Here is a 72089-nt window from a genome sequence, read left to right on the forward strand (position 1 = left end):
ATCAGTAAAAATGTATTGCTTGCTCACATCACAGGCCAATGTGGTTGGCAATCATTCAGGAGAAGCTCGGGCTCCTTCTGTCTTGTGACACCACCAGTGTCAACACATAGCATGACCATCAAGAAGGGTGGCCAAGCCTGAAAGTACTGTGCATCATGGCTTCCCAAATTCTGTTGGCCAGAACTCACATGACTCCAACCTCACTGCAAAGGTGCCCAAGTGAAAAGAAAATGGGCTTGGTGAACACTCCGCATCGTCTCTGCCACACCAGCTCTGGGCTTAGGAATGAAAGACATTTATATTGTTCTGATTCCATTGTCTCTGGAAGAGGCTCTTCCCCATACTTGAGTAGTAAATTCTGAGATTTGGGTTTGAATTGAATGATTAATGGGGATTTATCTGGGGTTGGATCCCTGAATATTCCTGGTTCTCTAGACAGAAACACCATCTTGGTAGTATTTAATTGTATCTGAATCAATAGCCAGAGATTCTGAAAAAGTAAAATTCTAGAGCTTTGCTGGATCTCTCTATTAGTATTATAAAGGTAGGAAGAATCCAGTAGTGTACTGTGGCTTTCAGTCTTTCCTGATCTACCTTATTGAAGATTTTTATCATTGAACATAATTTCACCTTTGGTGAACAATGATGCTGCTGGGATTTTCATTTAGCCTATGTGGATAAAGGACCATAACCTGGCTGTAGGGAGGCAGTAAGTCCAGTGGTTAAGAGTACAAGTTCTAGAGCAGACCACCTTGGTGTGACCCTGGGCTATTTACTTAATTCTCGGTGCCTCAGTTTCCTTACCTATCAACAGGGGGCATGAGGACTAAGTACTCACAGGAAAGAAACAATGTGGATTGCCTAGCTTATCTTACATTCCACCTCCCTCCTTGGATCCTTTTTTTCCTTTTTAGGTTGAAAAGCTAAGAGTCTGCATATCTCAACCCGCTTTGCAGCTAGAGGTTTGCATGTAATTTATGTCCTGTCATTTAGACAGATTTGTTTGAAATTTGGAAGGCAAACATGAAGTCATCCTCTCATTTCAGTGCCCCCACCACCAGGGGCATGCAAAGATCCTGGAGATGTGAGATTTCATCTTCAGCAGGGTTCCAGCTTCCTGGGTGTCAAAGGCTGTGCCAGTAGAAGCAGCTTCTTGAAGCCAGTTTCCTGAGACATGTTTGTGAATTTACAAGCTTCAGTGACCTTGAAAGTAGTTGCTCTCTTCATGGGCCAGTTCTGTATTTCTCTGGGGATTACTTCTGGGAGCCAAGTCCAAACAGGGGTGTGCAACCTTCATTCCGTTGCATGTGAAAAGGCCTTATGTGGCTCAGGATGGCTATGAATGTGGCCCAACACAAAATCATAAATTTACTTAAAACATTATGAGATTTGCATGTGTGTGATTAGGTGCTGTAATGTACTTAATGTGTGGCCCTAGGCAACTCTTCTTCTTCCACTGTGGCCCAGAGACACCAAAAGTTTGGACATCCCTGGGACTCTGGAACTGATTCTTCCAGCCCATCTAACAATTTTGTAAACACCCAGTTCCCCGTGTTAAATATCACCTTGCTTAAAATACTGAGAATGGTTGGTTCCTTTTGTTCTATTATGCATCTTGATAAAGCAATGATCTCATAGGCTTATTTTGAGAATAAGATAATAGCCAAAAAGCACCAAAGCCTGGTGTGTAGCAAATACTAAATACCTGTGAGTTTTATTATTATGCAGACCAATGACCAGAAAGTGAAATGAACCTGTACAGGATCCCCTAAAGAGTTCCATTTTTGGAGATGAATCTAGCAATATGTCACCCAGTAGCACATAAAGTGGAGTTTAGTCATACACAGTTAATTTGCCCATGTTGCTTTTACATGCTAATTCAGGAAAAGCAATTTGGCCCTCTGATGACCTCAGCATGGTGATAATTTGCCTGGTCCTGAAAGGCCACAACCCCAAATTACTCTTTAGCTCTTGGACCCTGTGAAGAGACATTGTGGATGCAGACACAAAAGCATCATGAACAGAGGTATTTTTACTACCACTCTCTTTTTAAATCAATTTACTGAATTTCAGAAGCCAGTAACCATGAGTAAGTTAACTGGGTATTCTAAAACAAATGCTAACATAAAAGAAGGTGATTTGAAACAAAACAAAACTGTATTTGGTTAGTCTGAAACTTCCTTTATTTAATTAAAAAAGCCTAATTTAATATATGTATATCATCCTGAAGTTTATTCAGGCTGCCTTTCTTATAAATTACCTTTTTAATGCAAGCTTTGCATAGAAACCATAAGAACTGTCTGCTTTTGCTGTTCCCCTTATTGAGCCCATATTTTGAATCCAAAGTGGCCATTAACTTGCCATGTATGAGGAATTTTTACAACTCAGTGTCATTAATGAAAATTGGGTGGCTTCTTTATGGGAATGGCAGATGTTTGTTATCAATGATGATAATGACTTCTTGACAAAAGTCAGTTTATTTAACTAGCTTTTTCTGGAATTATAATAATTCATTTTCACATCGACACCCTTGCAGAACTTGATATACACATCTCTATCATCAGAGACTCACTGGATCACACAGAAGAGAGAAATCCTTGTTTCATCATCTATGAAATTAGAATAGTTTCTTCTTAGATTTATTATGAAGTTTTTATAATACACTTAACATATCACTTACATGTAATAAATAAATGAATAAATTTATTATCTATGAAAGGTTATAATGTATATAAAATGCTTAGCACAGTTTCTGGCACGGCAAATCCATCGAGCTGCCTCATGTGACCACAGGCAAGTTGCTTTAGTTTCCTCACTAAACCTTCTTCGCAGAATGTTAGGACAAGTTTCTGTCAAGGCCTTGTGCGTGTATATAGCTAAATTATGTCTGTTATTACTGTTCTTTACAGATAGTCAACCCTTTTTGAACCAGGGCATTTGGCTGACATAGTTTCCCACTATGATGGGTAACAAGGGAGTGCAGTATTTTTTGTGAGTCTATCAATATTTCTCAAAAAAATAATAGATTAAAAAAACTAACAAACCAATACTGAAATAAACAAACAGCTACAGGCAAAATGCCCCAGAATCAGTTTATGAGTTGCACTGTTGTATTTTTTAAAAAGAATTTTTTTTTCTGCTGGGCACCTGTTTATTTCAATCACCAAAGCTTAGAAGATTCTATCTGAAAACTTTGCTTCTGAGCCCAGAATTTAAATTTGCTCCACTGATGGTTTTCATATTTTAATACAGGAAATACAAATTATTCATACTAGTATTAAATATTCTTGCAGTTGTTATTGGGAATGTTGTATGGTTACAAATGTGATTTGAATTAAAAGTGGGTGGGGCTTTGAAAAGCCAAAGGCAGGGGGCTGTCAGTGGGAATTGTGCAATTGAAATTTCTGCAGTGATAATTGTGTTTCTATCTTTGTCTGCAAAGAGGTGGAGAGTTGTTGAGAGCTGCGTTGAGAGTTCTGAGTGTTCCTTTTGTTTTGGGTTATCAAAGCCAGGACCTCTGATCCCTTACAGGGAGGTGACTGGCTCTTGGAAGTCAAAGAGGTAGAGTTTCTTTCAAACAACTAGAGCCTCTGGTCCCTTTAGGCTGTGACCCACCCAACCCTAGGGAATAGGATCCTGACCCTCCCAGAACTGTCCTTGACCATCTGACTTGACTTTTCACCTCACCTCCATCTGTTTCTTTGTGACCAGGCTCCTCAGTGCTCTTCCAGGTTAACAGTGGTATTAGCTGGTTTTCAAAGTTCTGCCCTGTGGTGTTAGTGCTGATATTTAAGACAGTGGTAGTCATACATCATGGCTTCTTCAGATAGGGCTTAGAAATTTCCCAATTTGGCTTCTACCCCTCAGGGATAGAGTATTTGACACAGGAGATTATGACATAGAAATCAGGAATAAATAATGAGTAAAACCTTCCTTTTGTTGAAAAATATATCTTTTATCCCTTTTTGTCATCTCCCAATTTAAAAAATTAGCTTTATTGAAGTGTAATTTATACACCATTAAATAGACTCATTTTAAGTGTACAATTCAATGATTTTTAAAATAAATTTACCAAGTTTTATAACCACTGCTAAAATCCAGTTTTAGAACATTTTAGATTGTTCAGTGCTAGTATATGGAAATACAATTGATTTTTGTATATTGGTCCTATATCCTAAGATCTTGTTGAATTCTTTTAAGTTCAATAGTTTTTTGCATGTGGTTAAGATTTTCCATATACTGGATCTTGTTATCTATCAATGAAGACAGTTTTACTTCTCTCCCAACTTTGAATTCAACAACAGACATTAAATCTAGTCTTTTCATGGGAAGGAGGTGCTGGGAGGAGTACTGTTCTTGGCCCATACAACATTTGGAGAGTGTCTATGTGGCAAGTGAGAAAAACCAAGAATTTAGTCCTTGGCTTCAAGAATACTTAGTTGTAAAAAAAAAAAGAAAGTTTTACCCTTTGTGACAGTATAGATGGACCTGGAGAGCATTATGCTAAGTGAAATAAGCCAGTCAGAGAAAGGCAAACACCATATAATTTCACTCATATGTGGAATCTAATAAACAAAGTGAACTAACAAGGAAAATGGGGACAGACTCATAGATGGAGAGCAGGAAGACAGCTAGTGGCGGGGGAGGTTAGCGGGTAGAGGGACTGAACAAAAAGGAGAAAGGACTCATGGACATGGACAACAGTGTGGAGATTGCTGGCGGGGGGTGCTATAAGGGGACTAAATGGTAATTGGGAAAAAAATACAATAAAGATTAAGTTGAAAAAAAAATTAGCCAAAAAAAAAAAGAATAGGCTACTTCTTTACATTATTTATTTATAACTGTGGAGTATTTTCTTTCTTAGGTTGAAAAAGAAAAGAAATGCATGACTGGTAATTTACCTTTTGATGACATTTATGGATATAACCTGTATGCTATCTATTATAATTTCTAATAGGAATTCATTGCCATTACTTCCTATTCAATTGGACAATGAAATAGTTACCCACCACAAAACCTGTCTACTCTCTTTTTCTTCATAAATTTTCAATAGCAATTGATTTGATAACTTCAGAAACTCCCTTCCATATCATATCCATTACTAAGTTAATGTTAAATCTTACTCCTTCTCTCATACCATATTGCTGCTGAAGGCTTATCTCTTTAAATTGTTCCTCTATTTCTCCTTGACCACCTAGAAAACCAATGATAGTGTCTTTGTCATTAAAGCTATTCAATATCCTTGCAGATAGAATATCAATCCACACCTTTACAATTTCCCATCACCATTAATATAAACTGTTGGCCTTAATTTAAATCACTTCCATTCACCAAAAATCATTTTCCATCTTTGTTCTTGTCAGAACATACCTTTACTGGCCTCTTTTTTTATTAACTCCATTCTCTTTTCAAGATTTTCATTACCTTCAAGTTTATATTCCTTATTTGAAACCCAATATATAATATTTATAATTATAAAATAGTGTAATAATATAAAGCATACTATTATATAAATAAATAATTAAAACTTATGTTGACTTTACAAATCAAGCCCATGGGGGGAGCAAAGCATATTATTCAGAATTATGGGTGAAAAGTACTGGAGGAAATACTTAAAAGTATATACCTTTGGGGAGAGGGTTTGCTGGAAAGTGTGGAACAGGTCACTATTTTACACTACTTGATTTTTAAAACATTTTATTTAAAAAAGTAAAAGAAATTAAAATTTCAAAAGTTAGAATGGAGAAACATAGAGGAGGAAGTTTGTGACTGGGACCCTTCCATTTCATCATTCCCCAGACAAGAGCATCCATTGGGGCCTGACCTCACACCCTGACTTTCACCCTGACCTCACTGGAGAAGTGATGAAGGTTCTAGTGAAGTATTCTTAATAGGGGCTGCACTGTGCCCTGAGAGGCTGCTTTGGTCTTCTGTGGAGTCATTAGCTGTCACCATGACCAGAAGTGGGGAGGTGGGTGAGGAGGTCAGGAGGGGATTATTGGACACAGCAGGGATGCTAGACATCCTGCGGTGTGTGAACAGCATTGTCTTACGTCTCTCTCGTGACTTTCACCTATCCCACTGGACATTCATGGAGATTTTTAAATAATCCTGTTTATAAATTTCCAAGCCTAGAACCTAACTCTGTTTTAACATATACACACACTGAATATTCTGAATAGTTTGCACAGTTTTAAATGCTGTGCTTAGTTTGCAACTTGAACAAGTGTGCTCCATTTCAGAAAATCACATTACCAACAGCAACAGTTTGAAGTATTTGTGTCTTCACTGCAACTACAGCTGTTTGCATCTCAGTGATTCCATGAATACCTATAAAAGTATTTATCCCCTAGTATAAAGTTTCAAGTATAGGGGAGGAAAGAAGGGAAAGAGACTAAGCAAGTAACATGTATGTGTGACCCATGACATGAACAACACAGAGGCGACTGACTGTGGGAGCAGGGGGAGGGGGATGAGTGGGGCCGGGGACAGCAGTGGGGGAAAACTAGGACAACTGTATGTAATAGAACAACAATTAAATAAATAAAGTTCCAATTAAAAAATATGTTGATAATTCACTGAATGTTTTATTTTTCTTAAATCTGAACTTATTTTGTGCATCTATCCATTCCATTATTTCTTCTTGTGACGTTATGCGCAAACATTTACATAATGAAATACATAGTTTGTTATTAATTTCTTTAAAAAATTATTCTTCATTTTGCAGTTAGAACAGTATGTTCAATTTTCAAAACTATGCATGTAGGTTACATTATTTATGAGCTTTATTTCAGGATAGTAAAAGGGATGGTAACGAATATTTGTTACAGAAAGTGGATGAGTCTGATCAGGTCCAGTATAATTGTTTAAGAAGGCCTGGAAGCTTTTTTCTTTGTCTTTGACCTGGACCCCTCTTGTTGCTGCTTAATGGTGTTTTCCATTTTCAGCTATGTTCTGCTTCCCTTTGGATATGGAAAAGAGCTACTCAGAACCACCTTAAATTTTTCTTTCTCTTTTTCAAGTCCCAAAGTGCAAATGATGTGATACCTTGTGCTTACTAGGTTTGGTATTACAAAGCCTTTTCTGGGTATTAATATATTTTTGCATGGCTCAATGTCCAAACTCTGCAGTCCTGTGGAATCAGCCAAAAGATGCGAGACGCTTTTGTGCAGTTTTTTCACTGCAGCCTTTCTTGAGAATCCCTGACTGTGGTAGGACTGGTCCTGCTTCATGGTCTGTTGGGCCTTGTGTGTCTCCACCCCCAGAACTGGGGCCTGCTGCACTCTGCATTCCAGCCGTGGCACTAATTCATGAAACTAATTAGGCTAAAAGTCCATAAAGGCAGAAATCTGTTGGAGTTTAGTCTCATTCGTTCCTTTCAGAAAAACTTGCAAGGAAGCTCCTGTCTGCATTTGGAACAGGAACAGAATCTCAAAGGCTTGGCATGAGAAACAGTTGAAGGCGCCAGCCTTCCAGGCCAAAGATTCTAGTCACAAAGAGTCCCAATTCAACTTTTTCCCTTGAGGCAAACTTCAAAGTATGTAGGACCCAAAAAACTCATATAATGAAAATAAACCAAGGGATAACACACTTAGCTCAGACTTGCTGAAACACTTTACTCCCACTATATCTCAATTCTCTCTGCCTCCAGAACTGCCTCACGGTACTTAATTACTTGCAAGGAGGACAAAGGCCGGTTTTCTAATGTTCACTCACTTTATTCCACTTGTGCCTGTAAAGTTTTTTTACTCGTGTTTTAAAATTTTTCTTAAAGTCATATAGCTTCCAATGTGCCAGATACTGTCCTAAGCACTTTAAAAATATTAATTCATTTAATTCTCATAACAACCCTGTGAGAGAGGCACTTTTTTTATTCTTATTTTATAGATGAGGAACTGTGCAAACACTGCTACGTATTATCCTTTGGGGATGGCTTTTTTCCTTCCTTTTTTTTAAATTTGGGGTTTTTTTTCTTCTTTCTTTTCTTTCTTTTTTGTTTTGTTTACTACAGAAGGTTTTAGGATTTGGCATAATTGTGTTTTCAGAACCTTTTTTTTTTTTTTAGTGATTGAAAAAAATTAGAAATGACTATAGTAGAGACCAGAACAACACATCCAAAGCATAATCTCAAGACACAATGTTTGGAGTTGGTTTTTCTCCTTTTGTTTTAGGTGAAATATAAGCCACTTAAGGAAGTCCATAGAAAGGCACAAATTAAAGCCTCTTGAAGTTTCTTTTGGCCTTTAGGCTCAGTTTAGCAAAATAAAGCAGCTAAATAAACCAGAGGTTTAATCTCTTATACTTCCCTTGTTTTCATATGCTCTTGGCATTGCCTATCTCCCCTCCCTAGCCACCTCTACCCTTGCATACCTGCAGGCTTTCTGGGGATGACAAGAGAAGAATAGAATGTTCACAACCTGTGTAAAGGCACTGTCAACACATCAATGCACACACTTAAAGAGCAAATGCACAAATTTGGTGACTGCTGCAGAGAGTCACTCACAGTTTTTGCTTGTGCCTATATAGTACCATTTATCTGGAAGCTTTTGTGATGATTTGATTAAAATTTAATGTAGATTCCACCCTGGCTGGTGTAGCTCAGTGGATTGAGTATTGGCCTGTGAACCAAAGGGTTGCCACTTTGATTCTCAGTCAGGGCACAGGGCTGGGTTGCGAGCTAGGTCCCCAGGGGGGGACATGTGAGGGGCAACCACACATTGATTTTTTTTCTTCCCTTTCTCCCTCCCTTCCCCTCTCTCTAAATAAATAAATAAAATCTTTAAAAAATCATAATAACCTGGCTGGCGTAGCTCAGTGGATTGAACGTGGGCTGGGAACCAAAGTGTCCCAAGTTCGATTCCCAGCCAGGGTACATTCCTGGGTTGCAGGCCATAACCCCCAGCAACCGCACATTGATGTTTCTCTCCTTCTCTCTCTCTCTCTCTCCCTCCCTTCCCTCTCTAAAAATAAATAAATAAAATCTTTTAAAAAATAATAATAAAATAAAATTTAATGTAGATTCAACTAGTTGGTTTAGAAAATTACCAAAGTGCTTGCAAAGTCTTGAAATTTGAGGCCTGTTAAAATTAGAACTTTTGCAAAAGAAGAGTATAACAGGAACATCACTTGTTACATAGATCTTTCCTTAAATCATTTCTTTAGGGTATTGACATTATTACTACTCTTATTTTTGAATTCTGAAGCACATGTTATTTAGATTTGGCTTATTGTCAATTATCAATTAGTGCAGGGAGGTGTGGGACTTTTCTCTCTCTCTTTCTCTCTCTCTCAGCATTTTTTCCATGCCACTGGCTTCCTTTTAATAGGAATGGCAGGAGAATGTGGCGGTTTTGTTATTTGGATAAGGGAACAGTTTATGAGAAAGCCCTTTCTGCTAGAATTCTTGGACTTCTTTATAAAATTAATTAGTTCACTTAAGGGCCTTAGAAAACAAAGTGTGTAGTCTTAAACATCTCTGAATCTTTCTTTCAGGGCACAGTGTCTTATGCCTCAGGGTCTCCACTCTGAAGGTTCATTATTATACAGAACTGCAGGTAGAGAATGAAGGAGACAGGACTCAACTTACATTCTTCCCCGGACCTGCCTACCTTGGAATTCTTTTCACTTACATCACTGAAATAAGCATGCTTTCTTATCAGCACGATGCACAAGCTCTGGAGCAGTCTGCCAGCATTTAAATTCCAGTTCCACCATTTACTGACTATATATCCTTTGGCAACTTAGTTATCTGTTCTTAAGTTTCCTCTTCTGTAAAACAGGCAAAACAGTAGGTCCCATCCAACTTATTAATGCTCATGTTATGAGTATTAAATATTCATACAAAAGGAGAATGCCATGCCTGGTGTTAGCCAAATGCAAAGTCTATGGGCACAGGCCCCAAGACTGTCGTCACTTCTGACACCAATTGCAAGTTCAGGGAGTTCTCAAAACCACCCTGAGGTTAATGCCATAAAATTGGAAGGAGTCACGGTCTTCAATGAAAGCTATTACACTCATAACTTATTACAGAGGAAGAATACAAATGAGAAGGAGCTAAAGGAAGAGACACATAGAGCAGAGTTTAGGGGGATTCCAAAGGCAAAGTTTCCATCGTCCTCAGGACAAGTTGCCCTTCGGGTATGGATGTGTGACAATACCCATGGAGTTCTGCCAGCCTGGGATGTGCACCAGAATTTTGGAATCCAGAGTTTTGGCTGGGGTTTCATTACATAGGCATGATTGATTGAAGGATTGCCCAAATGTTTAAACAAAGTCTCCAGCTCCCCAACCCCAAACCCCACCTTCCACCTCTGTCCACAGTTGAATAACATAAATAACAAAGACACGTTTAGCATTTGGGAAATTCCAAGGATTAAAGATTACTTTTCAGTGTTTCTCTCTCTGTCTTTCTCTCTCTCTCTCCTCAAATCAATAAATTAAAAAAAATTTTAAAGTAAACATTACTTTTCAGGAGCTGTGGATAAAGGATAGACCTTTCCTTGGGTCAGCCCAAATTCTTTATGACACAGCCTGGCACAGACTAAGTACTCCCCTAATGTGTATGATTGTCATTACTAACTGTCCTCTTGCTCCTACAGAGAGTCAAAGAAAAACGCTTTTTTTCCACTTTTTTCCTAACTTTTTATTAAGAAAATATGCCAGCATACAGAAAAGTATACTATAAGAAACCTGTGTATACCTATCACAAGATCTAATAATGAACATTTTGCCGTATTTGTTCTATCTGTGGAATGGGCCACACAGCAGGAGGTGAGCAGCTCTGCCTCCTGTCTCCCCCTCCCGACACCAGCAGTGGAAAAGTTGCCTTCCACAAAACCGGTCCCTGGTGCCAAAAAGGTTGGGGATTGCCGATGAAGTTGGGTATATGTCTACATATGTTGCATGTATTATACATTATTTATATACACACATATATATAATTATTTCAAAATAAGTCACAGCTATCACAACACTTCATCCCTAAAAAACTTCAGCACACATTTCCTAAAAATAATCATAATTGTATGTTAGAAAACTAACAGTAATTCTCTAATATGCAATAGCTAGACCACATTCTAATTAAAGGGAAAACATAGGTTAATTGAGGGGTTCAGTTAGTTGCTAGGCTCCTCTTCCCTGGACATCATGCTCATCCTGTCTTTCCTGGGGAAGAATCACGAGACCCCGTGTTTCTTGTTGAATTAAATCCAAACACTGGTGACCACCACTAAAGGCTTCTATGACCATGTAGAAGGATTTCACATTCCTCGCCTACAATATCATATTCCCACACACATTTACCTAACATTTCCTGAGGGCTTACCATGTGCCAGGCATGGTCCTGAGCATTTTGTTCACAGTTTGCTCCCACTGCTTCCCACTGCCAACTTTCTACTCCAGGCATAGTGTCTCATCTTTCTGGACAAACTGTACACATTGGTAGTTGGAAGGAGCCATCCTGTCACCCCAACCTTTAGGGGGTCCCCTGATTCATAAGTCTTCAAATTGTGTTCTATTGGTTCAGCAAATGACCCTTAGGAGTTGCCTCAAAGGGTGAGGTAATGGCCAAGAGAGTGGGTCATATGCCCCTCCTGTAGCCACCCCCTCCTCCAAGAAAGAACTACTGGTATCCTGTTGCATTAAAAAAATGTTTTTACCAGCCATTAATGAAATCCAACCCAATTATTTTACAAACAAAATGGAAATGCAAAAGTGAAAGAATTTGCTCAGGTATCTAAAACATGGTTTTATGAGATGAACTCACTTCATGTATATTTGACCCCACATGCTTCCTCCAGCCCTCAAAGACTGTTACCTCGCCTGACAGACCCTTCAGCTGCTTTTTGACTCATGCATACCGCCTTCAGAATTGGCCGCATCTGTGCTTTGCCACCATTAAACCTTTCCCCAGCTGCTCAAGATGGTTCTGTTCTCTGGTCTTTTAGAGCCTTTAGTGTGAAATGAACACATTTAACACTTCATTTGTACCCTGGAGTCTTTTTTCCTCTTTTATATGTTTTACTTTTGCCCCCCTCAGAGGTCAGTAGTACTTCGATAGTTGGGAGAACAACCTGGACTTACAATGAGTTCACTTAAACATTCAATAAATATTCACTGAGTAACCGCTATGTGCCAGGCACTAGATAGGTACTTTGAAGAATATAAGGATGAAGAACTCCCTGCCTACAGAGGCTCAAACTGTACTTGAGGAAATAGAAAAGGAAACATCATCACACAGTATCAGACAGAATAAAATAAGTACAAAATCTAGGTCAAGGAAGGTGTTACATGAATGCAAGAGGAAAAGCAACTCATTGTGTCAGAGAATATCAGTCAATTTCTCATTTGCTTCTCTCTATCAAGGGTGCATTGTAGACACTCAGGACTTGGTTGTGTCTCAGTTTTGATGGATCAGTATTAAGCTATCTGTAAAAAAAAAATGCAGAAGAGCACATGGCCAAAGTTCTGTCTTATAAGAACAAAGCCAAAAATTACGTCTATTCTTGGGGTTGCTATTACTTCTCCAGCAATGTGCTCATGTAATGGGGTATAGGCAGAAGGCCCCAGAGCCCCCCAAAGGGGAATTTTTAATGGGTCCAGAATTTGGGGTATCCAGGAATATAGGATATCTCCCCCCAAAAGTCTGGCTGGGGAATGGAAGATATGGAGCAGGGCCATTGAGACTTATTTTGCATATCAACAGCAGACTAGCAAGGGAGATGGGCATGACTTTGACCATGATGTAGCTGGGAGGCAGCTCCCCCAGTTACAGCAACTGCATGAGAGCTTGGAGATGGTTTGCTCCACACCAAGGGGCCACACCTGCCTGGACTAACTGTTGCAGCCAAGGAAGGCAGAAAAATTCGGGAGTCTTGGCAGGTGTAGCCGATTGTAGGGACAGTTGGAAATGGGGTCATGAGGAAGTTCCGGATTGCAATTTAAACTAAAGGTAGGCCTTCACAAGGGAGGAGAGGCAATGCAGGGCTGTGTGGGTGGACAATGTGAGACCATGCAGGAAGAAAAGGAGTGAAAGTACTCCCGCTGGTGGGACATGAGAAGGTGCCATGTGGTTTGGGATTAAGAACTGGATATCGCAGCAACATAGCTGATTGTGCTGGGGACTCTGGGAGACCTGCCTAGCCAAGCACAGATTACTGGGAGGAACCAAGAGTCTAGCTAAGCTTCGGACTTCTATTTCTTTTCCTGAGATACGGTACCGCTGACTCACCTGACTGGGCAAAGGGGGAAGGCAGCACTGTGTGTGTGTGTGTGTGTGTGTGTGTGCGTGCATGTGTGTGCGTGTTTTAAAGGGACTCAGATTTAACAGGGGCATTCTGCCATTATTATAAACCTGCATAACTTTTTAATAAATAGTTCCTTCCCTTTTTACCAAACTCTGGCATTGAGAGCCACAGTTCCTACCTGGCAGCGGGCAAGACTAACCTAGTACAGAAAGACCCCAGGGAGGAGGCCTGTTTCGGTAACAGTATGTGGGCTTCCAATGGGTTCCTTTCTGTAACGCTCATAACACAGTAGCTGCTTAACAGTAGCTGGTTAAATGCAGCTTGTGGGACTTGGTAATATGCTGAGTAAACCAGTTTTTAAGAGTACCAGTCATTACCCATTTCTCAAATTGAATTCTATCGAGAGTAAAAGCATATTTTAAAATCACCTTATCCTGACTTAGAGTCTACTCTTAGAAGAACTCAATATCTTCCCAAGAAAAAAAAGTAATTCTTTTGGAATTCAAAGGAGACTTGGTTCTAAGAAAGAAATGACATCAGACACCCACAAAAGTGTATCCCAGTTCTGTGATCCCTAAATCTGAGGATTTTTGTCATAGAATGGACTCTACTAGTCGAAAAGACATCTGTGTAAGAGCCCCAAGAAATACTCAGGACCGATTATTTCCTGAAAGTACAACTAAACACTCGTTACACAAAGGCCAAATTGTCATTTGTTTCACTGATACTGCTTAGCAACCCAGTGAATAATACTTAAAAGTGCTATTCAATAATTTGACTTATTTAGTTTCCTTCAGGTTTATTTGTGGCTAACATCTTTCTCAAAATGGAATCTATTAAAGGTATATGAAGGGTTTTCTGTGGAAAAGGTTAGGATTCAGTGATGGCTTTTATAAATACACATTTATCAGTGTTACTAAGAAATTAATGTTGGCTTCCTTGTAGACTTGAAGCTCCATAAGAGCATGAACATGACCCTCGCTCCACTATGCCCTAATGCCTTGCACAATGCCCAGCATTTGGATGTTCAATTTGATGAATGAGTGAAACTGGAAGACAGACTTTGGTGCAATTCTGAAGTGCTCTTAGCCCCGCAGTTGTGCTTTTTAGAGATGGATGAATTCACAGAAGAGACACTGATCAAACTTGCAAAAGGGGTTAAAATTGAGGAAAGCCTAGGTTGAGCCACATAAAATTGCTGTTTTTGAAGGTTCAAAAGAGACGATGAGCTAGGCATTTCATATAGTTCAAGCTATTGTGATTGTTTTGAAAATTTCTGTGCCCATTTTTCAACTATCAAAATTTATGAGGCTATTGAAATACATTGTATTTTGAAGAGATCCATGCCTTATGACCATAATCTAAAGGATGGATGAGAGAAACTGAGGTGTTTCTGAGGGGATGTAACAGGTGTTTTTATATGTTTGAAGGACAGCTGGGGGAAGAATCAATTAGTTCTATATGTCCTTGATTCTAGCAGAACTGGGACTTGTAATTAGAAGCTACAAGAGATGGTTCTTGGCTCAACAGTAAGAAAATATTTTCTAACTTTTAGAGCTACTTAAATAACAACTTCTTCATAACTGGAGGTATTTAATAAATGTGAGAAAGCTTTGAGGGTCCTATATTATAAAGGGGAATCTGGATGATGTGGTTTTGAGGAACTCCCTGATACCCATTAACCTAGGTCCAGATATAGGAAGGTATTAAAGATCATGATATAATTTTTCTTAGGAAAGTAACATGGGGTCTAAATTAAAAATGTGATTGCACAGGTTGAGCAAGTATCATTACAGGAATAGTACCAAACACAAACTTCAAGGTGTTCTTAAAGTTATGGTATTGGTGTTTTAAAAGGCATTAGCTTAAACATAAACTAAATGAAATAATGATGGTTTAATTTTTTTTTTATTAACTTACAGGAATATTGGCCAGATTTGTGGTTTATACGTTTGTGTTACCCAGTGCAGTTGGTTTACTTCAGAAATGGATGTAGCAATGGTAACAACCCTGAGCTTGGTTCTTCCCTGTTGCAGACCACATTCAGTTCAGCAAATGTTTATTGGCCCCCATGGTGTGTCAGGCCCTGGAGAACAAAGGAAGTGAGACAATGGTCCCTGCCCTCAGGAGCTAACATTTTACCAGCGCATGTTTTGACTAATAGTACCTCCTAAACACTTACTTCGTGCCATTTAACACTTATAAACACCCTATAAAGGAAGTACCATTTTTATTCTCATTTGTAGATGGGGACTCTAAGATATGTAGAGTTTAGAGAGACTGAGTAACTTGTCCTTGGTCATACAGACAAAGACAGGATTTGAATCCAGGCAGAATGGTTACAGGGTTCACAAGCTTAGGCATTATACTATATTGCCTTTCTAACAAAACACAACTCTTCCTTTTGCACTGTTCAAAGGGGACACACTGACCAGAGGCTAACTGTCTAGACAAACATACATGGTATATGTTCATCAGAACATGCCTACAGAGCTCATCTATAAACATCCAATTTCAGTTCAACTGACATTTGTGGAAAACCTACTGTTTTCCACTTAGGCACTGCACCAGGTGATTTCACAGTGACTACCTCATTCAATCTGAACAACCTTGTCAAACAGACATTTCTATCATAAGGATGAGAAAATGAAGAGGCAGACGTTAAATGAACTGTCTGCATTTACACAATTAGTCAGAAATAGTGCTGAGATTTAAACCCAGACCTCCTGACTCTAAGTCCTGTGCTTTCAGTAGCTTCATAAATGTTTTTAGTATATTCATGAGTTTGTGCAACCATCCCCGCTAATTCAAGAACCTTTTATCATCTCCAAACAGAAACCCTGTACCCATTCACTCCCAACTGTTCCCTTTCCCCCGCCTCTGACAACCATAAATCTACTTTCTGCCACTATGAATTTGCCCATTTTGGATATTCTCATATACATGGAATCATATGTGTGTTTTTCTTGTGTGTGTCTGTGTGACTGCCTTCTTTTACTTAACATGTTTTCAAGGTTCATTCATGTGGTACCTTATAAAGCGTGTCAGGAAAAATGCAGTTGTTGTTTATGTAATAAGAACTGTTAGTGTGACATTGGTGTAACCTGGCAGCTAAGGAGAGTGGACTGGAATATGCATGTGTGGACAATGATGACTTCACTGTACTAGTCAGTGGGGGCAGTAGACACTGTTGAGTGAGCATGTGTACTGTGTGACTGTCGCATTCAAAATGACTGAGCAAGTAGAGCAACGAATCTGCATCAAATTTTGCATTAAGCTTGAACATTTCTCCAGGGAAACTATTCAAATAATTCAGAAGGCCTCAGTTATGGGCAACTGGTGATTGACAGCTTCATGACAACACGCCCACTCATGCATCTCCTCTTACACAGAGTTTCTTGGTGAAACATCAAATCACCCAGGTGACTCAGTCCCCCTTCAACCCAGATTTGGTACCCTGCAACTTCTGGCTTTTCCTAAAACTAAAATCACCTTTTAAAGGGAAAAGATTCTAGACTGTCAATGAAACTCAAGAAAATATGATGGGGCAGCCGATGGTGATTGGGAGAACTGTGTGAGGTCCCAAGGTGCTTACTTTGAAGGGGACTAAGGTGTCATTGTTCTACATACAATATTTCTTGTATCTTCCATAAATGTCTCTATTTGTCATATTACATGGCTGGATACTTTCTGGAAAGACCTCATAATATATTAGTACTTCATTACTTTTTATGATTACATAATATTTCACTGTATGGATATACTGTATTATGTTGATCCACTCATCAGTTAATGAACGTTTGTATCTTTTCCACATTTTGGCTATTATAAAAGTGCTACTATAGACATTCATGTACAAGTTTTTGTATTCACGTACGTATTCAGTTCTCTTGGGTATATATCTCTGGGTGGGATTACAGGATCATATGGTAATTCTAAGTTTAACTTTTTAAGGAGCTTTCAAACTGTTTTTTAAATAGGTTGCCCCATTTTGCATTCCCACGAGTAATAAGCAAAGGTTCCAATTTGTTCACATCCTCTCCAATAAATCATTTTCCACTTTTTTTAAAAATACTTATTCTAGTGTTATCTCATTATGGTTTTGACTTGCATTTCCCTAATGACTTACAATGTTGAGCATCCCTTTATTTACATATTGGCTGCTTTTGAAGAAATGTCATTGAAACTTTTGCCTACTAAATTTTTTAATAGTTTATTTTTGAATTTTAAGAGTGTCATATATTATGGATATGAGACCCTTATCAGATATATGATTTGCAGATAGTTCATCCCATTCTGTGGGTTGTCTCTTTGTTAAAGTTTTTAATTTTGATATTGTCTAATTTATCTATATTTTATTTGGTTGTTTTTGCTTTTGCCTGCGGTATCATACCCAAGAAACCGGTCCAAGTCATAAAATTTACATGCAGATATCATATTAAACCTTAGCTTTAAAAGACTTTGTTTTTTCCCACAAAGGAGAGATGTATAATCTCTGTGCAGTTTTAAATTAACTTGAACCTCTATTTGACATTGTAAAATTGGGCTTTTTTAAAAATCCTCACCTGAGGACATTTTTTCATTGCTTTTAGAGAGGGACGGAGGGAATGAGAGGGAAACATCGATTGGCTACCTTGCATGTGCACCCAGACCAGGGATTGTATGCACCTCAGCTGACCGGGGATTGAACCAGCAACCTACGCATGTGTCCCGACTGGGAGTCAAGCCCACAGTCCTTTGGTTATGGGACAATACTCCAACCAACTGAACCACGCCAGCCAAGACTGGGTGTATTTTTATTAGGGGATGGGAACATTATGTTAAAATAATTGAAGAACTCACAAATTTTCTCCCAAATTAATTTATGTAAAGTACTTATTACAAGGCCTTAGTGACTTTGATTACTATTACCATGTACATTCCTTTTGACATTCCACTTCAGACATCCTACTTCTAGAAAATTATTTGAGTAGAAATATGTAGGCAGGCAAAGCTTTGTTTATTAGAATGTTTATTGCAGTATCAATGGCAGCATTGCAATATTCGAAATAATCTGTCTTCAATTATATTTTATTGGTTGAGTAAATTCTAAATAGGCTGTATATTTCCTTCCTTTAAAAATTATGTGTATGTTTGTGCATATATACACACATTCATAGTCATAGAGAAAATGATGTGCAATGATTATCTCTGGAACTCAGGAAAGAGGGGAAGGAGAACTTTGAGTTTTTCCTTTATATATTATCGTAGTGTTTGATATTTTTTAAAAATCACCTATAGCACCTTTATAATTTTTTATCCTCACCCAAGGACATTTTTTCATTGCTTTCAGAGGGAGAGAGAAAGGGAGAGAAACATGGATGTGAAAGAGAAACATTAACTGGTTGCCTCCTGTACGCACTTGGACTGGGGATCATATGCCCAGACTGGGTATCAAATCCACAACCTAGGCATGTGCCCTGACCAAGAATTGAACCACAGCCCTTCAGTTACAGGATGATGCTCCAATCAACTGAGCAACATTAGCAAAGGCACCTCCATAATTTTTAAAAAAGTAAATCTAGAGAGTTTATATTCTACTTCTGAATTGGGAGCTAGCCAGCAGTGTACTTCAACTCTGTACTAAAAAGTGTTGAAGACAATTTTATAAAGTGTTCACAGGATACCAGCTATTTTTTCTTTGGGGTAAAAGTGGTTTTCAGCATATCTAACATTCATGAATTAAGGTACACTTCTGAATCAGAAGCTAAGGAAACTTTTAATGAGATTATTCTGTATAAAACGGTTGTTACCTGCAGATTAACGACCGACTAGGGACAGTGACACAAAATATAGAAATGATGGAGGGACCCCGTTTTGGTTGATAATCACAAAAGAAAAGCATCTAAGGCCCTGAGGAACAACAGCCTTTTTACAAGTGTCCCTAAGCAGCATAGGAACTATTCACCATCTTAAAAATTCAAGTCTTCATCTAAGAGGAATCCCGAGAATTCAGCTTTCCTAGGTACTCATGCAGTTACCAAACTTCTCAGGAATGTAAATGAGCAAAAAAAAAATTACATTCATAAGATAGTTCCTCTGTTCCTAGCTTGGCTATATCCTTCCAGAAGCAGAAGGACATTGCTATGGTCTGAATGTCTCTCCAATGTTCACATGGAAACCTTACCATCCAAACATGGTGGTATTAAAAGTGAGGCTTTTGGGAGGTGCCTAAGTCATGAGGGTGGAACTTGCAAGAATGGAGTCAGTGACCACATAAAAGAGGTCCCAGAGAGCTCCCTAGCTCCTTCTGCAATCTGAGGACACAATAGGAAGTTTTCAACCTGGAAGAGGACCCTCACCTGGCTGAATGGCACCCTGATCTCAGACTGGCAGCCTCCAGAACAGTGAGAAAGAAATTTCTGTTGTTTATAAGTTACCCAGTCTGTGGCATTTTGTTACAGCAGCTTGAACAGACTAAGATAGACATTGTGTATAGAATTCAAAAGATCAGGCTCAAGCTCTGTTTTTTCTTCTTCTTGTGGGCCTGAAGCAAGTCACATATTCTTCATGTCCCCATTTTTTAGCCTAGGAAGGACCTCTAATAACACCTATGCCAACTGCTTTCTTAGGCTGACTCAAGGCTGAAATGTGGTCATGTTGGGTAAAATTTTCAAAGCTGTTAAGTCCTCAACAAATGTGAAAGTGTTTTAGTACAAATCTGACTCAGTATTATTTTGAAAGTGGGAAATTTTCAAGGTTTGTGGTTTTTCACTAGTTCTGGTTTAGCAGAACACTGTTTATAAAGACTTCAAAAAAAAAAGAGGTTTTTATTGTTTTATATGTGGTAATCCTTGAGGGCCACTTCTGGTGTGAAGTGTATTAGGTGTAATTCTCCACTGGCACTCACAGATGACTTTATTAATAACATTTTTAAATGCCAGAAAATTAAGAAACAATTGTATTTGACTTATCAGAGATACCATCATGGCACACACTGCTGAAATTCTTTACATCTTCTGCAACAATAAAATAAAATGCTGTCTAAATTGAGTAAAAACACTACTAGGAGGCAGGTATTCTGCAAGCAAGAAAACCTTTTATTTTAAACCACAAATAGTCAGCAGGTGGCCACAACTATCCATGTTTCATTAAAATCACATAAACCTAGGTACAAAAGCACCACTGATTATTGCTCTAGAAAATTGCATGAAAAATTCAAATATGCACAGTAAAAACACCACAGTATGCACAGGACTAAAATTTTAAAGCAAATGCATGGAATGCTGAATCAATTTTACACACAGCTTCCAATAGTAAATTTATTTTACTTGAGGATGATGGAAATTTCCAAAAAGATTTAATTATGAGAAGGTAAAATGTCCATTCTTATATAGTTTTGTATGCCAACTAGTAGAGTTCTAAAAAATTAGCATTTACAAAATACTTGGTAAAAATAGCTTTTAAAAGTTGTCCCAAGAGGTACATAAAATCAACCCCAATTTGTCATGACAATTCACTCTCCCTCGTTATCTACAGATTCAGTTTTCTGTGCCTGTGAAAAAGAAAGGAAAAAAAAGATATGGTTACTATTAAAACTATTATAAGCCAAATAAAAATTCACCCCACCAACACACACACTTTAAAACACCTGTTTTTTAGCAGCTCTACCGGAAAACCTATTTCAACTCTGGGTGGAAAACAGACAAGGCAGGTATATATATTACACAAACACTTGGCTATATTTACTGCTTTCTGCTTTTCAAACAGCCACAGAAGCTTTTGCTGCAAGCTCCCACTGTTCATAATAAACACCACCACAACACTATCTGATTCTAGTCACTGCAAACATGCAGAATTTTCTACTGTACCCTTAACTCTCACTGTTTCAATCTGCCCTTTTACTGACAGTGTGCTGGGTGGGGTACCTCTGGAGGTTGAGACACTAACAGTTGAGCGAGAGATGTAGATCTGCAATAACATTACAGGCAATGAAAAGAGACATTAAGAACATGCTATCAGCAGCTGAAGGATCCAACAATTTCTTAAGACACTGATTCAATCAGTGGGAGGTATTTATGCAAAGTACCTCTTCAACTTTAGTTTCACCATTTTCAGATGGTGCAATACCTTCCTTTCCAGCTTCCTGCTTCTCCTCCTTCTTCACTTTAGCACCTTTGTTAATCTTTGTTCCAGGTTCTTTCTAACAGAGGATCAGAGCACAGAGTATGTTAGACATGGTGTGATGTTAGCTAAGATCAGTCAGCCTCTGTCTAAACACAAGCCAGAACCAACATGGTGGCTTGTAGGAGGAACCTAATTTTGCTGGGGATCAGCTGAGTTCTACTGAGTCTCTGAAATGTAACAGGCTGTTTAGAGAGTGCACTGGACCTTCCCTTCTGGGAAAACACGATGATTCCCCTCAGGTATGTGTTTGGTGAGCCTCCTCTCTCAGTGAATTGAGAAGTGGAGAGAACAGCAGCTGTTGGTGAAGGATGAGGCAGAAGCCGGGGAGAACCCAGCAAGTGAGACACTTCGTGTGGGGACATGGGCTTGAGCAATCGACTAGAAAGCTGAGAGACAAATTGAAAATGAAGACCCAGATTGTAATTTTAAGACCACACTACAGAGGTGAGAGCTGTATCTGAATCACCTACTCACATAATTGCAAACAATCACAAGGGAATTGTGAGGTTATACGAGAAAAGCAATCAGAACAGGGTCTGGCATAGTAAAAAGGTCATATAAGTTTTTGCTGATATTATTTGTTAGTATTATTATGTGATTATTATTAGTTATTGGACAGGCCTACTAAGACCAGTGACACGAAGTCAGAAGTCCCCTCCCCAAGTCCTGAAGCTGCTGGCAACAGTGTTGCCCACGGCTTACCCCTTCTGAGCACCGTGTGAACAGCATGTTCCCGAGGAAGCTACCACCCCCCCCCCCCACCCTTCGACATGAGGCTTCTCAGAGCAACATGCTCTGACTCTCTTCATTTTATTGACCAAATGGAAAACACATCCCTGGTAAAGCATAAAGCTGTGCTTCATGCCTTTTGAGAAAGCCTGTAGCAGGGGTAACAGCCTTCTAGACAGCCTTCTAGACTGTAGCAGTGGTAACAGCCTTCTAGATATTTAGCCTGAATCATTAAATGTGATCTTTCCTTGGATGACTTTTGGATATGATATTGCAATTTATTCATTGTTTAAAAAGACAAAGTGGGGGTGGGAGCACCTCTTACCTTAGCAGATGTTTTTCTTGGTTTAGGTTCAGGTTTCGGTGGAGCAGGTTTCTGTAACAATAAAATAAATTACACAAATACTGACAAAGACAACCCTCAGCACCGAAAAGAACACAAAAAGGCTACAAAGACAACAGTCCACCTTGACTATGATTTTGTTCATTTAAAAGTATTTCGTTCTATGTTCAGCATCCTATAACAGCATACAGAGCTCTGCAGTTCATAACTATTTTCATCCTTGGTTCTCAAGTGAACGGCAGGTGAGATTTAAAAGCCGACTCATTATTCTCAGGTCCAGAATAGCTCTCTGGGAACAGGTTTAGGCTTCTATCTCTGATGCCTCTGCATTTCCTTTTATCACAGCACGGCAGCAAGAGGGATGACTCAGGCTCTCGGCCAAATGACTCAATGAATTCGGTCACACTAGCCTTCCCAACAGTGGAGAAATCACAGCACAATCACAGGCAAAGCCCATCCAGTAATGAAGACTGCTGCCTGTGAAGCACTTCAAAATAATTTCCAAATCCTTCCACCTCTGATGTTGCTTTCAAGTTGTGGAGCCAACTGTCTTCCTACTTTCATCATCTCCAATGTCAGCTCAAGGTGAGAAGAATCTCTTGCCCACCCTGATGCTGGGCTCATTTTGCCCTTAGAGCTCTCTATTAAGAACATGATTATAATGGCAAAACTTTCACTATCAGCCCCCAAAAGTTTAAGATTTTTCACAGATTTTGTAGCCAAAGCGTCCACCAGAAAACTATTTTTTCTATTGCCTTGTATGGTTCTCCTGCCCATTCCCATGAGCAGTGCCCACCTCCCCTGTGGCCACAGTGCCCTCCACACAGGGCTGTGGCCCTGGCCCACTTCCCAGGGCACTGAGCACCGAGCACAGGTGGGACATTGGGACGTTGGGAAGGATGGTTTTCCGTGCTATAGTAGGGCAAACATTTCTGTCACGGAGCTAGGAAAAAATAAGTGTACATCTCTCCTGACACTAGGGGAGAATGGTTTTTAAATAGAAAACACTGGCCAGGTTCTCCCCTGTGGAGAAAAATACATGTTTTTCCCCAAAGCCTCTAGGTGTTTCAGGTTATATGGAATCTGGCCCTTTTCATCAGGGGCATAAAGTAACATTGTTGCCAGTTCAATACCTGAAGACTGGCTGTTAGACATGACCTTTCGAACAGAAACAGAAAACTGAGCTTGAAAAGCACGGAATGCTTCTATTAACCTTGCCACTCTAGACCTGCAGTCTGCTCCCCAATTACAATAGCTTTCATGGCTACAAAATTTTCAGGATTTTCAAAGTTTTATTTTGAGCTTTGATATAGTGTATTAACATATGCTTATTTTCTCAGTTTACAGCAAATAATTTCCTTTTATATTATTACTGTAAGACAGCTCTTTCCCCTCTGACTCAGCATTCAAGTGTTCTGATGGGACAGGAGATGATGGTTTCACAGCCTGTGATCCCACCGGCCTTTGAGGAGGCTCTGAGTCAGCACCACAGGCAATGATCTCAGGGGAAGGTGCTTATGTTGCTGGAAAAGGCTTTCCTGGTGCTCAGGAAAAGCCTTGTTTTAAAATTTGAGGAGTTTTTGACTTATAAGGTCCTAGAGATCCATGGAACACAGTAAAACCTATAGTTAAGCCTAAAAAGAGTTAAAACTAACTTCTGAACCCTGGTGAAAGTTATTATTAGAGCATACCATCTCTGAAAGCTTTGGGGAGAATCTGGATTTACTGTGTACACACACCAGTGCACCTCCCTGCTCTTAATCTTCCTGGTGACTCTGATATCACCTCCTTAGGTTCGGACTCAAGGGAAACACTGGCTCACTCAACTTAAACCCAGCTATACTTCTAAACTTGTGGCTGGTCCTAAAATTCATTTCTGCTTTGATTCCATGATGTATGCCAGGCCTGGGTATTGGCTGATGATGAAATCCATGCTTCCCCAAAGGCCAAAGGAGCTTGCAACTACTGTACTATCTAGAATAGGGCTATAAGTTGTCAGCCAAGAGGTCCATGCTTTTCCCGTTACATCTCAGTGGGCAGTGTGGGCTGCTGGCATTTTTACCCAAAGCCTCCACCAGACAGCCAGGCTGACCTGTGTTGGCAGAATGGAGACTGGATATCACTCAGCAGGGCAGCAGGAAGGAGCACGACAGCCAGCCAGGAGCACATGTGGTCACAAGAGCAGGAGCACGCTCATCACCAAGACATGGCGCACCTGCCCATCTCCACTTTCATGATCTAATCCTCATCTCTTGCCTGGGCCTGGCCCACCGAGGGAGACTCCAAGTGGCAAAGTGGAATCATTATTTTTTTCAAAAATTTTCTAGTTCTGAAATGAGGCTAAAGCATATGGAGCCAGAGAACTTTCAGAAGATTCTGATGTATGAGTTGTAGACAGAGAATCAGAATTCTTCTCCACCTTAATACACCACAGGTAGAATGGGAAGGCTACGAGTTTGCTTAATGTACTTCTGTGCTTTATAGTCTTGGTAATGGGGATGGCCACTGGTTTTCACAGATACATCTGATCAAGGAGACTGCTTGGCAACAATGGTTGCATTTGCTACATTTTGTGACCACGTGATGTCCAAAAAACAAACAAAAAAACCTCAAGGGAAACACTAATCTTCCCTCTGCCGCTTCTGTCTGGACAGAGGGAACATGTACTCACAGAAACTAACACCAAAGGGGTTCTAAAGTACTCACCGCTGACAATCTGGCAGACCGTCTTGGGGGCTATAAAGAAAATAGAAAAATAAATATTTTGGGGTGATTATATACAACCAAGTTGATTTTTAAAAATTCTTTCTTAATATATTTGTCGAGAGAATGCATGTCTCCCAACACCCTCTCCAAGTGAGTACAGTGAAATACCCCAAGTAACCCTGGGCACCTAACGTGTAAGAATAAGTGCTTCCGAAGAGGTGCACGCACCCTATTCAAAGAAGTGGCCTCTCCCAGTTAAGGGTGTGGTGACCAGGGAAAGAAAAGGAAGATGAATTCAGGCTCCAAACCATAATCTCTACTTTTGTGATAAAACTGACAGTGGGAACACTGAAGTGCTACTTAAGAACTAGTTTCCAGTCTGACTTTTGTTCCTTACAATTGGAACTAAAGCTTATAGTTAATTCAAGAAAGTTGCAAAATTGTGTAGAAACCAAAAGAGCAGGAGTTCCCTGCCTTGTTAGAAAAGGGAATGACTAAAGTCTTAGGCAGTTAATGAGAAACATTTCCTTTTACTTGTTACAAAATAAACACGTTTACTTCTCCAGTAAATAAGTGCATATGTTAAAAAATTTAAATAGAGTAAAAAGTTCACTAATCTTTTCTTGTAATTTGGTAGTTTGGAGAATTTAGAGAGAAACTGTGTTGAGATTGAGGTTTTCCAGGAAATCTTTTCTTCTTCAGTGATGGTGCAGGTTAGCAAATGAGATGGCAAAGAAAATTTAAAATAACAGAACTCTTCTAGGCATTTCAGAAATAAGCACACAGAATTGGTATTCTACTTACCACCAGCAAAAGATGGCTCCCCGGTGGACTTCACATTCTAAGTGTACAATTGCCTTTCTTTAAAAGTGTTCCAGAAGTAAATACTCCATACTTTTTGTCTGTTTTATTCGCTGCTCTAACTCCAGAGGAATAGTATGCCACCGAACACATTGTAGATACTCAACACCATTTGTTCAAAAAATGAACTCAAACTTTTCCCTTATTCTTGCTGCCTTATCCATACTTTGCCTCATTACAATAGCTTAAATATTTCAAATAGTTTTGTTAAGGGGTCAACCTAAATGGTCAGTAACAGCCCATGCTATGAGTGCAAGGAATCATGAAGTTCTTAAAGCGGTGCTTGGGTCGGTTTAGGTCAGCCAGTCAGGCCAAAAGGAAAGAAATATTTCTTGCCATCTCCAGATCTAAGAAATTTCTTGCTGAAAATAGCCACAGGAAGCTAACCTCATCTTTCTTTAAACTACAGAAGGAAATGAAGGGCTAGAACCTTCGTGAATAATTTTAACCCTGGGTTCTCAGGGAAAGACCAGAGCTGGACGTAAGGCCAGCTAGCAGCATGTGCTGAGACAAGAAGCCTGCAGGTTGAGCGGTGGCTGTGATATATTCACTGCAAAGGGAAAGAGGTACGGCTAGGCACACAATGCTGAGGAGTGCCTGCACCAGACGCTCCACAGGGAATGCCACATCTGTCAGGATTATCATGAAGATGCACCACAAGTCACTGGGAGCCAGAACCCAAATTCACTGATGCCTTTCTCAGGATGGTTAGTTTCAGGAATTGGTTATCACTGAAGAAAAGGCAACATTATCAAGTTAAACAGGGCAGCAGGTAGGTGACTTGTGCTTCTTCATCACAGAGTCAGAGACAGGAGGAGCAATGAGTACCCAACAATTTCCAAATACAGCTCAGCTTTGACGCTTCTGTGCAGCCTCAAGAACTACCCACACCGTCTCACAAGTAAAGTGCAGGCAGTGTGAGGGTGGCTCAGAAAGAGACTCTTTGAGAGGAAAAGTGGCAGACTCTATGCCAAAGAGGCGTTGAACAGACCTTATCTGAGTCCCTCTCCAGTTGGTGTCACTTTCATGAACCATGTTGGCCTCACCTCATAGTTCCCCTCATCCGTCTCATGGCAGTGCCCCTCAATTCCTGTAGTTCCAATGCTGACTAGGGCTCCACAATAAATGTGGAGCTGAACAGAGTGGGTAAGCACCAGAAATGTACAGCGAGTGCAAACCTGGGAGAGGTGCTAAGGTCACTACCTCATTTTAGTGCACTTGGCAGATGACTGTGTTTCCATCAACAGCAAGGCAAGACCCTCCACCAGCAAAAAAGATTATGACTTGCTGAAGACTCCAGGGATAGTTAGCATATTTTAGCAATAAAGTCTTTTTCAATTCAGTTATATACATTGCTTTTTAGACATAATGCTATTGCACACTTAATACACTACAGCATAGAGTTAATATAACCTTCATATGCACTGGTAAACAAAACAATTCAGGTGACTTTATTGTGATATTTGTGTTATTGTGGTGGTATAGAACCAAACCCTCAATATCTCCAAGGTACGCCTATACTCAGGTACTCTTCATTTTGGGGCCTGAAAAGGGGCCAAATATATTAACCATTACTCATGACTGCCTCCCTATCCACCAACTAGCTGCCCTGAAAAACACTGAAGTGAGGCTAAATCATGTTAGAAATTCCTCAACACATGTTCTTGCTCCTTTCCTCCCAATGGGAACAGCCAAACATATGAAAGGCAGGGTGATGTCAGAGGGCCCTTAGGGATTTCAAAAGAGACATTCCAACCAAAGTGCTGCTCTGTGGGGCCTGAAAGCTGTTGTGATGCAAGGAACTCACCACTATTTTACAATTCGGGCCCAGTTCACGAGTTGCTAAATCAAAAGACTAGGAAATTAATGTAAAAGCAAAATTTGCTTCTAAATTGTCTAAAGCAACAGCTCCAAAAAGCACATCTTCTACTTTAAAAATCATTCTATGACTTTCTGCTACCATTTACCAGCTCTTCTTCTTTCTATGCTACAAAGAAAAAAAAGAGTTTTTCTTAAATTTTCCTTTCTAGTAACCTTCAGAAGAGATTTTCTTTTTCAGTGCAAACGGTGGAAGCTGAGATGAACCTTTCACTCTTTCTCAGGACTGGGTACCCATGCAAGTGTGTGCACCTTCCTGGAGAGCTTCATAAGATTTCAGAGCCCTAGAGTCTGTAAATGATTGGACTATATTTATTAGATATAAAATAGACTAGACTCCTATTTTTTTCTTCCACCAGAGTTTGCAGTATTCATTTGAGACTCAGGCTGTTGGGCAGGACCACTATGAAAATAAATATAGTCAAAACTTCTCTCGATTTCTTGAATGTAAATCCTCAGGAAAAGTGGCCAAAAGAATGGTTCTCAGGGAAAGAAGGAAAGTGTTTAGAATGTCAGGTCACCAAGAAAGTTACAGAAACAATGTGAGGACCTGTCACTGTGGTAGGTAGGTGCTGGGCACAATGGAATTATTCATGAAGCATTTACTGATTAGCTGGGTTGGAGAAAATTCTGGTGAAGGTTACTCTGAAAAACATGGAATCTTTTACTTTTATGTTCTGGAGGCAAAAACACAATGGCATGGAAGTCTAATCTTGCTATGATAAAGTTCACTGGGATAGAGATAGCTAGATTAAAGTAGAGTGACTGGACTTTGCTGAATACTGCTTGAAATGTATGGGTCATTTCACTGGAATTTGGAAGTATGTTTATTTTTATGCTATTTCTTAGTGCTCCTGATCCTGACCATGTACTTACTTCCAAACAAAACCCAAAATTCAAGCCTCTTTTAATTCCTAAACAGAAATGAGGAACTAAATAGAAATGACTTTCTTTGCAAAGCTGGGAGGTAGGGAAAGATGTAAATCAGAGCCTTGGCAGAGAAAAAGCACTGGATAATCAGGTTTTTATGATTACCACAAAATGGGCAAGCGGACAGAGGACTCTGAATTAGGACATTCAGTTATCTTTCCTGGTTCTGCAGTTTATAAGGCGTGACAAGGGGGAAAATCATGTATGTCTCTGAGGATGCTGTTTGCATTAGTGGAAATGAAGATAATAACATCTGTCTACTTTCAAACACAGTACTTCTCTGACATTCACTATTCCTTTCTCCTGTTTTATTTTTCTTCATAGAAAATATCTGATTATTTTATTTTACTCTCTCTCTCACCCCTGCTAAAATGGAAGCACCATGAAGGCAGGGATTTTTGCTTGTGCTCACTATGGACTCTAGCAGAGCCTAGAACAAGTGCTTGGTGCATTGTAGCTGCTTCATATGTTTCTATCAAGGAATGAATCTGCTTTGCCGTCATTTTAGGGTTATTGTAAGGGTCAGAAAAAATAACACACGTGAAAGGGCTTTGTAAACTGCTGAGTGTAATGACTGTAATATATTGTTTTGGTCATTTTTTCCTAAATACTAAACTCTGTACCACACCCTTCAAATATCACAGCAGGGACAGAAGCATTTCAGATTCTTTGTGACATCTTCACTGTAGTCAAGGCTGTGCACCATCAATGGCAAAACTAGGAAATTCAACTGATTCAGTGGGGGTAGAAGCCAATGGAAACAATGTCTGACAGTTCTTACCCTAAACCACCAGCTAACCAACTGACCTTTTCACTTTTCAAATAATTGTGTTGATGTCCTGAAGGAATATCGTGAGTTTTAATTTTGGGTTTAAATGACAGGTAGAGTCTTATCCAGAAAAGATTTTTGTTAGCAATAACAAAATCCATATAATAATATAAAGTAAAATATTAAAAATAATAAAAAATAAAAATACAGGCATGCCTTTCAGAACACCTCAATAAAGGGAATATAGTAATAAAGTGAGTCACACGAATTTTTCGGTTTCCCAGTGCATATAAAAGTTGTGTTTACACTATACTGCAGTCTATTAATAGCATTATGCCTATAAAAACAAAGTACATACCTTAATAAAAAATACTTTATTGCTAAAAAATGCTAATCATGATCTGAGCCTTCTGCAGTTGCCACAAACCTTCAATTTGTAAAAAGTGCAAGACCTGCAAAGCACAATAAAGTGAATCACAATAAAATGAGGTATGCCTGTAATACAGATCATAAAGATTCTGGGGCTAAAACAATATGTGTGATACAGCTGTATTCTTTTACATATATTATAAACAGCCTGATTGCTTTTAGTCAAGAAAGACTGGAATGACTGTTCTCACTATCCAAGATCTATTGTGTGTGATGGTTTCGAGGTTTTCTGACTGACAGATCAATTTCAATGGCAGTCCCTAAGGAGACACACAAATGCATTTTGTTACCAAATCTAAAAACATTAAGGTTTGTTACATTTAGCCAACTGTTCTAAATTGTATTTTTCTATATTCAAGAAATTCAAACATTTGTCGTTTTTTGGTTGGTTCTAGCATTTGTATAGTAACTTGATTTTGATCCACAAACTTCACCTCCCAAATGGCTAGACACTGAATGCCAGTGAAATGGATGGTGGGGCCTTGGTTATAGGCAGTTTTGTTTTGCTTATAAATTATTTCTTTATAGATTCTATTAAAGGTTTTCCATTAGGCAGAATGAATTTCTTTGTGCAAATCCTATGTAGGAATTTTACTATCATGATAAACTCCTCCGAATTATTATCCACAATACAAATCACTCAATTAAAGACTCTGTAAATAGAGATTGTTTTTATCTCTCTCTAGACCCATTTTAATTTGTAAGTTCAACAGTAAGAGCTGCAGTTTTTCAATACACTGTACACTGCAAAAGTGAATGGCTGTCACCATAGTTACCATCTCACTTGCTACTTTTTCATCCATCTCCCTTTAGAAGATTATGATATTACCACAGAGGGTCAAATGTAAGCATCTCTTCCAAGTACCTAGTTTTTTGGAGGTCTATGTATTTTAATACAGAGCTTCTTTGCATTATTACCTGATTAATTATCCTAAGCCCTAAGAATTTTTCTGATTTAAAAAACCCAACTTTAATATTTTGACATCTTGAGTATCTTCCATAGCTTTTGACTTTAGAGATGACTCCTCTTAGGCAAATATTCAGAACCTAAAAAGTATATTAATTCACTTGCAGGAGAGAGAATTCATTAAATCAATAGCCTTGCATTTTCTTGCTGTGAAAGGCAGACTGTTCTCCATGACGAATTTACCTATTATCTCAATTTTTGCCCTGAAGGAATCTCAGTATCTGCTTTAACAGACAGCAGGACTGACAGGTAGAAACACAAACAACACAGTAAGCAGAAAATGCCTCACCTGTGAACCTGACTGAAACAGACCTAGGTCAACGGAGACCACCACACAGTGACACTGTTATTTCTAGCTTGTGTACTCTCAACAGCCTTATATAAAAATAGTACTCGTTCAGATGCAGATAATCATAACAATATTAAAAATTTCAATTGAATAATTAAATACAGGATGTCAAAGATACACTTACCTCCTGTTTAGTTACTTTGGATACATCCTTGCCCTCTGTATTCTCTGGAGACTAGAAAAAAAATATTTCAGTGAATTGTATTTCTACTGGAAAACACATTTGGGGGGGATTTTTTTAAAAAAAGCTATTTAAATTCTCTGGACCACATAAACCAACAAATATTTTGTGGGGAAAAAGTAAGTTTGTAAGAGGGTATGTTTTATACATGCACACACACACTGCAGTTATGAGCAGAACTGTTCTCCTTTTAAACCAGGAGTGGTGCCAGAACTGCTCAGTCCCTGTGCTCAATGCACATTCACCCTGAGCAGTTTCCATTCTTTGGTGATTCCATGTGGTTGAAAGAACAGGAACCCAGCAGTCAGTGTCAGGGATCCACCCGCATGTTCCAGTCACTTTGATGCTCTGAGGTAAGAGGGCAAAATGGTGGAAAAGCCCAGGCAATTGCAAAAGCATATTTTCATCCTATGGCTGCCTGGCTTTGATTTCAGCCCATTTCTTGGTATGACCTGACTTGATATTTATTGTTATTTTCCCATTATCAACTTCAGCACCTCTACCACACTCTCAGCCTCACAGGCCAGCCAAGCGCCCTGCCAGCCCAGCTGATTTGTTCCCAGATTATAAACCAGCCCCTGAGCAGCACCTACTCACTCTCCTGACAGCTCAAACCTGCCTCTTTTACGGGCTTGCATACAATGGGGGAAATATACTTAGATTTACATGACATACCAATTACCCCAATATATTTTTATTGGCTAAAGATAAGTAAGATTAAAACAATTAAACTAATTAGAAAATTGAGCTATTTAACACAAGATATGAATAGAATTCCCATAAGGAAAAAATACAATTAGCAAACCAATGTTGGGTACAGTGTTTGCTTAGCAAAATAAAACATCTGTGTGGTAATGCCTTATTTGATTAAATGAGAAAATAATGTAAGACCATAAAACCCACTGTTTGGTGTGGCAGGTGACACTGTAAATCAACATTAATATTTTTAAACAACAACCTGGCAATATGAAAAAGACATACAGGACTAATCATATAATGACCCAGCAATTCCAATTTTAGAACCAGAACTCAAAGGAAGACTCTGTAAAAATACAGTTTTATTTGTACTGTTTCTAATGTGAAATAACTAGAAATGACTTACTGGAAATATTTAAGTAAACTATGTAACTATTAGTGCAATGGGATTAAAATAGACTATGTGACTACATAGAAGTACACATAAAATAACATTAAAATAAGAAATACGATAAAAATAATATATAAAACACAGGTCAGAGTATATAAAGTCTTTGAGAAAGACAGAAGCTTTTCTTCAAGTCGAAGGACACAGCAAACCTTCTCTTCATCCTCAGGTTTCCTGTTACCCAGTTCACTGCTCTCTAGAACTTCCCAGATCCATGGCATTCTCTTTTGCTTCCCAAATCAACTCTTTCCCCTCCTCCTTGGAACCTTCTCTCTCATGAGGGGGAACAGAGCTTCTCTTTTCTGTTCTCCACTCTCTGGCATCGGGTTGTCTGGTTCACAAATCTAGTGCTCACTCAGCTGAATTAGAGAGGGCGAAATCTTGAAAAGTGTGACCATATGAAGACAACACCTAGATGGGCCGTTTGCCTGTGCTCACGTTTTCACTACAAACTCAACCCTTCTGGCCACAAACCAGACCCTCTATTGTCATGGAGTGCTGGGTGTCTCTCCTACCTGCCAGGCCATAGTAGATTCACCTGGAGCACCCTCTACCTGTTACCCACAGGCATTTAAAGAAGCAGCACATAGCTGTTGCTGATGTTAAATGACATTAAAAAATAAAAAATGATTTAATGACATTATTTTCAATATTCTTCCATGCAGTGGATTAGTGACAGCAGTATGACTGGGAGATTACTCTCTAGACATGGGCCTAGTGTTTGACTTGGATGCAACTTATTGAAATAGAGAAACTTGAAAAGATGCCACATAAAAAATCAGATATAACGGAAAATATTGATGTTTGCAGATGAATGAACATAGACTAGAGATGTAAAGAACTGCAACTCTAGGCAAAGCTGGTTTCTCTGGTAATCGCTCCACAAGGGCTTTCTGTTAACAAGTGTGTAACAAGTTTACAGTCAGGAACAGCCCAACTAATCTTTCCCTGGGATCAGTGCGGTACTGTGGCACCACTGCAGGCCAGGACATGGGCTTACATCTTGGGTTTCTACCTAGGAGCTGTGTGATCTAGGGCAGCGCCTTGATCACCATGGCTGTCTCTTCACCTGTGAATGACAGATGATAATGACATGTAATTCAAAGGGGCATGTGATCAAGCGAGGTGCTGGGGACAGCATTTCATAGAATGCAAATTATTATATAGATGTTACACAACAAAAGATATAAGCTCTTAATGAGTCTCCTGAATTATCAAATATAAAATTACACTCAACAGAGCCTTGGACTTGAGCACATCCCCTTACATCCAGAGTCCCTGCAACCTTGTTGCCTATTTTTGTGGCACAGGTTAACAGGTACACTATCCAGAAAGGCCAGCCATTTCAGGCTATCTTATCTCACACCCTGTCTAACACTAACCTTTAGCCATGAGGCTGGAGATAGCAAGGAGGGCATGGTATGAAGGGATAAAAAGAGAAGTCCATAGTTTTCTATCCCAAAGGATTGTGAAGAATAAAAACAAGAAAAGGGGGAAACAGAGCTTGAGGGTGTACATGGTTGATCTCAGATGTATTTCAATATTCAAGCAGGCTGATAGGAATGATGAGGTGACTAAGATAAAGGGACAGGGACTTCCAAGGCAGAGGGGTTCTTACCCCAGTCCCCACGACAGGGCAGGTTTATAATCTAGTCTGAACCCAGAATGGTCAGGATGGCAGAGAAGCAGGGTCAAACAGAAAGGTCTCCTTCACATATCTAAGGCTCCTTCAGCACCCAGGTGGCATGGGTCCTGAGTTGAGAGTCAGCACAAGATGGAGGACATATATGGTGGCCAGAAGAAAGGCACAACAGGGATTCTGGGAGTCTAAAGCACTTCAGAAAGCCGATCTGAGGGCAAGTCAGCAGGCAGGTGGACCCCTGAACACCTGGTGACCCAATGAGGACAGAGGTCAGCCAAGAAGGCCTGAACTTTAGCAAAAATCAATAGGCAGTTGAAACTTTTCTATTACAAAATTTTGAAGATAAAAGTAGAATCACTGAAATAAGAAAAACTTGAAACATAAACACTAGACCAAGGACAGTAAAAGAAATAATGTATTGTCACTGACTGCTGAGAAATTAGCCCAGAATGCAACAAGGAGAAATAAAGAAATGAATAATATGAAAGGGAGGTTAGGAGATATTGGGGACTGCTTTGTGTGGTATCAGAGACTGTACCTTAGCACAAGCAAGGCCTTGAAAGAGTCTCGACTGGAACACCAGAAATGCAGGAGGTAGGCATGACCCAATACTAGCCCCTAGGGTTCCCGTGGGAGATCAAGCCTAAAGAATGCATTATACCCCTTGAGGCTCGCTTTGCTTTGTATAGCCATGTTGCTATAAACCAAATGTTTAAATTCAAAGCCTGAGGGAGTGAACTCCTAATCTCAGAACTACAGTTTAACAACCCTTGGGGTCAGCATATCTAACAGACTCTGACTTGAGGCAGATCTCTGTGTTTCCTCAATTGTTATCTATTGATAATATCTGTTTTCTGTAACTATGGCCTTTAGACATTGACTGATGAGCTTTGCATGCATACTGTGTACCCATGCATACCCCAGCGCAATAAAAGTCATGCTGGAGAAGGGCTCGGGGCATTCTCCACTAGAAGGAATTGCCACCTACTTTCCGGCAGGAACAACAGATTGTGCGTGCAATGACTTGTTTCTCAGCCATGGCCGGGAGAGCTCTGTGGGACAGGGCATCCCACAACGAGACATGGTGGTTAATTGAGGAGTTCCACATATACCTAATAGTTATTTTGGAAGCAGAGATCAAAGGTATTAGGAGAAGGCAATGACATAAGTAAAGCCAAGACTATCCCAAAATTGAAGTCACGAGTGTCCAGATAGAAAGCTTATACCAAGAAGCATACTGGAAACCATATTGGAAATACTATAATAAAACTATACCATGCTTCCCTGGCCATGTGGTTCAGTTGGTTGGAGCATCACCTGGTACACCACATAGGTTGCAGGTTTGATCTCCAATAGCGGTACGTAATGGAGACAACTGATTGAGGTTTCTCACATCGATGTTTATGTCTCTCTCTCCACACCCCCTCTCTAAAATCAATAAACATATCTTCTGGTGAGGATTAAAAAAAACAAACTGCAGAATGCCAAGGAAAATGGGAAAAATCTTAAAAGTTATCAGTTAAAAGATGGATTATCTACAAAAAAATTACTTCTCACCAGCAACTACAAAAGTAAGAAAATAATGGAGTAATGTTCGAGGAGCTGAGAAAGACTATCAAACTAGAATTCTATACTCAGCCAAGAATCATGGCAGAATGCTATAAAGACCAACAGAGCTTTTCCTTTAATAAGGTCCTGTTACTAAAGGATCAAATTCAGCCATTAAAAACATGAATCAAGATGGAAGGAAAGTATATAAGAAGAAATATATAAAATATGTTGGTAAATCTAATGAACCTATTTTATGTGTTTAAATTTTAAAAAGTTTCAACAGAAATCCCATATCACTGCAGAAATATAACATGTAATTCTAGATTTTCTAATAGCCACATTAAAAAGTAAAAAGAAATAGGTGAGGTTATTTTAATAATATTTTATTGAGTTGAATATATCTAAAATTTTATCACTTCAACATGTAATCAATATACAAATTATTGAGCTATTATACAAACTGTTTTGCACTATATCTTCAAATTCTGACATGCATTATACACTTCAGCACATCTCCATTCACGTGCTAAGTCTTCACTGAGAATACCTGATTTGTATTCAGAGTTCACAAAGTTTATAGTGGTTTTATATATCCAGGTTATTTCAAATATATTTAAAATTTTCCAATTACTCCAATTACTGAATGCAATACCAGTTTTTAAATTTAAATGAATTAAAATTACAGTTTCAAAAATTCAGCTAGTCCTTTTTATGTAGTTAATAGCCTCATGAAACTCTTCACTACCTTATTAGACAGCAGACTTCTCGACAAACCACCACAAAACAGGAGAAGAGAATAGATCAGAATAAGTTAAAGGTCCTAGTTTTGTTCTGAAAGACAATACAGACACAGAAAAATTTTACACTTTGTTAAAATAAAATTTAGGAGATAGTCATTAAAATTTTTAAGACAGAAAATAGGATCTGTAAATTTACAAGTCAGGCAGAATAAAAGGAAGCAAATTTTACAAATAAAAGGCAAGAGGAAAAAAGAACAAAGCAGGGGAAACCACATGATATATAGAAACCACAAATTAAGTCATTAGAAAAAGCCCAGATACATTAAGCATCACAATACACCTAAACAGATTTACACTCATTCATTATGTCAAGTGACAGAAGGAAGAAAACAAGAACACATGTATGATTCCACTTTCACAAACTTTAAAACATGAATGAATCAATATTATGGATTTATATATGACATATATATCATAAATGCATAACATCCTGGACTGGAAGGATACAAGCCAAATTCATAATGGCTGTCTCCAGGGAGGCTGACAAGAGAAAGGAACCAAGGGGGTGTTTCAAACTTGAACTTTATCTGTACTGTTTTTTTTTATTTATTAAAAATATCTGAAAAAATACTATAAAGATATTCAAACTTATAAATTCTGAGCAGTGAGTAAATAGGAAAGTTATATTATTTCTTGGATTTTTCTGTTTTTAATTTTTTTCCCAACAAAATATTACCAATATTGGGGGGTGGAGCTGGAAGCAAAGCCCAGGTTAACAGTGCCGGCTGAGAAATTAGCCCAGAATGCAAAAAGGAGAAATAAAGAAATGAATAACATGAAAGACAGGTTAGGAGACATGGTGGTTAATTGAGAAGTTTCACATATACCTAATAGTTATTTTGGAAGCAAATTCAATGACTAGGTTTACTCATAGCATTTTCTGTGTTTCTTAAATGGCTTGCTTATACATCTGGTTCATATGCCACCTCTTCATTTTCTGTTCAAGACATATAATTCATAATCACTTCATTTGTACTTATATGAAGGAACTGGAGTAGGGCAAGGCTGCAAGCCAAGAGCACTGTAAACACTGGCTCAGTGAGGGAGGTGGGAGGGTGAGAAAGTATGGAATCCTCAGCAGCTGACTGACTGTACTAGGCCCTTTCTTTACACAAAGATGCCTGGGTCCTGCATCTGAGGACACTAGAGCGTAATGAAGGGGCACAACTGTATTTTCCTTAAGACTACAACAGGACCAGCAATTCTTATCAGGAAACTAAGAAAAGAAATTTGAAATTTTGACTCCATAGACCATCCATATGGAATCAATAGGAAAATATTACCCAGATGTTGAGCTTCTCTTTCAATAAATGGCAGTTACCACCTTACTGAGAGCACTGTGGGGTCATAAGCCCATTTTTCCCCTGCCAAACTTAGGAAGGCATCAGAGAAGAGGAGAAAATCCTTATGCCCTTCCAACAGTTGCTTGGGAACACTTCCAGATGGTAATAGCCTGTAGATTTGTCACTGCAGAGGGAGATACAAGGGGGGACCCCCCAAAAAAACTGGAATTATCTTCTGGAGCGTAGGTCTCTTGTAGTATAGGCTTCCTCTGCTCGGTGGATATTCTAGGAACACATCTGTGTCCATGTACCAGCAGGGGTTGTTGTGAGAGGCTGCATTTGGCTTCAGTGAATTTTTCTTTTTTTGAAGACTCTTTCAATGTGTTTGCCCATTTCATGATAGGTGATTTACGAGTGCACCTGCCCACACTGCACCAAATGTTTAGCAGTTTTTGACCAAAAATGGCATGATCCCTGTGCCCCACCCTCTCTATTCACTGGATCTCACCCTGAGCAACTTTCTTTTGTTTCCCTGGATGAAAAAAGTCCTTAGAGAGAAACAGTTTTGCTGATGTGGAAGAGGTGAAACAAAAAATGGCAGAAGCACTAAATGGCATCAAAATTGATGAGTTAAAAATGGTTCTGAGCAGTGAAAAAAGCCTTCATAGGTGATTGCATTAAAAGGAGGATGCTTTGAAGGTGACAAATATACAACTTCTTACAAATAATTTCTGTTTTTTGGGGGGTCCCCCATCCAATACTGAGGATGTGGCAGGAAGTTGGGAAGTGTAAGTCTACTACCCCAGTGCCATGTTTCTCAGCCACAAGGAAGAGGGGAGCTCAGGATTCTTAGCAACAAGTGCTGTACTGAAGTTCCAGAAAGTCTTTACTGGTAAATACAGGCTCTTAGAGTTTTATTTCTAAGATTTTTAGTGACCAAGGCTATTGCTTTATAACTTAAGTGAAGTAGTTGAATTATTGTAACCATTTGCCAGCAGCCATAGAACAAATCCAGTCTCAGCTCCTGGGTTATCCATGCTAATGTGGAAAAGGTGGGAGAAGCTATAACCAACAATCACTTCTTTTAACCTGGAGAATGTATTACTTGGTGGTTATTTTTCTCTAATTTGCTGGCCAATATTTAAATTTTTTTTTATTATTTACAATTTCTTTTAAAGTTGATTTTCAATTTCTGTTACAAATGCAAGGATGAAGAAAAGAAAGTAGTCTGGTAGTGAGATGGTGAGCAGAAGACAACCATTTTAGGACAAAAAAAGCCAAATAACCCATCCAGAGAAGATTGAAATGTGTCTATAACTATTTCTGCAAAGATTAACACATAACTCAACTATATGAGTAATGCAATGTGAATTTCCCTCTGTAAATGTCTATAAAGTATTATGAGGTTTTCCAAATAATAGTTCTCATAAATTCAAATATTCCTATTACACATGAAATAGACACTAAAATTTTTATTCAAAGCCATCAGGACTGTTTAACATTGTTTAACATTAGCATGACTGTTTTTAATTCATCCTGAAGGTGTATTTTGGGACCTTCCAATACTGTATTGCTTTTAAAAATAATCTTTAAAAACCCAGTTCCTGGAATTGAGAGATCACATGCAGAGGATTAATAATCAAATGAATGTTCAATTTCTTTGCTACCTCCTCCTTTGCTTATGTTGATTAATTTCATCAACTTCTATAAACCCAAATTGCACTTATTAAAGTTATGTAGGGTTATTATCTTCCCAGAGTAATATTTTGTGGTTGTGGGGGAGCTTTGCCTGCAGAGACCCCCATCCACCGCGGATGAGAATAAGTCTACCAAGACATGATCTGCTTGGGGAGGAAAGGTGGCCGATCTCTCAAAGGAGAAGGGCCAGGAGCCTCTTCCTCCATGTGCTTTTACTGGGTTCAATTTGCATGGGAATACAGGTAAAGCTTAGCAATCATTGTCAGGCAGTAAGGATCAAACAACAGATAACATTCAAAGAACTCTGAGGGCTTATTCTGAGTCAGGGTCAGTTAGCTAAAGGGCTATAAAACTTTGGGAAACAAACTCATTCCATGCTTGGACCCTTATCAGAAAATTGAGGGCATTCTTAGCAAAGCAGGTTTCACAGGATTTCATGCATTCTTTCTTAGGCTTGATTGCCCAGAGGAACCACCTATTCCTGCCCAGGGCTTCACCACCCTCTGGCATTGTTTCAGGCTTAAATCAGGCAGGCAAAGTAAGGCAGCCAAGAGATGAGGAGACTTCTCAAAGAACAAATGAGGACTCAGGCTATGTCAAAGCTGAGGGATGAGGGTCCATCACCCCCTTTTTCTATAGACCGCCAAGTCCTTCCCTGAGGGCTCCTCCGTGACCATGCCCGTCTTAGGTCGTCCCTCCCTCGAGGAATCTTACCCATCATCATTGGCTAACCGGCCAGGCTCGGGGCCAAGTAGGGTGAAGTAAAGGAGGCAGAGGTGGCACCCCTGCCAGGGAGATAAGCTTTGTCTCCTTAGTGGCTTATAGTACCAAGGCCTCTCACTTAGCCTTAGCCACAGGGGATAACAGTTTCTGAAACCAGGCAGGGCAGTAACCAACAGGTGATCAAGATAAAAGTAACTGAGTTAATACTTCTACTCTAAAATACTTTGGATGATCCTGGCTGCTGTGGCTTAGCAGATTGAACACTGGCCTGTGAACTGATGGGTCACAGGCTCAATTCCCAATCAGGGCACAGACTTGAGTTGTGGGCCAGGTCCCCAGTTGGGGGCGATGATCTCTTTCTCCCTCTCTCAAAAAAATAAATCATTAAGTAAAATCTTTTTAAAAAAATTTTTGGTGAATTGAAATAAACAGTAACTCTCTCGTTTCTGAGGGATACTTTTAGGGAAAATAACTCACATTGTAAAAGGAAACTGAAAGTAAAGAAAAAACCATGTTCAGCTAGGTTCAGTGAAATTTTATCAGCATAAATATACATAACTCAATACTGGGAGTGTATTATTAATATGAAATAAATAATTCAAACTACTTTATACAACTCTTTAGAATGACGTGCATCCTTCATGAGTTACCTTTCTCCACGTGCTGTGGTTTTGTATGGAATGGGATCACGGAGGAAGGCCCTCACTGAGGTCAGAGCCTACATTCTCTTCAGCCTTACAGCTCATGTCCTTGGGCCTAAATTTCTCAAGAATAAAATTAATAAGATGGACATGAAGATCTCACTTGCCTGACTTACTTGGCTACTTGTATACTTATTAATTACACTGAGGAAGTATCATATGAATAAAATAGGGAATTTTAGGTACTGAAGTCTTGGAAAAGGACAAGAGAAGAGACCCAGAAGAATAATCATTATCTTAATAGACATGCATACTGCACTATGTGCAAGGCAATGATCTAAATGAATTCATCCTTATCACAACCTTGTGAGGTAGGTAAAATAGCATCATGACTACCTTATAAATGAGGAATTGAGATTGGAGAGATTAAGTAACTTGCCCAAGATTACCCAGCTGGTAAGTGGAAGGGCTGGGATTCAGACTCGGGTAGGCTAGCTCAGAGTTCATTCTCTTTTGTACCACACCACTCTAAATTTTCCTGTTTTCAAAACTGATGCAAGTCTTCTGGTTTGGGAAATATTTGAATTTGTACACCTGGGCAAGGGGCACATAAAATGTAATACAGTGTTTCTTTTCCCCTCTCATTTGTGAACTTCTTGGAATAACAACAAGCAATTTCTCATTAAAAATACAATATAGAGAGATGAACATAAATGTACTATTCTGGGCTTTTAAATTGTCACATACACAGATATAAGCATTTTTGTCTCACTATTAAAACTAAAGACAAAACACCAAATCATTTCTATAATTTTTTATAGTACTTATGTTTTCCAATGTCCTTGCACATTGATCTTATATTTGATCCTCTCAATAGCATTGAGATACACAGGGCAGTCTTAACATTTCCACTTTACAGATGAAGAGCAGAGGTTCAAAGAGGTCATGTGACTTTCCTCTGGGAAAGAGTAGCCGAGTCCACACTAAACTCAAACCTTCCAACTTTTACACCTGGGCTTTTAAAGGATGTTACCAGATAGTTACTTTGGCTTAGATCTGAATTAACTTCTAGCAAATGGTAAACACAGTTATGATGTTCCTTGTATTTTTATAAAATTAATTAGCTGGCTCTGATGTGACTGACATGTGACCACTAAAAGAGAAACACCACTCTAATGAAAACAGTCTGGCACTGGCATAAGAACAGGAACATAGATCAGTGGAACAGAATAGTGAGCCCAGAAATAAACCCATGTCTCTATGGTCAATTAATATTTGACAAAGGGTGCAGGAGTATAAAGTAGAGTAAAAATAGCCTCTTCAACAAATGGTGTTGGAAGATCTGGACAGCTACATGCAAACAATGAAACTCAACCACCAACTTATGCCATACACAAAAATATGCTCAAGATGGATAAAAGACTTAAATATAAGTTGAGACACCATAAAAAACCTAGAGAAGAACATAAACAGGAAAATCTCAGATATTCCATGCGGCAATATTTTCACCAATATGTCCCCTAGAGCAAGGGACATAAAGAAAAGAATAAACAAATGGGACTACATCAAAATGAAAAGCTTCTGCATGGCTAAAAAAAATCAGCAAAATGAAAAGGAGATCAATCGTATGGGAAAATGTATTTTCCAATGATAACTTGGACAAAGGTTTGATCTCCAAAATATATAAAGAACTCACATGACTCCACACCAGGAAGACAAACAACCCAACTAAAAAATGGGCAAAGGATCTGAACAGGCACTTCTCAAAGGAAGACATATAGAGGGCCCAGAGTCATATAAAAGGATCAACATCGGTAGCCACAGAGAGATGCAAATTAAAACTACAATGAGATGCCACTTCACACCAGTCAGAATGGCCATCATAAACAAATCAACAAACAACAAACACTGGCAAGGTTGTAGAGAAAAGGAAACTCTAGTGCACTGTTGGTGGGAATGCAGACTGGTACAGTCACTGTGCAAAACAGTGTGGAATTTCCTCAAAAAACTAAAAATGGAACTGCTTTTTGATCCAGTGATTCCACTGCTGAGATTATACCCTGAGAACCCTGAAACACCAATGAAAATGAACCTATGCACCCCAATGTTCATAGCAGCATTATTTACAATAGCCAAGTGCTGGAAACAGTCTAAGTGCCCATCAGTAAATGAGTGGGTTAAAAAACTGTGGTACTTTTACACAATGGAATACTACACAGCAGAAAGGAAGAAGGAACTCCTGACCTTTGTGACAGCATGGATGGAACTGGAGAGTTTTATGCTAAGTGAAACAAGCCAGGCAGTGAAAGGCAAATAACATATGATCTTACCTATAAGTGGAAAACAATCAACAAAACAAACAAATGAGCAATATAAAACCAGAGACTTGGAAATAAAAAACAAACTGACAGTGACCAAATGCATGGGGGAGCGGGATAACGAGGAAAATAAAGGGAAGGGTCAAGTCAAGGAATATGTATAAAGGACACCTGGACAAAGACAATGGGGGGAGGACTGAATGTAGGAAGTGGGGGTGGGTAAGGCTGGGGAGAATAATGGGGGAAAAATGGGGACAACTGTAATTGAACAATAAAAAGAGGGGGAAGCAGTAAAATTAAAAATTCTGTCAAGAGAATAGGTAATAAAAGAAAGCAATAAGTAGTAGAAAGAAAAAATATAGTTTTAAAAAATCTATTATATGGGTTCTGGCTGTTGTGGCTCAGTGGATTAAGTGCTGGCCTGCAAAGGGTTGCTGGTTCAGTTCTCAGTCAGAGCACATGTCTGGGTGGTGGGCCAGGTCTCCAGTAGGGTGCCCGTGAGAGGCAACCACACATTGATGTTTCTCTCCCTCTTTCCCTCCCTTCTCCTCTCTCTAAAAATAAACAAATATACAAATCTATTATATGACTCTATTATATGACTCAAATCTATATAAAGACTCAGAAGAAGTCTTTAAAGCTCCATACTTTGATCACCTCAACTCCATAGAACGTTTACGTCCCACATACACCATGCCAAACACTCACGACTCCCCACAAAGGAGACTTTAACTAATTCTGTCCAGTATTTTTTAAAAAGCCCATAGCTTACATTCAAAAAGAAAAAAAATTAGAGAAAAGGAAAGAAAAGGAAAAGAAATTGAAAAAAACAACACTTCTCCCACCAACACGGCAAAAGGGTTCCCCTTTCTCCACATCCTTGCCAGCACTTGTGGAAAGCAGTATGGAGATAATTCAAAAAAGTAAAAATGGATCTGCCTTTTGACTCAGCAATCCAACTTTTGGGAATATATCCAAAGAAAACCAAAACACTAATTCAAAAGAACATCAGCACCCCTATTTTCATTGAAACAGTATTTACAATTGTCAAGATACAGATGCAGCCTAAGTGTCTCTATCAGTCAATGAATAGATAAAACAACTATCAGTCATTTACACAAATGGAATAGTACTTGGATATAAAAAGAAAATTTTACCTTTTGTGACAGTATGGATGGACCTGGAGAACATGATGCTAAGTGAAATAAGCCAGTCAGAGAAAGACAAATACCTTATGATTTCACTCATATATGAGATCTAATGAACAAACTGAACTAACAAGCAAAACAGAGACAGACCGATAGATGAAGAACAAGCTGACAGCTAGTGGGATGCAGAAAGGTTAGGGGCTGGAGGGATTGAGCAAAAAGGTAAAAGGACTCATGGACAAGGACAACAGTGTGGTGATTGCTGGGGGGAGGGGGGCTATAAGGGGACTAAATGGTAACGGGGAAAAAATACAACAAAGATTAAATCAAAAAATTTTTAAACAAGCAAAATGAGAAATCTCTAAATACTGAATTAACAGTTTACAGTGATAATGTACCTTTTAAATAAAGCAAGCTAAATAAAGTACTCAGAAAAAAAAACTTCACAGGGTATACTTTGCTTTTATCTTTATATGGGCTCAAAAGAATCAAGATACAATTTTACAATGTCACTTTATATCTTCACAAATAACATTTATTATTAAAAATTAATCAATTGGTAATACAGAACACTGAAATAAAATCCATCCACTCCTAGGTCCAATAGATTTTCCTAGCTATAAAACTTTTATTCTTAGTTGATGAGTTCCAAAAACAAGTATCTGCTGATGTTTTAAATCCAATGCCTAAGTAATGGTGGCTTAATATTTACATTTTAATCTCTGAATACACTGTGTAATATGCAAGTATATTTACATGTTTCTGGCCATAGGGGAATATTCTTATTACTCTATATATAAAAAATGAAGACAATATATCTCGGCAATAGTAAATCCAACAGATCATGGTGAAATTTGAGGAAATATGAAGTACTTGACTCTTGGTACTCAAAGCCATTGATACTTGGGTGAGGAAACACCTTGTATATGACCCTACACCATCAATTACTGAAATACCCAGAAGACTCCTTGATAATGTGCCTCTCCCGGAAGCTGAGGCCACACCCTGCTTTCTGCCTTGGGGCATGATCACAGATAATAGTGACTTGCTGGGTAACTTTCTCCAACTAGCACCTAGAAGCAATGGCATCAGCTATGTCTTAATAAAGGCAACATTTTAAACAAATAAACATTCACAAGTTTATATAACTTTTGATTCTTCCTTGTTTCATTCATTGGGTACCTTCCTTTAAGTAAAAGTACATCAGATTATTAGAAATAAACATTGATGAAACATATTGTGGGATGGTTAAGAGCAAAAATCTTGAGTAAAAAAGGGCTGGGTTAGAATTCCTGATTCTATCATTTTCTAGCTGTGTGACCCAGTGGAAATTCCTCATCTCACGAAATCCCAATATTCTCACTGTGTATGAGAAAGGCTGAGAGTTGCATGGTCAAGAGCACAGGCTCTGGAGCCAGACTGTCAGGACTGCAACCCCAGCTCCCCCATTCCTATTGCTGGGGCCTTCTGCAAAATGGCAGTGTGAAAAGTACTGGGAGGATTTAGTTCATTAATGCAAAGTGGGCAGAACAGTGCCTGAGTCATAGAAAGCTACCTAAATGTTATATATTGTGGCTGTCATATCATTATCTGTGAGAGAAGGAAAACCTCATAGAACTGTTGTGAGAATAAAATGAAATAATATGAAATTATACCAGGATACTTCCCATATATATTTTTAATAACTTCATATATTCTTATTAAAACTAAGGTGCCTAATAAATATAAAGCATATAGCTCAGGTTTGGTACATCCAGGCATTGAATAAATGGTAGCTATTTACATTTAAATAGTAACAGATGTGTTTATATGTTGTTACTGGTATGTCTCTCTTAAAATATTAAATTTTAGAACAAATTTTGAAATTTAAAATAGTTTGTTCTATTTCCCTATTTCTGAATATGCATATCATTTACTTTATGTGGACCTGAACATGCATTTGCCTTAGGCATATCTCAATGGCCCTGTTCCTGGGCAGTTCCACAGATATAAGAATACCAGACTCAATAAAAATCTTGACTAGGAACCATATATGATTTGACTGAACTTTTATGAGAAGAAAATGAAATGTACAATAAATAAGCTGCCAGTGAAAAAACAATTCAACATTTTGATTTGGTTTGTTACCTTCAACATTGATTTTTAAATTACTCTGGACACTAACCTCCCATTTCAACATACTAGGTACTGTGAAAGCAGACGGCTTACATGGTGTTTATTTTAGTCATCATTTCCAAACTGTACCCTGCAGAAAAGTGGAATACATTTCATTTTGGTGTAAACAAAAAGAGTGTTTTAGGAGGAAAATACAAGAAAAGAGGATTACTCGACAACTGATTTACCAAAAGAATTTTAATGTTACATGAAGATATTTTTAAACCAATTTTTATAAGAAAAATAAACCATGTAAAAATGCACCAGGTTTTCTTTCAAAAGCACTACATTTGTTATTGGGTTGCTGAATATTTACTCCTACAATTACAATTAACCAGACATCCAGGATGAGATATGCTTGCTTCCGACCCACCGTACGTGCCGTTTGTCCTACAAATGGGAGCTTGATGCTTACTACAAGCCTCTTATTTCACTGTAATTTTCTTAACAATTAAAAATATCATCATCATAATAACAAACATCCATTGACTCTTTTACACATGCAAGGCACTGCTATGAACTCTGCATTTGATATTTCATTTAATTCCTCCAACAACCCAGTAGGGTAGAATATAATTCTCTCCTGGTTTTACAAATGAGGAAACTGAGTCTCAGAGGTTTAGAAACTTAGAAGCTTAGGAAGAAGTTAAATAACCTGCCCTAAATCACAGCTCATAACAGTAAACAGTAAACAGATAAACAGTAAACAGTAAAGCCAGACCAAACTGGATTATCTCAACAAGTATATGAAATAATTAAACCTAGACTTTTCCCTTTTGAAAACCATTCATTCATGTACTTATTCAACAAATAGTTACAGTACCTGTGCTAGGAGCTATGAGGGTTTCAAAAAAAGAGATCAGAGCTATCAAAAACTTCATTACAAAATTGATTCAAAATTAAGTAATCAATCAAATAAGGTGTGCCAACTTAGAAACATGGAGCCAGACAACTGCCTTTAAAACACAAGAGGCACACATTAACAGAAAGGCACAGGGACCAAGGAGTCACTGAATCTCTACTGAGGGAGGGTGGCTACTGCTTACAGTCCAATCTCACCTATAGTAACAGGCCTGGACTTGAACTTCCTCATACTGCAAAGAAAGCCACACTTCACAGAAAAACCAGTGACAGCTGACCTTTAGTAACAAACTAGCGCTGATCCTTTTATTTAAAAAAAAACAAACAAAACAAAACTATAACTCCCAACCATTTAAACCAAAATTTTTTGTCAGTGTTTTTTTTCTTTGGATGTGTACTCTGGCTAAACCTTTAATGCTCATGGCTTTTAATGCTCATGGCTTTTTTGTGGCTTATTATCACTTCTTGTCATGAATTGTAAATACGTGCATGTGTAGATTACCTACCCTCTCAGACTGAAAGATCCTTAAAATAAGAGCATTTATTCATTCACTTCAAAAAGGATTGAAAAAAATAATTATTTACTTACTTTCCCCAGGTGATAGATACCTTGCATGAAGGTGATGCTCAAGAAATGTTTATTTAACATGGAATGGGTGAATAAAATAAACAACTCTGCCTCCCTGGAGTTTTCACTCAAATATAGGTTCCATATCAATATTAACTCAATTAAACTCAGTACTTATGGATGACATACTATCTGTCAGAACAGGAAACTCAGTATAGCTAGGATGGCAATTCTCTCCAAATTGATTTATAAATTTGATTCAGCCTCCATCAAAATCATGACAGGCATTTCTGTAAAAATTTACAAGCTGATCCTAAAATGTATATGAAAACATGAAAGATGCAATAGCCAAGACAATTTTGAAAAAAAGAACAAAGTGGAGAATTGACATTATTAGTTTTCAGATCTTACTATAAAACCATAATAATGTGTATTAATATAAGAATAGACTATATACAGAGAATGGAACACAACTTAGAGCCCCAAAATAAATCTTTACATTCATGATGAGTTCATTTTTAACAAAGGTTCAGTGGAAAAAGAATTATCTTTGCAACAATTCATGCTGGGGCAACTGGATATACATATGACAAAAAAAATCAAACCTTTATGTCATGCTATATCTGGAATTAACTCAGAATGGATCACAGACCTAAATATAAGATAAAAGTTCCAGAAGAAAATACCTGTGACCTTAGATTAGGTAAAGATTTAAAATGTCTGTTCTTTAAGAAACATCATTAAGGCAGTTTTTTAATTTAAAAAAGCTACAGACTGGAAGAAAATATCTATAGATCATATATTTGATAATGGACTTGCAGCCCGAAAATATAAAGAACTCTCACAACTCAATAATAAGACAAACAATCCAATTTAAAAATAGGCAAAAAATCTGAATAGACATTTCACCTGAGATACACATTGTGCTAATAAGCACATGGAAAGATGCTCATTATCATTAGTTATTATGGAAATGTAAGTTAAATTCATTAGAATGACTATAGCAAAAAACCTAATAATCCCAGGTATGAAAAAGAATGTGGAAAAACTGGAACTCTCATGCATTGATGATACAATCACTTAGGAAATACTTTGCAAGTTTCTGAAAATATTAAAGACACTTTCATACCACCCACTTGTTCTCCCTTTAGGAAACTTCCCAAAGGAAATGAAAACATGTCCATGAAATACTTATATACAAATATCAATGATGGCATTATTTATAATAACTGAAAACTCCAATAATACAAATGCCCATCAACCTGTGAAAGGATAAACAAAAAGAGGTACATTTATTCAATGGAGTATTACTGGGCAATAAAAAGGAAGGAAGTACCAATATGTGCTATAACACGCATGGAATTCAAAAACATTATGGTGAATGAAAGAAATCAGACACAAAAGACTACATATTGTTTGATTCCTTTCATATAAAATTTCCAGAATAGGCAAAGCTATGGAGAGTGGTTGCCTGGGACTGGGGTGGGAACAGGGACTGGGTGCAAACAACGTAAGAGAGCTTTTTGGAGTGATGGAGATGGCTTAAAACTAGATTATGGTAATGTTACACAACTCTACAATTTATTAAAAATCATTGATCTGTGTACCCTGAATAGATGACTGAACTTTATGTTAAGTAGATTAGACCTCAGTAAAGCTCTTTTTCTTCTTCTTTTTTTTTCTTCTTAAGGAAATTATACTCCCAATCACACTGCTTGCAAGTTACTGGAGTGTCACTATCACTCAGCAATGGGCAGTGGTACTTTCAATCATTTTTAAAAACCAGGCCAGACTGGTTTTTAAAAATTACATCTCATTATTCTTAATATTATACATTTCTTTGATTTTTAGTAAAACTAAATATGTTCATCTGTCTGATTCTGTTATTTTCTTATAAGGATATACATCTTTTCCATGAGGACTTCTGAGATTTTATTTTTTAAAAATAGCAAACTTTTTTCAGTACTATTTGGTACAAATATTTTTCCCAGTTTTCCATTAGTTTTTAAATTTTAAGTTTCTTTTGCCATATTGAAATACTCATTTTCACATAGTTAAATGTATCTGTATTTTCATTTAGAGTCTGTCTCTGATATTATAACTTGTGATATTCTTATGAAAGATTAATCAGAAATCTTGAGTATTATTAGTTACGCATCCCCTGTGCCAAGCCAAGCACTACTGAGCCTTTCCATTTTAAGAAAAAAGATCAAACGTAACTTCATATTTCAAAGCAGGAGACAGCCTTTTTTCCCTTTACACCTGTATTTTAAGTGTAGAAACACTCCCTAGTGTTTATATCCCAAGTTCATGGAAAATTGTCTCATGAGAGAATTTCTGATGTGACACATCAGGTGCTTCTAAGAGTTCTAGGATGAGAAAGTGGAAAAATAAAAAGGATGTGAAAATGTGTCTGCTGTTGCTGATCATGCCAGGACTACAACTCTAGGCCTCACTGGCAGATGCCTCTTTTGCAGGACATCAGATCATCACCGAACAACGTGACCCCTGCAGGCATTCCTGGATGTTTGAGCAGAATAGTCTAGAGCTGAGTCATACACGGTACCACCACCACCTCGGTCCATGCATATTATCATTTTCCCTCCTGTTCCTCTCACTATTAATCGGTAGTGACCCACCAACTCCCTTACCCACTAGGTAATAAATATATAGGAAAGTCAACTTTATTTATTTAAATCTCACAACTCAGAAAGGGATTTAATGGTAACTGAAGAACCCTTCACTGCTGAATGATGTACTGCTTCAAAAAATACATTAGTAATAAAAAACTGTGTGATTTAATGTAGCCATCACATTCAAAGATACAGATAAAACAAAGACATGATTAATAAATGTCATAAGAATATTTTACATTGATGTGGATATTATGGGCCTTGAGTTGTGTAACTGAGGCCTGGTCATGTTAAAAATCAATCAGAAGAGACATTCAAATGCTTGATAACAGAGAATGACTATTTTTTCCTTTGTACATGAGTTCTACCCACATTTTCAAGACCAGTCTAAATCCAACCTTCTTTCCTTACCTATCCTACAGCTTTTAGAATTGGTACTATATATTCTGGAACATATATACAGGCTTAATATTATTGAACTGTTTTATATCTACTACTCTATATCTATCACCTCACTGAATATAAACTCCTTGAGAACAAATTGTATATCCCTATGGCATTAAAGCAGTACTAGGATTCTAGATGTTTTTAGTATTATAGTTTAACTTATTATATTTTTTATTCCAGATGTTTTATTATTAATGCCCTTTCTTACTCTGCAGAAGCCTAAGCATATGCTCATTAAATAATTTTTATTGATATCTAGGAAAAAGGAAAAAAGAGGTCAAGAATGCAAAAAGTATTGTGGGATACTTTTAAAACTTATTATAATGTCAAACAGGCCATTCTTTAGTCAAAAACATTGAATAATAATACTATGTAAATGTTTTTGACAATTATTCTAGCTTTCCAGATCTCCAAAAGTTACACACAGATTTTGTCCAGTTCTTGTCTTTGCACCTAGGCAGGTTTTATTTTACCTAATGACAATGGCTTCCAATATAAGTTCCAGTGAACTCCAAGATTCCATGAGGCAGCTCTAAGTTTTAACTGATGGATGGGATGGCCAAGGTAGCTTAGCTGCTCCTGTCCAGATTTTTGAGCTCTAGGTATAAACAAAAAGCCTTCCTATTACTCAAGGAGAGGTCTGTCATCTGTGAAGAACACTCTGATGTTCTGAGGGATGACACACAGATGCCTATACACAGGTGTGCCCCTAGTCCCAGAATGCCTGACTTCATGAAGGCTTTCTGCCTTCCAGAGAAATAAAACAATAATCAAAGCCAGTTCTTTTACTGCTCTTCTTTTCTTCCCTTCTATTTCCTTAAATAGAAGATGTCTCTAAATAGAAGGTGGGCAGTGAGGGAATGGAATAGGTTATGGTTTCACCAACTCTGGCTCTTGAACAAGGGTACTACCATGTCAGAGTCCATTATACATAAAGGGTTGGTGCATATCTAACTTACTATTCATCTGAATTTGTTAATTCCCAGGGAAGGAGATGATACCAACTAACCCTGTAAACCATTGCTTGATATTAGTTTCCTTGACTCTACTCAAATTCCAAACCTTGACATTAAAGATTGGATAAAATGCTGAAAGTGGTGACATCATATTAATATCCTCAGATTAGTAGGACAAGGTTGGGAAAACAATACTTTCATAAAAATTAAGTTTAAATAATGAATCTCAAGTATCAGCACTCTCAATAAGTCATCCATCTTCTTAGGCTGGGAGTATCTTTAGATTTTCTAAATTTCTCTTGACCCACCCAGCACTAAATAAAATGAGTGTATAATGTTTGAAGTTAAGAGCTTTGGACCTACAGCATCTAATTAAATCTTTGGTACAAGGTATTGGTTGGTGAGATGTCGGGTAATTTATGTCTCTAAGCCCAGTTCAATGGGGATAACACTTCTCAAGGTGTTTGAGGATTAAATAAGATACTGTAAGTCAAACTATTCCCACAGGAAGAGGCACACAGTATGTGAAAAATAAACTCTAAGATTAAAAACAAACTGGTGTAATTAATATGTTTTTTAAAGAAATAAGTTTCCATCAAACTTTCAATAGTAAAAGATAAGCCAAAAGCTTCTGTACCTTTAAACTTCAATATTTTTAAGTGATGCATTCACTTAAACACACAAATCAGTCCACAGCTTCAACCCATAAAGCAGGATATTATTTGTCATTCTGCCTCAAATTTAATACTCTCACTTGTTGACACCGTTGGAAACATTGCGGCAGGCAGTGGGAGCGTCCAAAGCATTTTCTTAGGAACAGTGGCCACACACCTGTTTTCTCCGGGTAGAGGGAAGCCTCCCTTCCCTCCCTGAGACTCCGAGAGAAATAAACTTCCTTGTGCAAAATACTTGATGTCCGAGGCCTGCGCGGAAGGGGACATAATAGTCCTCAAGAAAAAGATGACACTAATGTGACCCCAGTTCCCTCTACGCACCGAGGGGTGCCAGAGAGGGCGTACCCCGCCTTCCCCGACTGAGTATGGGTTTGGGTCGCCAGGGCGGATTTGGTAGCCCCTGACCTTGGCAGCCACAGTGGGTGACCCCGGCGCTAGGCGCCAGCCGCTTTGCACATTACCAACTGCGCGGATCTCGCCGCGAACTGCGGGGCAAGTCCAGCCGCCCGGGCCCCGCCTGCGCCTTCCCCAACCCTGATTGACACTAGAGTTGGTACATACGGGTCTGTAGCGGAGACGAGCAGGGGGGTGAGCGCTATTTTAAACATGGCTTTCCCTCTTCCTTAGACTCAAGAGCCATCGCGGCGCACCTAGACGTGGGCACGGCCCACGTGGTAATAACCCCAACATCTGTCCGACTTACTTATCTTTTTCGATCTCCTTATGCCTGTGCTCGCTTCCCCCCTCCCCCTTGCTGCTTTCCTTCTGCACTAATGACAACCAGGCAGTTTGCAGAGAAAACTCCCCTCCTGGAAGGGGGATGTAAATTGCCTTTGCTTCTTACTGAAGAGGGAAATCATTCCACAGAGAACGAATTCAAAAACAGGGGAAGCCGCGTCGTTTGACAGAAAGTAACATTGAGAGATCGATGGGGACGGTGAGAAAAAGAGAAGAAAGGAGAAATGTATACAACAAGCATCTGAAAACAAGCGTGGACAGCAAAGAGATTCGCAATCTCCGACTAATTACTGAGCGCATTCCGCGCAAGCCATTGCAATGACAAGGTTTGCTGTAAGCACAATTTGAAGGCCTTTGAAATCTTAAGACTTACCTTTCTCTTCGGCATAGTGATTATGTTCGTGCAGCTAAAAAGTAAAGCAACGGGTTGGAACTGCTGGTACCGCCGTTGGATGTTGCCGCCGCTGTAGCTGCTCCCGCACGGGGTACGGCTTCTCGGACCCGCACCTCGGCTGTTCCCTCCAGGGGCCCTCTACTCTCTCGCCTCCCCGCTCTTCCAATGAGAACCTCCGGCAGACGGCCGCGAGGCCCCATTGGGTGCGGCAATGTTCTAAATTCCATGAGGGCACGCCCACTTGTGCGCGCTCAGTACGCGCTGTTGTAGTTCCCACTTCACGGAAAAAAATCTGCCTGGCGACTGAGCATGCCCAGTTGAACTAGTAAACCCAAAGTCACACGATCCTGGAGTTTCATTGTTTTGCTGCGCCCTCTTTGGATTGTGTCAGTGTAGGTGGGCCATAATAGGGAGGAAAAAGAGTAAGGATGGACATGTTAACTTTTAAGTATATACATAGAGCAGATATTCTACATTTGCTCCTCCTAAGGCTTGAAATGAATGGTATATGATGGAGACTTCTTAGAGTGGTAAGGTGCTCTGTTCTGGAAGTCTAGCAACCTCTAAGTGTCTTGGTTTTTCCTTCTAGATAGATATCTAGTGACAATAATCCCTAAAATTGCTTAGCTCTTTATTTCCTAAAATCTGATTACAAATCACTCACTAATCCAGGCTGTTTCAAGATAAGCTTGAAGATGAATAGGATATATTTGTTATGGAAATTAGAAAAAGAATGAACAAGATCAGAACAGATTATTTTATATTTGAAGCATATATTTTAATATACATAATTTAAATATGTATAATTTGATGCTTTTTCAAAGTTCTGCCAGGCATTAGATAGGCATTATGAAAACACTTTCAAAATTATTTAATGAGATTAGTTTTACCTTGATACCAAAAGGCACTGCATAGTTTTTTCTTTCTCAAAAGAAAAGAGTTAACTGGAACATAATCAACAAAAGAAAAAAGCCAGCAAAACATAGCCAGAGACATTGAAATTAAGAACAATCTGATAGTAACCAGAGGGGAGGTGGGAGGGGATAATGGGGGGAAAGGTTTTCAGGAACTACTATAAAGGACACATGGACAAAACCAAGGGGGAGGGTGGAAGCAAGGAAGGGAAGTGAGGGCAGAGGTGGGGGAAAATGCAGACAACTGTAATTGAACAACAATAAAATAATTTTTAAAAAGGAAAAGAGTTAAGACCAATATCCTTCATAAACATAGACATAAAAATCTTCAACAAAATTTTAGTAAATCAAATACAACATCATTTAAAAGGTTACTACATCATGACCGGTGAGTCTTATTCTGAGAATGCAAAGTTGGTTTAACATCTGAAAATCATCCAGTGTAATTCACCATATTAATAGAATAATGGAAAAAACAATATGATCATTTCAACAGCTACAGGAAAAGCAACACTGAATGGGTAAACAAATTGTGGTAAACACATACAATGAAATACTCAGCACTGAAGAAGAACACAAATATTCCTACATGGATAAATGTCAAAGACAAAATGTTGCCTGAAAGAAGTCAAATACAAAAGATGATGCTAAATAATTTCATTCATGTGAAATTATAGAAAAAGCAAAACTAGGCAAGGTTAGTTTCATAATCATATTAGAAGGCAAAGGTTTACATCCCAGGAAAGTATATTGAAACCATATGCTACAAATATTGCCAAATCCACTTTGGTCACACAGAGGCTGAAAATATGTATAAAACAATTTCATAAAGTAATTAATCTATGTTTGGTTTTTTCTTTGTTAATTTCAGAATAATCAGTTAGTATCCTAACAAACTCCAGAAGTGGTCAATGACTTTCTTTTTTATAATATCTTAAGGAAGTCATGGATTTTACATATTTGGTGTGCTTCAATCTATTGCCATTATTGCTATTTTTTTAATGTTCATGTTGCCCAATGAGAACCTTTTCAAATTAGTGCCCATAGATTCTTTGGTATCAGTGGATCACAATTCACTCAAAAGAACTGGCATAAAAACATTTCTTTGCTTTAGAACCACATAGAAACATCAAGGTTAATAATTTTTCATAAAAATATTTATAATGAAGTTGTCTTAGAAGAGAATGAATTGTCAAACTGCTTGATGGTTTCAAAAAGCTAGTGAGGACATTTTTTGATACTATGTGTGTGGGAAGGAAACTGTGTAGCAAGTAAAATCTGGGTTGAATTCTTGTTTTTCTTTATGGAGATGAAAAGGTATCACAACGAAAGTGGGGCTAGGGTGCTTTTTTTCCTTCTGGGATGAAAAGTGACTCATGAAATTGGCTTCCTTAGTTGATATTTTTCGAGGGTAAACACTCAATCAATAACAGCAAACAAAATTGTGAATGTTTTTACTGTACAAAGTAAACTGGCTGCAATGAAAATGAAGCTTGCTAGCCGAATAAAGAGAGTAGATTGTGAGGATTTTGGGTCATTTGAGTCTCAGTTAATTTATGAGTGATGAAAATAAGATCTTTAGTTGTAAAATAAATAACAGCATTGGTTCTCTTTCCTTTGAAGTGGATTGCACCTGCCTCAGGAGGACACTAGGAATGGAGCGTTCTCTCTCAATCTTCAGGAGCCTTCAAGGTGTGGGAAAAGAAGTACAGACCTCTTCTGGTGGCCCTACAGGTAAGAGGAGGAGGCAAAGAGGATGATTTAGTGGTTAGCTACCATTCCAGTTTAGAAGATACCTGAGGAAAAATGAACATGCCACATGTAAGACAGTGACGGGGCCAACCTGTTAAGAAGTAAAGACTCATTTTTTTTTTAAGCAATATATTCCCCTGAGCATTTTTCCTGCTTGGATATATCAACCTCTAAGACAATAAATTCTTCTCTACAGGATGTTGATACTATCTCAGCCAAGATAGGCAGTGGAAGAATGAATGGAATTACTGCCTGAGGAAGAAAGAGGACAAATTCATGAACAAGCTTCTTTTCCAATCCCAACTCCTCTCCCATTCTTTCCTTCTCAAAGAGATTAGAGTCCTACACTACCTCAGCATTTTTCAAAGAGCAGTGCAGAACCATTTATGCTATCCTATCATTCAAGGAGAGAGAGAGAGAAAGAGAGAGAGAGAGAGAGAGAGAGAGAGAAGACAGAAAAGAGGAGAGGAGAGGAAAGGCAGAACACAGAAACTATCAGAGTGCATTTCTTATAGTGTCTTATAAAATGTTTCCACTTTTCCATACATTCCCACACAAACACACACCACACACATGTACATATAGGTGGTGTGTTTATGTGTGTGTTTTCTAGGTTGTGACTTGAAATGTATTTTTAGGATGGGTCTTGGTGAAAAAACTTTAAAGCTACTCCATTGCTCTGTTGAATCTTCTGAATCTTTGGGGCTCCAGCAATTTTTCCTCTGGAAGAAAGGTCCTTAATCTTCAAATCTTTAAAGAAAATCTTGAAAAGAAATGATCACTTGCAAATCACCTCATTCTTGATTTGTCCCTACTCCCCTCTTTTAAAGAGGCTCATTTAGGATTTTGCTCTAAGTAATGGCAAATTACTGGAGAAGTAAGGTTTTAGAATGTATCTATTGTTTCTTATAGTTCTGTGATTACAGGTTACATTATGGTTTAGTAAATAAGCCAAAGAATTTGAGAAGTGGATAAATTTAAGGGTGTAATAAAACAATATCAAAAACAACAAACAAAAGGTAACAAAAGAATATTCTGTTTGATCAATCAAATCTCTGATTTGATTGGATGCTGATTTTTTATGAATCTACATTCCTTTTTTATAAAGTCACTAGGATAGGCTAAGAACCATCCCAAACCACATAATAACGCAGATTCCTATGCCCCAACCCATGGAATTAGAATCTGTATGGCTTGACCTGGGAGTCTGCATTTCCGATAAGTGTTTCATGTGATTTTTTGTACTAGAATTTGAGAATTCTGGAATAGGCATTAGCTCTCAACGAATGTTTACTGACTACTGGTACTTCAATTCTAATGTATATATGTGAAAGCTTGTTGATTAATTAACACACTTTCAAAGCAGGAGCATAGTTCTGTGGGTGAACCTCTACCCTGACCCACCTTGTGCTTGTGCTTCATCTCTCCTTAATTCCAGGTTTGCTTGGCACTACTTGCTTACTTCACATCCTTCTTCCTCTTCTCAACTTGCAAGAACCCTGGAGGGTGATTAAAAACTGTACAACTCCAGATCCCTAGGGAAGCACCTCCCCCCATCTTCCCAGGCAGCAGGTGGCCCCTGGAGTCCCTGACAAGATTAAATTCCCTTGCCCTGGCTCATGTGGCTCAGTGGATTGAATGTCAGCCTGCAAATCAAAAGGTTGCTGGTTCAATTCCCAGTGAGGGCACATGCCTGGGTTGCAGGCCATGTGCCTGGTTGGGGGCATGTGAGAGGCAGATTGATGTATCTCTCACATAACAATCTCTTCCCCTCTTTCTCCCTCCCTTCTCCTCTCTTAATGAATAAATAAATAAAATAAAATAAATGAATAAATAAATAAATTCCCTGGCCCCACGTCCTCAACAGGTACCTAACCTGTCCAAAACCCCACAAGCCAAGCCATTACAAGGCTGTATTACTTCACTGATCGTGCACACATGCCTTGTCATTGCATTAACAGCAAAGGGGCCAGGCTGTTCTGTGATCTTCCAACAGGAGCCCAGTTTTTGTTTTTCCCAGCTTTCAATCAAATTTAATATGTGCAGATTCTTTATCTCAAGAATGTTTTACACATACTTTATCCCACCCCCAGTCCTTTTCAGGTTCAATCTCTGCGTTATTTACATCTCCTTCTTGTTTCTGATGTTTAAACTCACAGGAATGTAATTAATTTGCTCTTTGTGGCTCCCAAATATCTATTTGGGGAAGAATTAGCCGTGCTCAGAGTAGCTAGAACCAGGGACTGGGCTACATTTGGTCACCCATCCCTGTCTGCCAGGGTATTAGCATGTCCAGTGCCAAAAAGCCAGCCATCTTTAAGGAGGCAGAAGTGAAGGGAGGGACTCCCCTAAGTTCAAGGCAAGGACACAGCAAGGTAAGGACACATCCCACTCCCTTAGGGGAAAAGCCACAAGCTGCAAGGTGCCAAACACTAGTTAGGTGTTGTTGCAGAGCTTTCAGACTGAACAATACAGTTGTGGGGACAACTGCCATTGCCAGCACACTCTCACAGAGCACCACACCCTGCTTTCGAAGCTGGAGATCTTGGCCTCCCATTTCTGATGTCTTCTGCATTTTCTTCAAACCTCAGAAGTCTTGGGAATTTGTAAGAAATATCCAACATCCTTGTCTGGTCATTATTTGCAATGGCCCTGCCTTTTAGGCCAGATAGGAATATTTCCTTTTCTCAATGAAAGCAAAAATAAAAAAAAATACAAGTTTGGGGAAATGAGAATCAAATGAATAATTCTGGAAAATACCATATAACAATTAGAGATGATTTTTAGGTTAACTTGGTTAATAACTATTACAATTCTCAAGCATGAAGTAAGAATAAATATAGGCAATAAAGTAAGTTTTGCCAGGTCATAAAGAATTCTAGCCACAAGGCAATAAATATATACCCAGTAGTGGAAAAGTAGCCTGAAAATGCACTACAATCTTTTAGTCTATTGTTAAGCACAGAAGGTTTTTTTTGTTTTTGTTGTGGGTTTTTAATCATGGGATTGTGCTATTCCCACAGAACATCTTACCTATTCCCCTTTTCTTGTTCCTATTCCCACTTCTCCTCTTTAAAATCTTTAGCAAATGGTTTTTGTTTATGTTCTGAAGCACCTGATTTGTCTCTTTATATGTCAAAAATTTTGTAAAATTTTAACTTTTTTTAAGTAAATGCTTCTCGAAAAGCCCTAAATTTCCTCTTATAAGGCCTGAATTCAAATCCCAATCATTGAGATATGGTCAAATTACTTAACTTTTTTGAACCCTGTTTTCCTTGTTGTAAAATGAAGGTAATAATGTTTATCTGAAGCGAACACTGTTAGTTACCTGCCCGATATTCACACTAGCTTTCTTCCTTGCTAACAGAATTCTGATTTTTGGCAATAGTCCTGGCCAAAGCAAGAAAAACCTTGAGTACCCCAGTTCCCCAGCAGACAGAGGTGTCTATGTGACACTGTTTTGATGGGTGAATGTGCACCAAAGTCACAGGGGAGTAGAGTAAACACCACCTGTAGTGGAGCAGCCCCAGCCCCTCGGCTGCTTTTTGCCCTTGTCCTTCTCTTTCTTCCATCCTGGAAGTGGGTAATACTGTCTGGCAGTAGAACAGCTGTCTTCTGTGCTTGAGGATGAGGGCTACAAGCCCAGGGGAAAGAGCAAGAAAGACAGGTGCCTTGGTCCCTGTGCTGGCTCTGGTTTGCCCAGCTCCAGATGACTTATTACATACAGGACATGAACACCATGCTTGATCATGCCATGGTAGATGGGTGTCTGTGACATGCAGCTGAATGCAATCCTTGACTGACCTGCTACCACACAGAATTGGTGTGAAAATTGATGATGGCAAACTATGGGAATACACATATTCTTGAAGCATAGTACTTAACCTATTTTGTTTGAAGAAAGTATTTTCTATTCCTCCATGGATTACCAAAGGAAGCACAAGAAAACTTTAACTTTTTCTGAACCCTAATGGCCTGATTAGGATGATAAAAAATTATATCCAAGTACTATGGTTGCCATAGACTGTGCTGCCCTATCTGCCCATGTGGCTTACTACCACGTGGAAAGGATAGTCCATCTTTGCTGTCATGTACCTTCCTGTACTGTAGATACTGGAGTCTAACCCCCATATCTCACTATACCTCGGGTTCTGGGCACAATTTGTATTTGGCCACTTGTATGCACTACCATTAGATTTGGCAAGTAAAGATTAGGACAAGGCTACAGTTAGCTACATTGGCTTTGCCTGATGCTTTCTATTTCCCTGCGACAATATCAACAGAGATCCGAGGCACCAGCTTTGTGAGTTTTGAGAGACAAGAACCCGCATTCACTCTGTACACATGGACTGTAACAGGTGCGGTGTGGTCTAGAACTGGCAGCAGTAGTGACTTCTTGATTGAGAATGTTTTCATTCTCACAGAGTCCTGATACTTGTGGATTCCTGACTGCAGAAGAGGTACATGTCCTTTGCTAACTGGTTCTGGGATGTGACTTTGGGAGAGTTTTTTGAAAGTTCAACCTAGAGTCTCTTTATTTAGTTCTCTCAGCTATCCATAAGCCATTGAATCCTTGAATCTATCTTTTCCTCTTTAAATTAGATACAGTGGGTTCTGTTTCCTACATCTGAACTCAGAACTGTAGAAGTTCTATTAGTGTTGCTTACCAAATAGTTTCAGCATTAAGAGGGACCCTCTATTTCCCCCGAAGCTGTGATTGTGGAGAGGGATATTGTGGTGGAGACTGTCAGTGTGCGTCCCTCAGTGACCATGGTGAGCAGAGTCTTCGAAGACTCTTCCAATGGACAGAGGGCACAAGTGAAAATAGACCTTTTTTAAAGCTGATATTTGGGGAAATTTTGCTACCACAAGATTATTTATCTTATTCTGATGTGATACAAAACTTAGAAGTTAAGAGCAGAATGCTGCTTTACTAATAAAATATACCCTAAAATCTGTGGCATTGGCTTAACAGCTGGTCAGAGGGGATCAAGGAAACTATTACTAAACACTGGCAGAATGGAAATCCTGGTTTTCTAATGGTGAAACATTTGGCAAAAGTGTTATCTGTCACAAATTGGAAGGTAAAAGGCATACCTAACTTTAGGGAAGAGCTCGAAAACAAATTATGATTACTGTTTAATTGGTTGCTATTAGCTGCATTTGGCAAGATATTACAACAAAGAATTGTGTTAGGAGAAAAATTGGTCTGTTTGTAAGGAAAAAGAGACAAGAGGATCTGTAAATTTAAGGACCTATCAGGTTGGAAAAGACAGCTGCTTCTCAACACAAATAGTAAAAGATAAAATTGATACTTTGAATAACGCAGGCCTGTTAAAACTCAGCTCTGCAGCTAGGACCAGATCACTAAGCAAAGATTAGGGTGTGGTGTCCTGAAATTCCTTTCAATTGGACTAAATGGCTCAAAACGACTTAAAGTGGTTCAGGGTTTGAAAAGGTGTTACTCTCCCTGCTGGGCTCAGGAAACTACAATTAGGGAGGGAGGTTGGCAAGAAAAGAGAGAGAGAGATTGAGAAAGGCATTGGGGCAAGAGAGCATGGAAATATTTCAAAGAAATATGCCTAGAAAGGAAATGTGGGAATAGGTATGAAGTCAAGCAAGTTTAAGATCTGAAGACAGTTTTACTGCTAAAAGGGGCACCAACCTGGATTAAATGCAACTGTGGCTATTTGAGACTTAAAATGACCCTTGGATTCCCTACCATCAGTGGGCAAGAATTATGCTGAGAAAACTGTTCAACCTGTAAGGCAGACAGAGTCTCCAATGCCTACTTCAGACAAGGTCCAGAAGGATATCGGAAAGAAGAAGTCTCCCAAAGGGAAAACCCAAGGACTATGGAGATGAACAGGCAGGGAAGCCCCTCTTAGGAAATCCCCATGGAGCTGTTCAGGGAATAGAACATTCTTCATCTTTTAGCTGGGGTGGGGTGGGGGGTGGGGTGGGCTAGAACTTCTGCCCAGTGTAATATTAGAATTGCAAAAGACCATGTGTTCCCCATTCTTCTGTTATTAATGTGGGCATTTATTAAAAGTATCTTGACCCTGCTCCACCATTGGAGTGTGTGTGTGTGTGTGTGTGTGTGCACGCGCACGTGTATGTTTGGAAAGGTGAAGGAAGGGTTTATGAATCAAGAGGAATTGCACATGGATCTATTGTAGAGGCTTCCTGCACATTATTCTGTAATGTACAGATACCATGCCTTACCCAGAGATCATGGGTTTGAACTTGCCATCATCACTGAGACTTTTGAATTATCTTTCCTGGAAAGGGAGTAAGTAATGCATTTGTTATGCAGGAAGAAATATTTCATTCCTATTACCAAATATGTCTGCTTTACTTCTTATGGACTTCCCCTCCCTCCACTTTTAAAGTTAGGCATAGCTATATAACTTACATAGCTATGTAATTAATTAATAGTTAATTAAATGTGAGCAGAAGTGGAATCATACAGTACTTGTGTTTTTGTGACTGCTAATTTTACTTAGCATAATGCCCTCAAAGTTCATTCATGGGATAGGATTTCCTTCCTTTTTTGAGGCTGAATAATATTTTATTATATGAGTATCCTACATTTTGTTTATTCATTCATCCATCAATGGACATTTGGGTTGTATCCAACTCTTGGCTATAGTGAATAGTGCTGCTATACTGAGTACCATTTTTAGGAGCCATGTATGATTCACCAGATTCCCTTTTTCTTGCTGCCGTGAAAAAGATGAGCTTCTCTCAGCCTGGGTCTCTGAATTATTAAAATGAGCAATCCTTCCTACTGACCCATATTGAATATGTGCAGTAAGTGAAAAGCCTTTGTTATTTTAAGCCACTGAGTTGTGGGGGTCCTTTTTTTCTTCTTTATGAAAACTGATAGGTTTTAACTTTTAAAATTAACATTTGACTTTTCAAAGATTGCAGAATAAAACACTGATCAGAGGTTGCTATAGTGGAGAAGACTGCTCTATCTGAACCCTATACTTTTATTGTATCCCTCTGGCTACACCTTCTTGAAATCCATGACTTCTCTTTCTCTAGTTGGCCAAAGCCTGGAAAAATACAAAATCCCGTTTTCTCATTTCCTACCCATTTATTTTGTTTTCTATACTTTGAATTGGCAATGTGATTGCATTCTCTATATTTGATAGGAGGAGGTTTGACTGAGCATCAAACCCTCCAAATAACAGAAGCTAAGAAAATAGAAATAAATTTTCTCATCACATTAAAAACACAAGGTTGATATAGTAGCTCCATGACCAACTGGGACACAGTCTCCTATCACGTTGCTCTGTCACCCTCATTATGCAGCTTCTATGCCATGGTCCAAGATGCCTGATTCAGCTTTATTCCTCGTGTGTGCATTTTAGCCAACAAGAAGGATGAGAGAGAAAGAGAAAGAAATGTCATCTCTTTAAGGCAACTTCCAGAAACTGCATATATACCACTTCCACTTACATCCCCTGGTAGAATTTAGTCACATCAAACATATCATACATAGAAAGCTGGGAAACATGATCTTCATTCTGGTTAGTGATGCTTCCTGCTTTCAGTAAATAACATGGAGGTTCTACTTTTGAAGAAGAGGAAAACAGATATGAAAGTATAACTAGCTGTGGTAGGCAGTATAATTGCCTCCCCCAAAATGTCCACATCCTAATTCCCAGAATATTCCTGTGAATATGTTACTTTTTATGGAAAGGGGACTGCAATAAGGCCCTTAAGATGGGTAGATTATCCTGGGTTATCCAGGTGTGCCCAACCTAATTACATGGATTCTTAAAAGCAGAGAACTTCTCCCCAAAAGCTGATGTGACTACAGAAGGAGGTCAGAGAAATGCCATGTTAAAAAAAAAAAAAAACAACAAAAAACACCCAACCCCATTTCTGGCTTTGAAGAAGAAGAAAGGGATCATCAGCCAAAAAATGCACATGGCCCCTTGAAACTGGAACAGAAAAGGGAACAAATTCTTCCCTAGACCTTGAAGAAAGAAATGCAGCCCAGCCAATACCTTAATCATAGCCCAGTGAGAACCATTTTGACTTCTGACCTATAGAACTGTAAACTTATAAAATTTTATTGTCTTAAGCTACTAATTTGATGGCGAGTTGTTAAAGCAGCAATAGAAAACTAATACACTGCATTGCAGCCACAGTGCTTCTGTTTGGCCACCCAAATATCTGTGCACATTCTTATCTCCATACAAAGAACAGACTCCCCTCTGTCTAAGGGAGAAACCCCTCAAATCCTGTACTTCTCTTCCATTTACAGTATCCAGTTCAAAGTCCAGGATCTCCAGGAGACATTTAGTACTCTCCATTGGGTCTGGGTGTAGCCAAGTTATCTGCTCTCCCAAACACCTAATATAGTGCATTGGGGTAGAAAAGACTCATTCCTTAATACTAAATTCCTTGACTGGCTCATCTTGCAGCCTTGGTGGGAGGGTCTTCTCTTCAGGAGGATCTCCCATGCCCACTGTTCTGCATACCTACTGACTTTACCCTCTAGGAAGGGCTTCTTTGGGCTGCATCCTCCAGGGCCAAGATGATGTGGACATTGAAGAGTTCATCCCATTTGGAAGTTGCTAAATGTACCCCACTTCTTCCTGGAATGGGTTTGAGTACTCAAGGATTGCTTTGAATGTTAAACAGTTTCTGATTTTCTAAGTTTGTATTTTCTTTGGTAATATACTTCTTCCTATCACTTGGTGGGCTTCCAACTTACTCACTTTCAGTCAGTTCCACTGGCAATTAATAATAGCCAATGTTGTCTAGATATAAATTTTAAACCTTAAGACTAATCTTTTAAGTACTGGCCTCTGTGCTTCTCCTGTCCTTCCCTCTCAACAAACGATGGCTACCTGAAGCATACGTAAAATAATAGATTTGAGTAGGAAAAATACTTTTATTCTGATATTTGCTGCTTGACTATCTCCCATTGTCCAGCAGATAATTCTTAATAAAACTAGCTTGAAAAAAACTTGGGGCCACAGTCTTATTTCTCTCTGTGACTGTTGATTCAGAGTGTATCACTTTTCTTAGCCTTGTAAACTCTGCATTATCAGAGTTGTTGTCGAGTTAGTTTGCAAGCTATAGGCAAGTATGCCTCTCTTAGCTAAGCTATATTTATTTCTTTTTCTGCTTTTGCACCATTCAGTTCTAGCCCAAGTTTATCTCTTTCTTGTGAGACTTTGCTGAAGGCAGCAAGAAAAATTCAATACCTACATTCTAAATTTTTCTTACTATTTCCCCTGCCTGCTCTAGGTTTCTATGGTCACTTTACTACCACATATTTGCCACAGAATAACAAGGATCATCAGTTTTTTCTGGTTTGTTTATCATTCACCGTTTGGCCACTTTCATTAAGTCACATGTTTAGTTCTGTTACTTCCATTACCAGGTTTCTAGGTGCCAAATTCTAATTAGGTTTGTTGCGAGTGTCAGATATCCAAAATGACAGTGACTCAAACAAGTTGGATTTTATTTTGTATTTCATGCACAAGTGAAGTCTTGGGATGGTCAGCAGCTTCACGATTATCGCATTCTCAGGCTTTATCTATCCTCAGTATGCAGGTTCTATTTTGTGGTCCACAATGTTTGCTCCACTTTTTGCCAACATGTTTGTATCCTAGCCGTCAGATATGACAAAGAAAAAGAAAAGAGAAGGAAAAGGGCTCACTGTTTGTCTTTAAAGGTATCATCCCAAGGCTGTACCCACAGGTTCATCAGTAAGAAATTATTGACATTGCCACTCCAAGCTACAAGAGAAATCTAGTTTTGTTTTGGGTGTCTATATGCCTAGCTAACATTTGGGGCTCCTGTTACTGAAGAGGAATTAAGGTGTAGTTAGTTGTATTCTCAGCCACACTCTCTCTTGATTTGTGGATATCAACTAAGTGACAATAGGGGATTTGGTGAGGAGAACTAGATAGAGCTGCATTTTAATGGGGGGTGCTTTGTTTCTGAAATGGATCATTGAGGAGTGAATCTTTTTATTCAAATGTATCAGGAGCTCATAATGATGAAACCAAAAAAAGAATTGGAGGAGGCATGGCTAGCATTTCCCAATCTTTTATTACTGGCATTTTGGGTACCCTAACTATTCTCTACATTGGCTATCTAATGGGTAAATAAGAACATAGAGGTGTTGGACTACGCCCGTCAGCTTCCCAAAATCTGAATAGACTCAGATGGATTTTGCTTTCACTGTCTAACTCATGAAAACTGGATAGTGTGCCTCCTAGTTTACAAAGTTCTGCAAAACTGAGGTACCAGAGTCAGTGTGATCTTCATTCACCATGGCTAGCTGTCACACAAGCACAAACCTTTTGCTGCAGGGAAGACCAGATGTCAGGACAGTTCCTTAATATTAGCTCCAACTATGTAATGCTAGATATATTAAAACAAGCTGTTTTGCCTCTCTTAATGATGGGAAAAGCCTTGAATATCTTGATTAAGTTCAGAACCACTTTTTGTATTTTGGACCCTGAACAAATTGGGGGTTTCACTGGCTTCTGTTTGCCAAAGATGGGGGAAGGAGCTTAAAAGTCTTTACTCTGGACCTTGGCCTTGAAGAAGAGCTTTGAGAAATGATCGGTGATTTCCAGAGAAGTATTTTAAAGCTTTAGGATGAAGGCAGGAAGAAATAGTCAATATAATAAATATTATTACACAGCAAAATGGTTAGATATTTTTGTCTATTCAGATTTCTATACTAATTTTTCAACTAATTCATTGCATTCTTTACTTGGTGTGCAAGAATGCCTCAGTTAAGGGACATGGCTGCTTCTCAGAACACACATCTGCAGAAGGATACGTGCTCTGCTTGGTTCTGTGCTTCTGCAGCCTGTGCTGCACACGGGCTCACCGCTCCGGGACTTCAGACTAGAATTCCTCTCCAGATCTTTGGTTTGCTCTGGCATTTTGCACTATTTTAACTAACATCTCTTACTAGACCAAGAGAAAAGGCTCTAATGAGTCTTCACATCTGCTTTTGACTTAAAAGGAACCGTGAGAAATTTTAGTTCAAAGATCAGGATCAACTGGCTTTATATGAGAACAATTTGAAGAACTGTAGCCCCACAGTCTGAGAATCAGCATTGTCTCCAGTTCTGTGGCCCATTTCTACAAATTTCATTTTGGCTACTTTCCTGTACTGAGACCCCCTTCGGAGTAAATTGCCTAGTGTCTTTGGATGGAGAAGTAATCCTCATCTCAGATGCTGACACGCCCCTCCTTCCTTAAAGGTTTAATTCAAATATATAAAATCCTTGTATAGTATTTTTCCCTTTATCAATGTGGCAAAATTAAAATAAGTGGCATTCTGCTCCAGTTAGGACATAGAAAATTGTGACAAACAATCACATCCATATTTAAATTGGAAAAAGAATCAGGCAAACTAAGAAAAGTGAAGTTTTAAAAAGGCAGAGAGCTGCTGAATACAAAGAAGTCTAAAGGAACTGTATTCTGGAGAGGGGGCAAAACCTAACAATATGTATAAAATACATAATAAGGCTTGTAATATGTAACTGAATTTTAAAAGTCACTCAAAGTGTTATTTTTTCAGCAAAAGTAAAACAATTGAAGATAATTAAATTAATGTCTTAATTATTTATAGTAAATTTAACTTTAGACTTTTGCTTGATCTGAGAATATAATTTTTATTTTGGCTGTTAGCTACTCATGCAGATATTGCTGCCATTTTTTCCAGCACCTGACAAAATTAGTAATATATAAAATACTGTTTGTTGAATTAAATAAGAAGGTACAAACTGCTTTTATTTAATTCCTCAAGTCCAACTCACACACAAAAGCATGAAGAACAAATATAAAGACATGCACAAGGCCGACCACAGCCCACAGCCATGCTCAGACCCCCTCTCACAATGGGACTGAAATGGAGCAAGAGGAAGTCCTCGCTTTGCAGGCTTTTATAACCATAGTTTTGTAGAACTGATTTAAGTGTATGTTCTCAGTACTCTTCTTGGATTCAATTTCAATGCTTCTCATGTGATACCCCTAAAAACCCAAAACCCAATAAGAGGAATTAAATACTAAGGAATAAAATTTTAGTAGGTAAGGCTGAGCTTTGGAGGGCCATATCCACTGTAATATTAAGATTTTTTAAAAACCCATCCCAAGAAACAATGTTTTTCCTGTTGGATGCAATAGTACCCCAGTGAGAATGTATAATGTAAATGAATTTATACTACCAATAGAAAATATTTATAATAGGCATACTGCATGAAAGATATATTTTCCCTTGAATTGTATAATTTAACTTTTTGCCTTCTTACATGTAATGTTATATGTACAGGGATAACTGCTCCCTTCCAAAAAAAAGTTCCCTAATTTCATTACAGAAGTCAGTGATCCCAAAGCACATTTAATGAAAATTTATTGTGGACTACACCTTTTCTAGGGACCTCAGGGGTCATCTTGTACAATGGGGTCTAGCTTGAAATCTCTAAATAATTGCAAAGGTGGTAATGGGGCACCATGAACTATTTTCAATATTTCAAAATGCTAGACAAAACGATAGGTACACTTCCTGAGCTTTTTTCCTAATGTGCTAAATTTTACAGGATTCTGTTCCATAAAAACAGAACACTAAAATGTTGCTTAATTACCTGAGGAAATTGACCTCTCCTTCCAGCAGCTTGATCACCTGCCTGTTCACTGCCTCACACGGCTTCCCCACTTGTGTCCCCACCATTCTTAACCCCCTTAGAGATTTGTCCAAATTTTTAGCAAAACAAAAAATGAAAATTATTGCTCACTAAGTGAATTTTTCTATTGTCTAAACATCATTCTACATGAAGAACCAGGCCCATGATTAAATAATATTAACAGGAGAGCTTAGTAGTGAAATGTTTCAACTACGTCTGTGGTTTAATGTTCTACAGAGGTGTAAAGAGGTCAAATGAATTTTTCAAGGCCTTCAAACTGGTTAATGATGAAGGCAGAATTGAATACCAACTTTCTGACTAACACCTGTCATGCTTCTCACTACATTAACGCTGTTCTCAGCATGGATAGCATTAAACACTTATGCTGTAACTGGTGTGAAAGCCATTTTCTGTTGATAGACGTTTGTGGCTGCCTTCACACCCTAAGGCTTGTGAGAGCTGCTCTGCCTGCCTGTTTGTACTGCCTGGGTCATTGTCGTCAGCCTGGAGCACAGAGGCAAAGTGCTGGTGCAGCAGTTTTGACAGATCCCTGAAAGCAAGCTTGTGTAGTCTGTGACTGCTGAGTTGTGCTGTGGTAATTGTGGTTTGCAGTGATGTCCTAAGGCACTGCACATTTCCAGGATGTGATCTAAGGAATCAAAGACATTATTTTTGGAACAGTTTTAGCATTTACTACATATGCAAGCATTCAAAGGTGACAATATGGCTGCTCTCAGTCAAACATAATTTGTATAATTGGACTTTAAAGTAAGATTTCCAGAATACAATTTAATAGGAGACTCCAGGTCTAGCATCATATTGCTTGTTTTTATAGTTTATATTTTTAAAAATAGTTTTACTTTTGTATCATCAAGCCTTTGCTGACTATTATGTTATGGCTTTCATTAATGTTTCTTTCTCACTGTTTCGAACAACTCAGTTTTTTCAGTTCTTTAGTATACAATTCATCAATTATGCATTCATTCAATAAACTTATCAAATACCTACTATGTGACAAATTTATACTGGACACTGGGGAGATATTGGTGAAAAAAATTAGACAAAACTTGTTATAGAATATAGGACTAAAACCACAAATATTTATAAAAATACAGCTGATGAGTGTCACTGAAAGGAGGGTGTGGTGATATCAAAGATTTTTTTTAAGGCAGGTTTGATAATACTGGGGTAACAGGAAAAGATTCCTTAATGGAGTTATGAAGCGAAAGTCCGAAGAAACAGTCTTTAAATCAGCAAAGATGGCAGAGAAGAAACTTTCAGGCTTCTATGCAAAGTCCCTGTGGCCAGAGTTCAGTGGAATGAAGGCTGGTGTTACTGGAGTGCAGATTGGATGGGAGGTTGTTATATGAAGTCATGTAAGAAATGGGTCATGTATGAGTTTTAGGCAGTGTTAGGCATTTTGGCATTTTTGTGAGAGCCACAGGAAACACTGAAGGAGGTGGGGTGATCAAGGTTTATGTTTTGAAAAATAATTTGAATGAAGAATAGATCAGAGTAGCAACAAGGAGGTATTGAGATGTAGGAGACTATTTTAAGAATACTAATGGTAAATGCTGATTGTATTTAGGCCACAGACTCTCAACAGGGGTGACTATCACCCTCAACACAGCAACATTATTACATTGATTTGTGGCCCTCAGTAACTCAACCCTAACTGATAAAATTTTATTGCTTAGTATTTGGTTTCTCTCATTGGGTTTTGGTGTTATTTGTAGGCATCATATGAGCGGCACTGACATTGAATTCATGGATGGTATACAGTGTATGTAAGTTCAGTGCTAGACAACTACAGAAGAGATGGCCATGATCAGATACTTTCTCTTGCATGATTTTTTGATCCTGAGTTATATTGCAAGAGATGACATAAGAATGGCTATGGGCTACTAATGGCCACTTTGTAGATGTTGTTTATGTATGATTCCATGTATTGCGTGTGAATTGGACTTGAAAAATTAAATAAAAATAGTTTATGCTTTATTATTTAATTAGACAAAATCAATCAACTCATTTTGTCAAATGTGGAAAAGAAAAAATTGAACAATATTTGAATTAATATCTAGCAATTAATTACCATATTTTTGGACCATTAGATGCACCTAGGTTTTAGAGGAGGAAAATAGGGAAAAAATTTTTGAAGCAAAAAATGTGGTAAAATATTTAATAACATAAATAACATAATATTTCACCAATGTAAATGAAAACAGAACTCAAAAGCAGCATTAACAACCATTATTCCTCCCAAATTTTGGGGGAGAAACGTGGTTGTAGTCTGAAAAATACGGTAAGTTGAAAGTTGTTTTTTGATATAAGCAAAAATTAAAAGTTCACAAAAATTATTTTTAAGAAATTAATTCAACTTTCCAACAGTTTTATTTTTGCTGGAAAAACAGTTTAATGTTATTTTAAAACTTGATTCCATTGTTAATTATTTTGTTTATATATGTATATATTTGATACACTACAATTTATTAGCATATAAATTACATTTAAAGTTGCTTGGTATATATTTTTTTAATTACATTTTATAGATTGTGTTATTAAATGGTCCTAATTTTTCCCACTTGGCCCCCTTCCACAGTTTTAAGCAAGCCCCACACCACTGACCATATCCACAAGTCATGCATATAGGTTCTTTGGCTACTCCATTTCTTATACTGTACTTTACATCCCCATGGCAATTCTGTAACTACCTATTTGTACTTCTTAATATCCACACCCTCCTTTCATCTGGCAACCATCAAAATACTCTCTGTATCCATGATTCTGTCTCTGATCTTCTTGCTTGCTTAGTTTGATTTTT

The 72089-nt window shown here is 38.4% G+C and overlaps 1 protein-coding gene across 4 annotated transcripts; it reads right to left on the reverse strand.

Annotated features, from left to right (window-relative positions):
- Positions 1-20302: 20302 nt before the first annotated feature.
- On the reverse strand, positions 20303-54133 carry HMGN3 (high mobility group nucleosomal binding domain 3). 4 transcript variants are annotated; one of them, XM_036024380.1, is made up of 7 exons: positions 53905-54085; positions 31496-31546; positions 25189-25218; positions 22465-22515; positions 21313-21426; positions 21095-21194; positions 20303-20778 (listed from the first exon to the last, which is right to left on the reverse strand). In XM_036024380.1, the coding sequence occupies exons 1-7, from the start codon at positions 53917-53919 to the stop codon at positions 20765-20767; spliced, it is 375 nt and encodes a 124-aa protein (XP_035880273.1). In that variant the 5' UTR covers positions 53920-54085; the 3' UTR covers positions 20303-20764. The 4 variants fall into 4 exon arrangements, with proteins under 4 accessions (XP_035880273.1, XP_035880274.1, XP_028366277.1 ...); XM_036024381.1 differs by having other exon boundaries at positions 21152-21194; positions 53905-54081; XM_028510476.2 differs by lacking the exon at positions 21095-21194 and having other exon boundaries at positions 53905-54133.
- Positions 54134-72089: the final 17956 nt, after the last annotated feature.

This window comes from Phyllostomus discolor, chromosome 4 (assembly GCF_004126475.2).
Source record: "Phyllostomus discolor isolate MPI-MPIP mPhyDis1 chromosome 4, mPhyDis1.pri.v3, whole genome shotgun sequence".
Taxonomy (NCBI): domain Eukaryota; kingdom Metazoa; phylum Chordata; class Mammalia; order Chiroptera; family Phyllostomidae; genus Phyllostomus; species Phyllostomus discolor.

Excerpts from the sequence above, each read along its gene's own strand:
- HMGN3 (XM_036024379.1), bottom strand. Across the intron at positions 25,219-31,495 it reads CCAAAGTAACTAAACAGGAG|CCCCCAAGACGGTCTGCCAG; the intron begins GTAAGTGTATCT and ends TTTTCTTTATAG. Across the intron at positions 22,516-25,188 it reads GGTCTGCCAGATTGTCAGCG|AAACCTGCTCCACCGAAACC; the intron begins GTGAGTACTTTA and ends TTATTGTTACAG.